Genomic DNA, 72,089 nt, shown 5'->3' with positions numbered 1-72,089 from the left:
CAAGCAGCTGAACCCAGGTGACATAGTAGGTAAAGGCTTAAGTGGCAAAGAAGTTAATTCAGAACGTACATTATTTAACGAGGTACGGCGTTCAGACTCGCTGTCCAATGGGGCAGAGATTGTTTGAGCTCCAAAAGTTTTCCTATTGACTTCTCCCTTAGGAGGCTCTTCCTCGCTACCTACATTCACCGTAGTGGGTTGATCAGTTTTGGGAGGAACTTCCCCAGTTAACAATTGGGTAACCTTACTGGACAATTCAGAAATATTTTCAAGAACCACACTAGCTTCCTTCCTCTGAACGTCATTCAACTTCAGAGACAACAGATCGTTAACTCTATTAGAAAAATGAAATAACCTGGCTTGCACACGTTTAATTTGATTGGGAGAAGGATCATTTTCTTCAAAAAAGGTAATTACAGATGCCAGCTCCGTAGTATTGTCCGTGATCGTGGAGAGAGAGTCGTCAATTTCTTTCTCTCCCAAAGTGGGGACGTAAATGGGCAAATCAAGAGACTCTCTAAGCTTATTTGTGTCTACCGCAACCGTGCCTCCAGATTGCACGTTTCTAATAGTTAATTCATAGATCAACTCCTCTTTGCGCAAATAGTTAAGATGGAGAACACCGCGAGGGCCGGGCATGATGACAAAGCAATTTTGAAAACAAACGGAAAAATCAAAAAATTCCAGCAATTGAGAAAATTGTTAGAATTCGAAAATAAGGCAATGTTTAGCCGTCAAAAGGGGTTAAATTGAGACCCATTCAACCACGCTCTGCTACCAGTTGTTACCGTGGTTTGGTGGACTAGCAGAGGTGAAAGAAGGTGCGGGGTGAACAGGTCTCAAAATACGAAATTAAAGTTAAGATAAAATTTAAGAAGGTTATATTTTCTTTTCAAGATTAAGAAATAACAAATAGAACAGGTACTCAGTAGGCGAAACACAATTCGAAAATGTACAATTACAGTGATTACAGGATTTGGGCTCCGAGAGCCAGACACACAATTCTTGAGCTATAAGCCCAACCTTACGATATACAGAATTCAACAAAGGGGGAGAAAACCCCAATCATGCCTAGGAGCACTTGCTCCTCTTTACACGGTAAAGCCTCCTCGAGGCATACAACAACTCAATTTTCAAGAAGGGGCCACTCGCTCTCAAAATTTAAGCCTATCAAAGGCCACACCAAACTCCACATTCAAGTTGTCCTCCAAGGACATGAAAACAGGGGTAAAAATACCCACCCTACTGAGGCCTATTAAGTGAAGAAACAGGTAAATTACATGGCCTCTAAAATACCAACTTGGGAGGAGGCGTTCTTGCACTCCTACTACACTTTATATAAAACCTACTTGGCACTAGGCCGTTACTGCAAGGGCTAATCCCATACTACAGAGGTGACTTTTAGAAGGAAACAATTTACATCACGTTAAGGAAGAAACGGTTGTGAAAATAAGTTCACCTCAAAGCAATATGAGTGGGAGCTCGAGAGGGTTAAGCACTCTCTATCCCAATTTGTAGTTTACAAAGATAGGATTGAAACTAAGTGTCTTTACATTTTAGAGGAAAGTTACATGGTGAAAGGCTTCGGACCTGCCCCGAGAGTTAAACTGCTGAGCGAGCAAGAAAAGAAGTTATTAAACGGCCATTACCTGATGGTTGAACTGCTGCTCGACGAAAGAGGCGCTTCCCGCCCCTGCTACGTACTTTACACACTGATAGTGGTTACTGAAGTGGCCCGGAGACCCGAAAATCAGCAGTTTATATACCCTCGTGGAAAGTTCGAGGCGTTTCAGGAATGAGAACACCCTCCCACAAGAATTTTATTGGCTACCCACAAAAAACCCTACACAAGGTGAAGAAGAAACACATTATTGGTAGAAAATTAATTACAGAAAATTATGATTGGTCAAATTCAAAACTGGCGGAAAGAAAGGGTTAATATTGCCAACTTAAACAATGACTGAAAGAAATTTAACAAAGAGCAAACTTATGAATTCAAAATTTCTCCAAAAAACACAGTTCTTTCACTTCGCACTAGGGTGCATAATTGTAGTCCTTCAGTAGTGCCATCTAGAAGAGAATGTCCACACTTCTTACCACAGGCAAAATAAAAATACATCGAAAATGACCCAGTTCAGAAACTTCAAAATTTACAAGTAGAGACATCTTCTGAGAAACTTGAAAATTAACATAGTAGATAAAGTTCAGACTTCCTCCAGTAGAGGAGTTTCGACTGGCGCAAGGTTTAAATTAGCGGCGTGGAGGTGTACCACCCGGTACAATTAACAGCAGTTTTTATCCTGTTACAGATTGTAGGATAAAAAATAGAGTAGTATTGTAGTGTAGTCGTAGATTAATCGCCCTATTGTTGTGTGATCTTTGAGTACTATCCCAGATAATATATCCCTCCGTTCATTTATTTTTTTAAATTATTTTATTTTTAATTTCATTTTTTCCGTAAAGAATGGCTAAGGAGCGCGAGTATACGAACTGTGGGTGTGGCGAGGAATTGAGGGGTATGAGGGAGGAGTTGTAAAGTTTGAGGGAGATAATTAGGATTCTCACAGAAGACAGGAAGGAATATAGGACTCCCTCAAACAATGTACAGGTTACAGTAGGTGTACAAGAAGGAGGGAAAGGAGAGGAGGAGTTGTAGAAGACAGGTGGTCTAATGTTCTAAGGGGAAGGAGATTGAAGGCTAAGGGCTATATTCAGGATCAGAATTCAGGACGGGTGTCTGTGCGAAATCGGTACGAGTCACTCCAGGTAGAACAACAGAGGGAAGATGACGGACAGGGAACTGTTGGTGAGATGTGTGGAAGTAGGAGGAAGGGAAAAGGTAGGAAAGGGGAATGTAGAGTAGAGGATATGAAAAGACAGGTGGAACAGGGTCATGGGAAGGAGAAAAGGGAGGAGGAAGTAGCTTCTGCAGCTATCAGGAAAGATAGGGCTGACCATCAGGGGAGTGGATCAAATGAGGTGGGTAGGGTTGAGGCTCTGGTCATTGGGGATTCCATAGTTAGACACGTGGGGAAAGTGTGTGGAGGAAAGGGAACCAGGGTAGAATGTTATCCAGGAATTAGGTTGAGGCAGATGTTGAAGAAAGTAGAAGAGAGGGAGGAGGGGAAGGAGAAAGTGGTAGTGTTTCATGTTGGCACCAACAACGTAAGGCAAGCTGATATAAGTACCATAGTTGGAGATGTGTGGGATCTGGTAAATGCAGCACGGTTGAAGTTTAAGAAAGCGGAGATTGTTATTAGTGGAATACTGTGTAGGAGGGATACTGACTGGAGGGTGATTGGGGATTTAAATGAGACTGTGGAGTGGGTATGTGGGAAACTGGGAGTGAAATTTCTAGATCCTAATGGGTGGGTAGGAGATAGGGATCTGCGCTCAGATGGCCTTCATTTAAACCGCAGTGGTACGTATAAGTTAGGAAATTTGTTTGGAAGGGTAATAGGGAGGTACATTCAGGTAAACAGGGTGGCCTAGGGAGCGGTTGTAAGGGAACACGGAACTGGAAATCAAGTAGGGATTACATAAAATTGTTAGTGTTGAGCTGTAGAAGTATTGTAAAAAAAGGAATAGAATTAAGAAATTTAATAGATATATATTTACCAGATATTGTAATAGGAGTTGAATCATGGCTGAGAAATTATATAATGGATGGAGAAATTTTCTCACGGCACTGGAGTGTGTATCGTAGAGATGGGAAAGGAATGGTGGGAGGGGGAGTGTTCATTCTGGTGAAAGAAGAATTTGTAAGCTACGAAAAAGATAAAGATGAAACACATGAAATTCTAGGTTTAAGGCTCATTTCTAAAGATAATAGGCAACTTGATATATTTGGAGTGTACAGATCGGGAAATGGTAGCACTGACGCGGATTTGGAATTATTTGATAGGATAGTCAGCTGTGTGGGAAATGACATGGAAAGAAATGTGATTGTAGCGGGAGATCTGAATTTGCCAGATGTCAATTTGGAAGGAAATGCGAACGACAGGAAGCATGACCAACAAATGGCAAATAAGTTAATATGGGAAGGACAGCCGATTCAGAATGTGATGGAACCAACCAGAGAGAAAAATATCTTGGATGTGGTGCTGATAAAACCAGATGAGCTCTATAGGGAAACTGAAGTAATAGATGGTATTAGTGAACATGAAGCTGTTTTGTGGTAGTTAAAAATAAATGTGATAGAAAGGAAGGTCTTAAAAGTAGGACTATTAGGCAGTACCATATGGCTGATAAAGCAGGCATGAGGAAGTTTCTAAAAAGTAACTATGATCGGTGGCAACCGGTAAATAATAATGTAAACAGACTCTGGGATGGGTTTAAAGAAATAGTTGAGGAATGCGAAAACAGGTTTGTACCTTTTAGGGTGGTAAGGAATGGTAAAGACCCACCTTATTATAATAGAGAAATATCGAGGCTAAGAAGGAGGTGCAGACTGGAAAGAAATAGAGTTAGAAATGGCTGTGGAAGTAAGGAGAAATTGAAGGAACCTACTAGAAAATTAAATCTAGCAAAGAAGGCAGCTAAGGATAACATGATGGCAAGCATAATTGTCAGTTATACAAATGTTAGTGAAAAGTGGAAGGGTATGTATAGGTACTTTAAGGCAGAAACAGGTTCCAAGAAGGACATTCCAGGAATAAGGGGAGGGTGTATGTGAGTATCTTCAAAAGGCAGAAGTATTCAGTCAGCAGTATGTAAAGATTGTTGGTTACAAGGACAATATCGAGATAGAGGAGGAGACTAAGGCCAAAGAAGTAATAAAATTTACATATGATAACAATGACATTTACAATAAGATACGAAAGTTGAAAACTAGAAAAGCAGCTGGAATTGATCAGATTTCTGGGGATCTACTAAAGACAATGGGTTGGTATATAGTACCATATCTGAAGTACTTATTTGATTATTGTTTGGACGGAGGAGCTATACCAGATGAATGGAGAGTTGCTATTGTAGCCCCTGTGTATAAAGGAAAGGGTGATAGACATAAAGCTGAAAATTACAGGCCAGTCAGTTTGACATGCATTGTATGTAAGCTTTGGGAAGGCATTCTTTCTGATTATATTGGACATGTTTGTGAAATTAATAACTGGTTCGATAGAAGGCAGTTCGGTTTTAGGAAAGGTTATTCCACTGAAGCTCAACTTGTAGGATTCCAGCAAGATATAGCAGATATCTTGGATTCAGGATGTCTAATGGACTGTATCGCGATTGACATGTCTAAAGCATTTGATAGGGTAGATCATGGGAGACTACTGGAAAAAATGAGTGCAATTGGACTAGACAAAAGAGTGACTGAATGGGTTGCTATATTTCTAGAAAATAGATCTCAGAGAATTAGAGTAGGTGAAGTTTTATCTGACCCTGTAATAATTAAGAGGGGAATTCCTCAAGGCAGTATTATCGAACCTTTATGTTTTCTTATATATATAAATGATATGAGTAAAGGAGTGGAATCGGAGGTAAGGCTTTTTGCGGATGATGTTATTCTCTATAGAGTGATAAATAAGTTACAAGATTGTGAGCAACTGCAACGTGACCTCGAAAATGTTGTGAGATGGACAGCAGGCAACGGTATGTTGATAAACGGGGTTAAAAGTCAGGTCGCGAGTTTCACAAATAGGAAAAGTCCCCTCAGTTTTAATTACTGCGTTGATGGGGTGAAAGTTCCTTTTGGGGATCATTGTAAGTATCTAGGTGTTAATACAAGGAAAGATCTTCATTGGGGTAAGCACATAAATGGGATTGTAAATAAAGGGTACAGATCTCTGCACATGGTTATGAGGGTGTTTAGGGGTTGTAGTAAGGATGTAAAGGAGAGGGCACATAAGTCTCTGGTAAGACCTCAACTAGAGTATGGTTCCAGTGTATACGACCCTCACCAGGATTACCTAATTCAAGAACTGGAAATAATCCAACGAAACGCAGCTCGATTTGTTCTGGGTGATTTCCGACAAAAGAGTAGCGTTACAAAAATGCTGCAAAGTTTGAGTTGAGAAGAATTGAGAGAAAGAAGAGGAGCTGCTCGACTAAGTGGTATGTTCCGAGCTGTCAGCGGAGAGATGGCGTGGAATGACATTAGTAGACGAATAAGTCTGAGTGGCGTTTATAAAAGTAGGAAAGATGACAATATGAAGATAAAATTGGAATTCAAGAGGACAAACTGGGGCAAATATTCATTTATAGGAAGGGGAGTTAGGGATTGGAATAACTTACCAAGGGAGACGTTCAATAAATTTCGAATTTCTTTGAAATCATTTAGGATTAGGCCAGAAAAGCAACAGGTGGGGAATCTGCCACCTGGGCGACTGCCCTAAATGCAGATCAGTATTGATTGATTGATTGATTGATTGATTGATTGATTGATTGATTGATTGATTGATTGATTGATTGATTGATTGATTGATTGATTGATTGATTGATTGATTGATTGATTGATTGATTGATCAAACAGTTGTAATTTGGGTATACCGGAATTTGACCTCTAACCCATTTGGCAGTAATCAGTTTCCTTCAAGATATATTAAATAATTAATTATTGGTTGTAAGGACTTAGTATATTTAAGTTAAATAATCGAGGTACCTCATTTAAACGTTATTACCTCAAATTAATAGCAAATTTTACCATACAAATATTCTCATTTAGCTTCATAAATATTATCTGTTATTTATATAAATAAAATTGTAGGGGTCCGCTGTCTGAAATTTCGTTTGTTTTGCCTATTTTTCAGATATTTATCCGTTTTATGTCAACTCAATACCGAATCGGTGTTTTTTATTTTTCGTGTCTATTTGTCCGTTTGTCTGTTTGCTGTCTGTTTGTTTGTACCACCATCACGGTGAAACGCCTGGATAGATCTTAAACAAACGTCATATTTGGTATATACACATTCCGGGGAAGGTTTTGATATGCGTACCATTTTAAAATATTTGAATAGACTGGGTGTTTATAGGAAAACCCAAACAGTTTTCCCCCATTTTCTGTTATACTACTGTCTTTCTGTACACGTCGTGGTCTGTATGTGAAATATCTCTTCATTATAAACAACTTATAGTATGTTCATAATTGACCTTGCTCTTCAAATGACGGAGAAAATTACTAATTTCTGCGGGTATCATGCTCTGCATTGAGTGACCGACAGACCGACAACGAACCTACAGGTTACCATGGCAACTTCTCTGACTGCTTGCCAGCAAAGAAGTAGCGTATTGCCATTTTCGTCATCTTTCCTGTAAATTCGTGGTTGTCCCTTGGGTAGAAAGCAAGAGAGACGTCAATCGGCCATTCTGCGGGATATTGGTAGAATATCGTTGGAGGTTATAACCGTCATCGAATAGCTTAAGTAATAACACCATTAGTCATCTTCTCATGTGTTTTCCTAAGAATCCCAGCGCCTAAATTTCCCATCTGTTACCGCTTTCTTATATACTTAACTCATATCAGCATAATTTATTGAGCAGCATCTGATTTTCCAATACATTCACTTGGTGTTTACATATTATTATCCTATCCGACTGTCCTCAATTATTGACCTATTTTCTATTAATTTCAACTTTCTTAACTGTATTATTTTCTTCCTCCATACATATGCGAATGCTAATCGCGAAGCCTTGACACTCTTTCTTTGAGGAAATACTCTAAGCTATGCAAATGTATAAATTTTGGCGCCGGAAAATATCGGAATAGGGATGAAATTTTAACGACGGTGCAGACCTTCGTTTCGGGATAATTGGTGGCTAAGCGGTAAGTCATCTCACAAAACAGAAAGCACAATCTTTTGCAATCTGGAGAGATCTATAACTTTGGTCGTATTTCTATCCCTTATACGTTAAACAGAGATGTATTTCTCGATTTCAAGTTAATTTTGTACTTCTTACACGATTATGTTCTCGCTTCGCACACTTATAGGAAACATAATATAGTGACGACATTCAGCTCGCATGTTGACATGACCAGTTGCCATATGATAGCCAAATTTTGTGATTCTAGCTGTCACATGAGTGATAAAACTGTACAAAATGTTACTCAATTCAATGACTCTAACTCAATCTAACCCATAAATATAGGAGGTACGAGAAGATGTCGTATTGCCAACCATGTAAACACTAAGGGTCTTACTAATAAAAAGTCCTTATACTGTTGTTTAACTCTTGTTTAGTTATACAGTGAATAAACCCTGTATAAGCGTTTTACATTTTTCTTACTAATAAACGAGGTATACGCATTGTATTACTACACAGCACGTATACACTCGTTCCAAGGAGTAGGAATCTCTTCCTGCAGTTCACTGACGTATTTCGCACGTTCACCGTCTTTATGATCGCTTCTGCTGGTTATCTACAACCAAAACTTTCCGGAAAGTCGCACAGTAGCACGGCATATCGAAAAGGCAGTGGCAACACTTAAGTGAGACAGCTGAAAATTCGCTTATACTGATATCAACATTTCTTCAGCTTGCTTGTGTAATGAACGCCAAAAAAAAGAAATGGAATGGCTTAAGAAAAGATCAATAGCTCCTAACTTGGATAGTACGGAAAACGTAAGCAATTGTAATTGAATCGGCGGGTTGAAAAGTGTACACATTCCAAAATCCTTACTTTTCAGGAGAAAGGAAAACCTGTTTTGTAGCTAAACGAAAGGTTAGATCAAAAAAGTTTCTATTAGGCATTTATACATCACATTTCTACGTATTCAACTACAAAGTATGGAAATCATATTACGTACGGTTTTCAAGTTACACCATTTTTTATGTCAAGGAATATGTCCCTTTTTATACTCAGATTTGAGAAAGATCTAAGATCTTTGTAGAGGCAGATAATGTATAATAAACTCGCAATTTAAAGTCTATTAAGCAGTAACACCTTAATACACAAACATACGCCCAACCACAATTTATTTTATAGTTATTCATTGTCATTCCGTGAGACAGCTGGAAATTGACTTATATTGATATCAACATTTCTTCAGCTTGCTTGTGTAATGGACGCTAAAAAAGAAATGGAAAAGCTTAAGAAAATATCAAAAGCTCCTAACTGGGGTAGTTCGGAAAACGTGAGCAATTGTAATTGAATCGGCGAGTTGAAAAGGGTACACATTCCAAAATCCTTACTTTTCAGGAGAAAGGAAAACCTGTTTTGTAGCTAAACGAGAGGTTAGATCAAAAAAGTTTCTATTAGGCATTTATACATCACATTTCTACGTATTCAACTACAAAGTATGGAAATCATATTACGTATGGTTTTCAAATTATGCCACTTTTTATCTCGAGGAATATGTCCCATTGTATACGGTAGGTACCTACTCAATTAAGAAAGATCTTTGTAGGGGCAGATAGTGTATAATAAACTCGCAATATCAAAGGTCTATTAAGCTGTAACACATTTTTACACAAAAATACGCCCAACCATCATTTCTTTTATGGTTATTCATTGTCATTCCGTCTCTTTAAAGTGTTTTACTTGACGAAGACGTCTAGCTTCCATAACCTCTGAATGGTGTACGGTACCGTATGTCTTCTATGTTTAAAATATCGTGAAGATCATCAACGTTATCGTCATTCTTTCAACGTGTGTTCAATGTTAAATGGATAAGTCGAATATTTTACAACGATTATATTACTGTCGACAATAAATACCACGAAAATAAACTGCTCACTCGTTTCTTTTTTTCCGCTATACGCTGCTATACAACGCTTATACAAGGGTCCTCGACTGTATAAGCAATTCAGTTAATAACTATAACAGATGTATACATAGGAGGCTTATACACGGTTTATTAGTAACGAATTTCGCGTAAACGGTGTATAAACCTTGTATAAAAGTTATACACCGTTTATTAGTAAGACGGTAAATGAGACTTCTGATGGAGAGGTCCGTTTGTAGATATGTCGTACAGTTTCAAAGCAGCGACTCTAGAAATAAAGGTCTGCACTTCTGGACGTGTCCATGCTTATCTATATAAATAAAGTTGTAGGCGGTCCGCTGTCTGTAATTTCATTTGTTTTGCCAAATTTTCAGATATTTATCCGTTTTAGGTCAACTCAATACCGATCCGGTGATTATTATTTTTCGTGTCCGTTTATCTGTCTGTTTGTCTGTCTGTTCCATCATCACGGCTAAACGGCTGGATGGATCTCGACCAAGCCTCATATTTAGTGTATACACATCCGGAGGAAGGTTTTGATATGCATATCATTTTTAAAATCTTTGAATAGACTGGGTGTTTATAGGAAAAAACGAACGGTTTTCCCCCATTTTCTCTTACACTACTGTCTTTCCGTAGACGCTGTGGACAATACATTATCATGCCTACAATAGGATTAGATGAAAGTTGCTGATGAATCAGAGAATTTAGCTTGATTGTGGAGCAAAGTGCGTTGTTGCAGTGCGAATGAACGTAGCGCAGCGCTGCATTTAAATTCTCACGAATAAGACGAGACTTACGTCAAGCAACAAGGAGTAACAATGGTTCAAAATATTGCAGATAGCTCTAAAACAAAAGAGAACACAACAAAAAAATAATTATTGAGAAAATAAAATAAAATAGATGCATTAGTAAAAGAAAACAGTGCTGAAACCTTCAGCTCCAAACGTGAATGCGTAGCGACTACAAGCCACAAGTATCTGCGCGAATGTGACTACAAACGTATGAGAGATTTTAATCGTTAAATTTTGAAAAATTAAGGCCCATTAGCAAAATTGCTTGAACAGGTGTCAACTATGTTTAATGAAGGAAAAATCCTCAACATTTGAACATTTTTCTAGAAAAATGATGATGAAATGGAACTGGGTGAGGAGTTGGAAGGAATCGGCTGTTTGCCTGCAAGTAAAATAGGAAACTGCAGTAAAGTATTTTCAGGACAGCCTATAGCTCTCTAATATCTCAAAACATTCCTATACGCTTTATTTGATCTTTTGTAAGGCAACCTGGACGAGGTACTTGTCCTCTTTCCCAGTTTATCCTTGACCCAAAGTCTCACGATCCAGGACACTGCTCTTGACGCGGTAGATGTGGGATCCTTCGCTGAGTCCGAGGAATAAACCAACCCTGTGGGGTAAACTGATTAAGAAAGAAAGAATTTGTCACCGAGTGAAAAAAAAATTCGCTGTTTTTATGCATCTGCTCCTACTCGAAGGCCTATGGTCTCTGCAACCACTATTATAATATAATATAATATAATATAATATAATATAATATAATATAATATAATATAATATAATATAATATAATATAATATAATATAATATCCGACTCTTTGGCTGAATGGTCAGCATACTGGTTTTCGGTTCAGAGGGTCCCGGGCTCGATTCCCGGCCGGGTCGGGATTTTAACCTTCATTGGTTAATTCCAGTGACTCGGGGCTGGGTGTTTGTGCTCTCCCCAACATCCCTGCAACTCACACACTACACCTAACACTATCCTCCACCACAATATAATGCAGTAGTCTACATATGGCAGATGCCGCCCACCTTCATCGGAGGGTCTGCCTTACAAGGGTTGCACCAGGCTAGAAATAGCCACACTAAATTATTCTTATAATATAACATAATATAATATGCTATAATTGTCGGGTGAGTTGGCTGTATGGTTAGGGGCGCGCAGCTGTGAGCTTGCATCCGGAAGATAGTGGGTTCGAACCACACTGTTGGCAGCCCTAAAGATGGCTGTACCTTAATGAAGGCCACGGAAGGTTCCTTCCTTCTCGTAGGCCTCTCCTATCGCAGCGAAGCCATAAGACTTATCTGAGTTTATGTGCGGCGTAAAGCAAATAATATATATACTCTAATTGAGCAATCAAAGGCATTTATGATGACAGTTGGGGTACGGAGAGCGAAATGAGTTCTTTGTTCAAGGAGTTACAGGAATTAGACAAAGCTGTTTGTTATTCCTACTTTTAATGGATAAACTACTGGAAAGTAAGAAGTGACAGGGAGGGATTCAGTAAGCAGTTTGGCAGACTCTGCTGAAGCCCGGGATCTAGAAACTTCGCGTTGGTTGCTCTAACACTGAGATATGGTGGCTTAGTAGTAATTTGAAAATAGATGCAGTGAGTATCCAGAAACCTTAGAGAATTTTTGAATCTGAAGTTGGTGATACAAATCTGGAACAGGTAGATCACTTCAGCTATTTAGGATGTGTATTCTCCCAGGATGGTAGCACAGTAAGTGTGATTGGTACAGCAAAGCTAATGCAGTGAGTATCCAGAAACCTAAGAGAATGTAATCTGAAGTTGGTGATACAAATCTGGAACAGGTAGATCACTTCAGCTATTTAGGATGTGTATTCTCCCAGGATGGTAGCACAGTAAGTGTGAAGCTCGCAGTGTGTGTTTTATTTATTTTACAATTTGCTTTACGACACAGATAAGTCTTATGACGACGGGACAGCAGAGGGAAGGAAGCGCCCCAGCGTTTGCCTGGTATCAAAATGGGAAACCACTGAAAACCACCTTCAGGGCTGCCGACAGTGGTGTTGACAGGTGTGTGACTCTAACCGCGCAGCCAGAGTGTTCTGTAAGAAAGAAGTCAATCTGTGTACCAGTCTGTTTGCTGTTAGAAATAGCTGCTACAAACACATGGGAACAATGGCAGGAAGGTACTAAGACTGAGTTAGGAATGAACACGGTAAATGAAGCGGTACACGTGAACCGGCTTCTGTGGAGAGGTCATGTGAAGCGAGCGGAGGAAGGTAGGTTATCTAGGAGAATAATTAAGTAGTTGTGGAAGGTAAGTGACGTAGAGGGAAACACAGAAGACGATGGTCAGAATCAGTTTTAAAGATAAGAATATGGAAATAAACGAGGTCTGAGGGATAGTTGAATATAGATTATTCTTGAGGCGTTTAGTAACTTCTCAAGTCTTGCAGACGGAACGCTGAAAGGCATAAGAGTGTATAGTAAAGATGTTCTTCCTCGAGATAGTCATAGTGTTCATTTGCTCTGACGGCTGGACGTTACACTCGCGTCAAGAGGTCGAGGAACTCGCATCAAGTATTTCCACCGCGCAGCTGGTGTTATAATTATTATGACCATATTTCCTACACATTTGCGGAAAACTCACAGATATTTGCATCATCTAACAATTTATTTTCCCAGAAGATAAATTAAAATTTATTTTACTAGCATCAACAATTCAAAGCTGGATTCTAGTTTTCCTGTGATGTGTGAAAGAAAGTTCCGCTCTATACATACGTCTGATCACTCAACCCACTGTCACCCTCATCCAATAGCTTCCACTGTTGTTCTATTGTTATCTGCGTGACTTTCAATTTTAACCCTAGGAATATCAACCCTATTTTTAATGTCATTGTATACCAACGGGAGTGCGCTTTGTGACGAGCACTTAAAGTCAAGTTCCTGTGAATCTCTGATGTTTATTATTGGAGATATTTACCAACTTATTTCACATTCCTTACAATCAACTAAAGAAATATATTTCAACTTGGTAACATTATCAGCTGTCAACCCCATAAATAAACAGCTGACTGAGCTATTGTTAAAGTGCAAATATTTTCAATGTTCTACATTCAGTCTGATGAATCATTTCTACGCGTCTGGCAGATAACAGTTTTGAAACTGGGTTTATCTGTGTATCTCTTGCATGATGGTAATCCAGCTCGCTGTTTTTAATACATATATATATATATTCTCAGTTCCTTCTTCGTTTTCACTAACAGTAATATCAATGTCGTCATCTTCAGACGAATTAGCTATCTCGGAGAGTATTCCAGCATCCATCCATCAGGTGCAATGCTCTTGGAGTACACACAGAACTATCCAGTTAGTAATGTCTAGTAGCAGTCAAGAAAGAAACTATTTCAGTTTTACTGTGAGTGGCCAACAACGCTATAAATCCTGCCAATACTAATTAAGTGAAGGGGTTACTTCTTGCTCACTCATGTTTGAATGACTGCGCCGCCTTCAGACGGTAAAAATGAGCAAACCAAATACACCATTCGGAGTTGGTAACAATGAATACATTTTACAGCCTTTTAATATCAAATGTCAAAAGAAACAGAGCAATCAATATTAGGTGGTGGGCACAATGTACCCCCCGTTAGTATTCCTGGGGTTAACTATAAGAAGGAACCACGAATCCAAACCTCACCGTTGCCAATGAGAAGTAAATAATATACAGTAAGATAAAATAAACCCAGAAGAACAGAAAAAGTACAATTTCAACAATAGTATTGAATATTTTTGTTATTGGCTTTACGTACCACTAACTACTCTACTTGTACAGTTTTCGAAGACGCCGAGGTGCCGGAAGTTAGTCCCGCAAGAGCACATTTACCTGCTCGTAAATCTACCAGCTTGGGGATGACGTATTTGAACACCTTCAAATACCACCTGACTGAGCTAGGATCGCACCTGCCAAATTACGGTCAGAAAAAGTCCAGGTAAAATGTATATCAGTACTAGGAGAACCATATAACTAAGTCAAGAGTGTGAATTTAAATCGGTAGTTGGGATCCAAAACAGAGAGATGTTAATCCGTCTAAGGACATCCCTCATGGTCCTGTGATTTACACTATAAAAGGCCTTCTGATGACCAACTCCTGTGCTCCCTCTACCATCCAACGCATATTATTAATGATATCTATCCTAAAACGAGCTCGAGGTTTAGACAATTAAAGTTCTAATCTTCGTTGCATAATCTTTAACAACATCTTACTAGCATGTGATATTAGGACAAGCGTACTGTAGTTTGTGCAGTCCAACAGATCGCCTTTTTTGGTATAGGAACGTAGATGATGGATCGTTTCCAGCCAGTGGGTATTGTTCCATTTTTCCAATCTGCTGACATAATACTCTTAAAGCTTTGACCGAACCCTCTAGTGTAGCTTTATTTTGATATTAGAGTGTCTCCTTAGTAACTACATTTTGTATGTGTCTTGACACAGATGATGTACTATACTGTCTGAAACTACCTATGATACCCATAAAACACCTTTTAAGGGGGAACATACGTAAAAATGAGTAAAAATAGCAGATTTTTATTTGCTCATAATATACCTTAACATGTTAGGATCTTAATAAAAAATATTACAGGTCAATGCCATGTGTAAATATGAGAAAAATGAGTATCTGTAACTGCTTGTATACTGCCACGCCCAACTCTGTATGACGAGTTTTTTCATTACTCTTACGGAGAATTTCCACGTGTTTGTCTTTCTTCCATGGAGACCTGTCATCAATAAAGCTGTGGAAAAGTATGGCCGCCACATTCTTCAGGTTCCTTTGTTGACAGCGTATTTATCTATATGTGTTGCTGTGGTTTCATATCCGATTTACCAATTGCTAATTTTGTTAAATGTATGTTATTCAAAGTAAGAGTATGCCTTGAGGTGAACGTAGAGTTTTGAAGAAAGTAAAAAAAAAGGACAGTTCTTCTCGGTTTACGAAAAAGAAATCGAATGTATCAGGGCAAGGCACAGAACAGGATACCAGTATCCGTAGTACTTCGTTCAAGATATCCAGTGCTGCTGAGACGAATATTGATTGAGGCATTCCGTTCGATGAATACAAGATGGAAGATAAATCCTCAAGTGGGTTTAGGTTCATAGATTTGAGGATTCTCCTAGAAGTTATTCGTTCAGCTTGTGCATGTGCTAACTGTTGTGCGCGAGATTTGAAGTTATATGATGACGAAGAGAGGGTTGGTGTAGTCTGTACGTTATATTTGTGTTGTGACAGCTGTCAGTTTTATATTGCTTCTAGAACGTCTGGACTGAATAACTGGACTTATGAAGCAACCTGAGATTGTGCTATGGAATGAGATGTTGAGGTATTGGAAGGGAAGATACCAGCTTGTTTTGTGGAATTATGAACATGCCACCCCCAGCTGCATGGTAGACTCATACAAAGAGAAGTAATGTGAGGATAATCTGACATCATCAGTGCAGGAAGCTGTGAACCTAAACAGTGATTTGGAAACAACTGAATCAGATGTTCCCGTTACTGGCTTGTGTGTGTCTTGCGCTGACACCTGGATGAAGCGTGGGAAAAAGACGTGAGTGAACGATTCGGAGATGACTGGAGCAAGGTATTATAAAATTATAATTGGTTACTTATAATAATACCAGTCAATGAACCTGAATTATGATACGATATTCTGTAGTAAGAAAATTCCAAATTTAACACAAATGAATGAAATTCCGCTTGCAAGAAACTTATTCATTTAATTTTCATATACTGATGTGTGTATGGTATTAGATATGTTTTTAATTTTCCAGGTATGTTTTTCCGACGAACCAGTGTTTGCAATAACAGGCGAAAGTAGTGAGTACGTGAGGAGAAGCACTGATGAAGAGTTCTTGCCCCAAGCATCCCATCCAGGTTATGGTCTGGAGTGTATAGGACGTCTGTATATTGTAGAGGGTATGATGAACCAGCCTCAATACAAAACAGTACTTGAAAGAAGATTATTGACGCAAATGAGAGAGTGGATTCCCAATGGTGACTTTGTATTCATACACGATGTTGCTCCTTGCCATAAAGCGAAGTCTGTGACGAAGCTTTTAAGTGGAAACAAAGTAAAAGCACTTTCTTGGCCTGCAGTAGTCCAGATGTAAACCCCATTGAGAATCTCTGGGATATTGTAAAATGAAAACTGAAGAAAAACAGCTTTACAAGATAAATATCATAGAGACACTTATTAATAAATGACACTATGATAAGCAAATCAAAGATTCCTGCAAAAAAATGTAGAAAGCATGCCATGTCGCACTGAATCTGCCATATAATCAAAGCGAATGCATACCAAATACTAAATATGTGATTAATTTCAATTGGAAGAAAAATATCAATGAATAAAAGTGATTTTATAAAAAAAATTCAAATTTTTCTAATAATTTTCACACCGCTGTAAAATCAACAATGCTAAGGTATTTCCTATAATCGATATCTCGAAACAAAGAGCAATGCACAGAGATTATAAATACGACGAGACTGCAAGCGAATCCTTTAACAAACAAAGATGTAGGAACGAGGTAGGATCGGCATATAATCGTACACCTGCTTTTGAATTTCGTGATGTTATTGTGCAAATTATTGCAGTAATGTTCAATTTTCTAGTCATCTGAGTTCGCCAAATCTATTTCCTTTTAGCAATATTGAGCAGTATAGCGTGACATTCCCTGAACATCACTTTTTAGTCACTCTTCAAGCTTACCCTTCTCTCAATGAACAAAAACTGAAAACAGAATTGCAAGTTCTATATTCAAGACCAGGTCTGCGAGTGGCTGCCGGTGCTAAAAGGTTGTTAAGGCTTCTTCATTCGGAATAACTTTCTGGTAATGCGTCAATGCTGTGAATAAAACCGTCACCATACACATGCCAACTGTTGAAAGTTAACGTCGTTCTTCGACTCAAAATGGGTTTGACATTTTTCTGAGAAACACTATGAGAAGATGGCTCTGTTCAGCCTTGGGAAACATCCCGGAGTTTAATAAGAAAGAAACAGAGCAGTACACAAGAGCTAAAGAGAGAAGACTAGACCTTTTATACAAACAATAAATCATCAGGTGTGGTTATCATAATTATCTGCATGTTAATTACATTGTAATATTCCTTAATTAGTTAGCTTAGTTCAGTTCCGCTCTTTTTGGGTAGCGTTCTATCAAATGACAACCTAGCAAAACATGAGGTGAACAATCGAATCAATAAGGCAACACAATTTTTCCACCAGGTAAGACACATGCTGTGGGATGAGCAAATACATATGAAAACAAAAATGACGTTGTACAAGTCCTATTATACACCAATTCTTACATGCAGTCTCGAAACCACAACACTGACCAATAGAGATAATTACAAACTCCAGGCAGCTGAAATGAAATTTCTACGCACTGTGATCCATAAAACCAGGAAAGACAAGGTTAGGAATGAGAAAATTCGAGAAGAAGTAGGAATAGATTATTTTCTCCTCAATAAGATTCAGATATCAAGACTGAAGTGGTTTGGCCACATGAAGAGGATGCCAGTTAACAGAACTGCAAGGAAGGAATTTGACAGAAAAGTAAGGAAGACGACCCGTGGGAAGGCCACGAAGGAAATGGATAGATTCAGTTAAGAACGATGTATTGCTGAGAGGTCATGATTGCAACAAGTTGGTTGAGGAGGAATGGTACAAGGCGCATGGTACATATACCACACCCGGGAAACTGGAGATGGTTTAGGATGTTGATGATGATGATGAGTTCATATCCGCTCTCGAAAGCATTTTCTTCGTGCGGATGAAAGAATTCCGAATGATGTACATCTATATTTTAACTGCTTACGTCAGTCAGAAAGGCTAGGGTATATAGATCAAGGTCAGGAACCACCCTTTGTAGTGGGATTGCTGCCTGGGAGACTGGTTACCTCGGATCGAGTAGGGGTATTTCAGTCGCCCTGACAAAGAATACTGCGATGTATTCGAAACGTCAGCAAACTGTATGTAATGTACAAAAAACGACAACACCGTTCAACCCGGAAAGTAAACCAGCTTAAACGTGTTCAGGCTATACTCTTTAATTTCTGTAATAGTGTAGGGGATCTATTTCCTCTTAAAATCAGAGATGAGCACTAAAATATGCCAAACTCCTTGGCTCAACATATTTATGAACTGTCTAATAAAGTTAATAAATAATGTCAGGGTCTGCGGGTAGAAATGGGGACTATGCTGTCCCATTAAAAGTCAGTACGGAAGAGGATCGTCTTCTCAAGGTTGTTCCAAATGCGGGCCATTCACACACCAGGCTAAGAACTGTAACTTGTCAAATGGTATATCTTCTTGTCCTACTTCTGTTTTTACCTTTACTAACCACAGCAATAGAAAATGACTAGGGTGCTCGGCTGAGTCCGCGCCACTATCTGCACCTCAAGGCCCAGCCCAGTTTAAATCGGAAATCATATCTTCTAAAGAGGGAAGAACGCCTAAGACCATCTTTGAAGGTCCAAAAGAGTGCCTCAAGATTGCCTCCGATACTTCAGATTTTGTTCCATTCCTTAAAATTGAAATAAGCAATGAACATGTTACTGCCCTCTTAGATTCCGGAAGTGTTCACTCTATTGTTTCGGAAGAATGGTATTCAAAATTAAAGCTTAGTTATAAATTTCCTGAATAAGTTTCTCCTTCTGTAAGATGTGTTTTCGCTAACTCTTGCCCACTAGAAATTTTAAGATTTACTCAGGTGAAACTTCGTATTTCTAAATTTACATCAAATTTTATGTTATTTGTTGGTAAAAATTTGTCATAGCCTGTGACATTAGGTGTAGATTTCATGTCATATTCCGGTATCGTGCTCGATTTTCAAAGTAACTCCTGCGCATTCAAATTTAGGATTAATTTTCATATACCTCATTTAAAATGTAATTCTGTATCATCATCTGTTATTTCGTCTACCGGGAGTGAGATGTCGTTAGACGTTAGCCATCTACCTGAGGAACAGGCTAATTGCATTCGTAAATTATGTCAGTCATTTTCCGACGTTTTTCGGAAAATCTTGGTGTGACTGACTTACTTGAATACAAAATCGAGTTTCCGGATTCGGTCCGTCTAAGGTTTCCTCTGTACAGGCTATCTCCACCTGAAACAAAGTCCCTCAAGGAAATCATTGACCAAATGCGGAGGTATGGTATCATTCGACCCTGCAAGTAGGCGTATTCTTCACCCATTTTTTTGGTTCAGAAACCTCAAGGCGGCTTGATTAGAGGGCATTAAATCGTAAGATAATTCTATAATCAGCACCCCTTCCCGACTTGCATTCGTGTCTTTCTTGGTTTCGTAAGGCTATGTTCTTCACCATCTTAGATCTTAACGAAGCCTAAAACCAGATACCTCTGGTGGAAGAATCGAAATATCTGACTGCTATCGCTAGTGAATTGAACCTGCATGAATACAACCGGGTGCCTTTCTGGCTCCCTACGGACGTGGCTGTTCTTATATTTACAAACGTAAGGCCATGTTCTTCACCATATTAGATCTTAACCAAACCTATAATCAGATACCTCTGGTGGAAGAATCGAAATATCTGACTGGTTTCGCTAGTGAATGGAACTTGTATGAATACAACGGGATGCCTTTCAGGCTCCCTGGGGACGTGGCGGTTTTTAATTGGCTGCTAGTTAGCATCTTCTCCAATATTAAATTTAATTATCTGTACCATTATCTGGATGATGTTGTTTTCTCCGAGACCTTTGAAGAACACTTCGCTCGTCTAGAGAAAGCTCTAAACACTTGTGTAAAGCTGGATTGACGATCAAGTTGTCAAAGGTACCTTTTGCTAAACCATCCATGTCCTTCTTGGGCCATACTGTGTCACCTTCTGGAGTTTCGGTCGATCATTCCAGAACTCACGCAATCCGTAGATTCGAGCCTCCTAAAAATGCTAAAGGTGTTGCCAGATTCATCAGCATGGTGAATTCCTAATCGTTGCTAGTAGGAAGGCACCCCTAAAAGGTGCCCAGTTTGAATTGGGGACATCACAGCAAGCTGCGTTTGAGGATCTGAAATCAGCTCTGTGTAACGCCCCGGTCTCGGCAATGCCAGATTTCTCCAAGAAGTTAACTTTACAGACAGACACCGCTTTATCTGCGGTGCGGCGGTTCTTCTTCAGGAATATGAAATCGGAAAGCGCCCAACTAAACAATGCGCCTGGAACATTGTCACCTCAAGAGACCAAGTACTCTATATATGAGTTGAAAAGACTGGCCGCCTGATTTGCCTTCGAAAAATTCCGCCTCTACCTTGAGGACGTTAAATTTTAATTGGAGACCGACGATCAGGCTCTGAGCTGGATTATTACTAGGCCCCGTTGTACCGGACGCATCACCCGTTGGGCGACTAGGGCTTCAGCTTTTCAGTTTGACGTGCGACACATTCGAATGTCGGAGAACGAAGTCGCAGTTGCTTAAGCCGAATGTTTTCCGGCGATTCAAATTCTGTTGATCCGAAGGAAAGACGTTCCCCTTCTATTTTCAAACCAATTGCATAAGTGCAATTTTGACTAATGCCTCTTTGTTATTTGACGATATAGCCAAATGCCAGCGTGGAGACACGGTGCATGCTCCTATTATGGAAACCCTTTCTTCTGGGGAATATGTCGTCTCTTATGTTTTGAGCAATGGAGATCTGTGTGGCCCTTCGAGGCACGATCAGAAGACAAAAATTGTCGTTCCAGCAGTGCTAGTACCTATGATTTTAAAGTATTACCATGAGATCGCATTAGGGGAAATCTATTCATCTATAAAACCAGAGAGAAGATAAGAGGGACGTTTATCTGGAAGAGTATGGATGGCGAGATTAGGGAACTGGTTAAGGCATGTAAGTCTTGTTTGATTAGCAAGCCCACGTTGTCAGCTAATTAAATACTATTGTCCTCACACCAAGCATCTCGCCCTATGGAGCGATTGTACATGGATTACGTCACACCCTTCCCCAATATAAAGGGAATGGGAATAAATTCATTCTTGTGTGTTGTGGGTGGTTTTACTCGGTTTTTATGGCTGTTTCCGACTAGGCTTGCCACTACTCAGTTTACTATTTCTTTCTCAGTTCTGTTTTGTCGTCTTTTGGACCCTGTCAATATGTTGTTCCTGATAACGCTAAGCCGTTCCCCTGTAATTGATTTCGTATGTTCTGTTTCGATCTCTCTATCTCGCATGTCACGACGTCTCCGCACCACCCACAACCATCCCTAGCTGAGCGGGTTAATCATAATCCTCGACCTGCCCTTATTGCTTTTCACCACGAAGATCATTCCCAAAGGGACACTTCCTTACACTGGTAATCATTAGCATTTAACTCGGCCATTCATAAGTAGCACAAGTTTCTCCAATTTCTCTTATGTTTAAGTTTGTCCCAAATACTCATTTGTCATATTCGTAGTCGACCAATGATATTTTGCCACAGACAATAGATCCAGAGAATATCCGAGATTTATGGGGAAAAGCTAGAAATAATCTTAAGGCCTCTCACCGGAGAGTAAAAATGAGGTATGACCGTGGACAAAGACCCACCAAGTAAAAAATTCGAGATCAGGTAATGGTTAAAAACTTTGTTTCCGTGGGCAAGCTTGCCCTCAGATTTCATTAACCCTGCATTACGCTTGATTTCCTTACTCCTGTCAATGAAATGAAAAGATTTTTGAGCTACACCTGTGTCAAGTAAAACCTGTGTAAAGGCATTTGCTTCTTCAGTATATGCCACCAAGGGATGATGTTGATTTAATTATATTTCCTTCCTTAGCATCTTATTAGTTTAAGTTTTATATAATCAAGTTAGAATAAGGAGTCTTGCTGCCCCTGTTGGCTGTGAAATATTGTATGTATTTAAGTAACATCATAACTTAAATTTCATTTTTTGTTTAAATCCTTTTTTTTTAAACCTTCCCTTCAATGATCTCATTATTATTCTGCCACTAAGGACCCTGCCTCCAAACCTGTGTCAGAAACTCCGTACACTATTCCTCCAAAGTCGCCAACCGTACCTACACCACATGTAACACTCTCTGTAAGTTACAGTTGCCCCAAAAATCAAAACTACAGTGCCATATTTTCACCTGAGGCCACATCGTGTCAATGAGCGAGAGATGCCGGCGCGGGGTATGGACCCGCCTCGTTCCGGCCGAGACTCCGTCCAAACTGACTCCTTTGAGAATATCATCCTCTGGAGTGGCTTTGATGCTGAACTCCAACCGCCCACTCTATATTTGGCCCGAACAATGCTACTTGGTACTTTGTGACCATCGCCTTGGTTGCTCCTCAAAATATACGGGAGGATGATATCTCAGGGTACCTTGGAGGCCCGGGCGACCCCATCCTGACATCGTCATCGGCGACCGCTCTTGCTGTCGACTCTGGGCGCAACACCCCGAACTTCTAGTACTTCGCAAACACTATCTAAACTACTTTACTTCAACAACTAAACATGAAAGGCCTATCTATCAAGTGATAATCCAACTTATATATGTTTTATCAAAAATTATGTACGGCAAGATTCAAAATTTCAAAGCTGTTCATACCGTGGCAAAACCATAGGGAGTGGCGGTCTGTACCGGGGGTGCACCTTCTCCGTGCAGTCAGACTGCTTGCCTTATGTAAGGATATCTATGTAATTGAACTTGAATTAATGTTATGCAATACACTTGGATTTTCATCTATTAGATGTCTCTACCATCGGCCTAATTGTCCTCTCCGCCGGGATTAAAGATAATTTGTGTATACTTTCTCTAGCCAAATAAATTTTGTTTTGGGGTGTGTACAAGCATCCAGCCTATCTGTAAAGAGTTCTGGAACTTCCCCTCCAGATACTATAAAAGCTGAGCGCTTTAAGGCTATATTGTCATGGTCATGACTCCAGTTTATTGTGTGCGGCGTATACTAAAGTGGCAGAGGACGCAGTCGGCGTTCAAAGGCCCAGCAACTCAAGGTAATGGCAGAATTTTCTTAACATATGAAATGATTCAAAACTCTTCTATTTCATGTACATTACTAAACTCTGCTGTTTAAATGTAAAAAATTTCGCCAGTCCAAGTAATCTGTTTTATTCCCTACTGGGAAATACATAATGTAAGGGGACAAGAGTGATTACCCTCTGTTGACTACCGTTCATCTCGGTATGGGGTGACTTAAGTTTCTTATCCTCTAAAATTATTAACAGATTTTGGTATTTAATGTTTATCATTTAGTCTCCCCGGCGCACAATACGCTTAGCCTCTGTATGTTGGGGCCATAAGCCCACTTAAGGTTTTAAGAGTTTTCTACAAGGAGCGCAGGTTTTTCACCCTCATGGATTTTGTTTTCCCCCAATCTTTATCAACCTTTACCTTTTTACATCATAGCCATTTATTATGGGCACTCATCGCCCCTGTTTACGTTTCCGAAAAAATAAAAACAATAGAGCAGAAGTGACTGTAAATACCTGATTTGAAGATTGCCATTATATAACCTTGTGCACTCCAAGAAAGTTATGCCTCTGAGTTTGGAGCTCAGACTCTTAGGCTATGGAAGTTAATGGAGCAAACCTTCTCTTATAAAATAGTATAACTGTTTCAGAGCTAATAATACTCATCCATCGTATATTATCATCCTGATAATTCTCTCTACTTTTGTACCTGATTTTGGGCTTTATGTCGTTGTTATTGGAACTAACGAGTTTATTTTTATATTGTTATTGCTTTTTTTAGATCTTCTATTTACCAAATTTTAAATAAGAGAACAAGACGGAAGGAATACAATTTCAAAATTTTGGGCATTAAATTATGCTCTTGTCAATTCCTTGTCCATCCATTCAGCACAACACCTTCTTACACCCCTGTGATGCACGATATTTCCGGAATAATAATATTAGATGGTTCATGGTGTACGTTGCTGTAGTCACGTTCTAGTTCGTGAACCAAGGGCAACAGCTGAGTGGCCTAGTAAGTGGTCCTGAGTGTCGGGATACCAGTTGCTACGGAACAGGAGTGGGTCCTCAGAGATATTCTGTATAATGGCCCTTCATTCGCTCATGCGGCTAGGACTACACAATCCACCGGTGGTCCCTAACCCGTTAGAGGAAAAATGCTCACCAGGATTATGTGTAAGTAGGGTGACATCCTGCTTCATGGATTTACCAAGTTCAGTACGTTTTAAGAAAGCCTCGGACCTATGGGAGTAATGGTGACCCACTCTCACTTGACAGGCGAGGTTCTCCTTGGAAACAACTTTGTAAAGAAATGGAATTCGATGGGGAGCTACGGAAAAAAGAAAGTAGAACAGGCTGAGTCAGAAAAGAGGATGCATCTGGATGTACTAGGTGTAAGTGAAATTAAGGGTAAGAAGAAATAACGAGGAGATTATAAAGTATACTTGATTTGTGTTAAAAAGGTGAAAGTCAGAGTATGGGGCAGGACAGTTTATCAGGAATACTATTGTACGCAGCGTAGTTTCCGTTAGGCACGTAAATGAGTGAACGTTGTGGGTAGATGAGGCAGTTGGTGGAATTAGGACGAGAATTGTCTCAATTTATTCACCATGTGAGGGTGGAGATGAGGATGAAGTTGACAAGTTTTATGAAACATTGAGTGACATCGCAGTCAGGGTCAACAGCAAAGATAGGATAGTGCTAATGGGCGATACCAATGCGAGAGTTGGAAAGAGAACTGAAGTATTCGAAGGGGCGATTGGTAAATATGGGGAAGACATGGAAGCTAATGAGAAAGGGAAGCGTTTGCTGGACTTCTGTGCTGGTATGTGTTTAGCAGTTACGACTACATTCTTCAAGCATAAGGCTACTCACCGCTACACGTGGAAGGCTAGGGGTACCAGTTCCATAGAGTAGACTATATATTAACCGACTTCAAATTCAGGAAGTCTGTTAGGAATGCACGAGTTTTTCGGTGACTTTTCTGTTATACAGAGCACGGTCTGATCTGTAGTGAACGAAGTATGAGTATTTCAACGGCCTAGGACAGAGAAAGTGAAATCTGTCTGCAAAGGGATAAGTGCAGAAAATCTCCAGGACGAGGAATTTAGACAGAAGTAGGCCTACATGGATATTATTAGTGACAAGGTTCGAACAGTGGACAGTAAGCAGGTTACTGATATAGAAAGAGAATATGTGGTATACAGGGATGCTGTAGTAGAAACAACAAGGGAATGACTAGGAACGACTGTGTGTAAAGATGGGCAAAGGCGAACATCTTGGTGGAATGTTGAGGTGACAGCAGCTTCTAAACGTAAAAAGAAGGCTAATCAGAAAAGGCTCCAAGAAAGGGATAATGCAGACATTGAATTGTACGCAGAAGAATGAAACAGAGCGAAAGAAATAGTCGTTGAATCCAAAATGAAGTCGTGGGAAGATTTTGGTAATCACCTAGAAAGGCTATTTAAAGCATCAGAGAAACCTTTCTGGTCAGAAATACATAATCTTGGGAAATGAAGGGAAAAGGAAATGAGCAGTGTTTTGGTTAATTCAGGTGAACTCATAATAGATCCCAGGGAACCACAGGACAGGTGAAGGGAATATTTTGAAAATCGTCTCAACGTAAAAGGAAATCTTCCTGGTGGTGTCGCGAACAACCAAGCTCATGGGGAGGAAGAAAATGATGTGGTGAAATTACGCTTGAGGAAGTGGAAAGGAGGTAAATAAACTCCATTGTCATAAAGCAGCAGGGATAGGTGAAATTAGACCTGATGTAGTGAAGTATAGCGGCAAGGCAGGGATGAAATTGCTTCATAGAATGCCGGTAGTACCTAAGATTAGAACCGAGTGTTGGTGAGGTACCTTGAGTTTGGGCACATGCATTAATTGCACCTATCTATAAGCAAGGGAACAGGAAGAATTGCAACAACTATCGAGGTATCTTATTGATTACTATACCAGTCAAAGTTTTTCACTGGCATCTTGGAAGGGAGGGTGTGATCAATTGTTGAGAGGAAGTTGGATGAAAACCAGTGTGGTTACAGACCACAGAGGAGCTGTCAGGATCCGACTTACAGTACGGTGTGCGCCTGGTAATTGAAAAATGTTACGAGATGAATAGACAGTTGTGCTTATGTTTCGTAGATCTAGCGAAAGTATATGAGAGGGTAACGTGGGAAAAGATGTTCACCATACTGAGGGGCTATGGAATTAAGGGTAGATTATTAGAATCAATCAAAGGCATTTATGATAACAATTGGGCTGCAGTGAGAATTGATGGTAGAATGGATGCTTACAGGGGTTAGACAAGGCTGTAATCTTTCTCATTAGCTCTTCGTAATTTACGTGTATCATCTGCTGAAAGGTATAAATTGGCAGGGAGAGATTCAGGCAGGTGGAAATGTAGTAAGCAGCCTGGCCTCTACTGACGTCTTCGTCTTAATGGCCGATTGTGCCGAAAGCCTGCAGTCTAAAGTGTTGTAACTTGAAAATATGTGCAATGAGTATGGTATGACAATTAGCCTCTCCACGTCTAAATTGATGTCAGTAGGTAAGAAAGTCAACAGAATTGAATGTCAGATTGGTGATACGAAGCTGGAAGAGGTAGATAATTTTAAGTTTTATTTTGTGTTCCCCCAGGATGGTAATATAGTAAGTGAGATTGAATGAAGGTGTAGTAAAGTTAATGCAGTGAGCTGGCTGTTGCGATCAACAGTGTTCTGTAAAAAGGAAGTTAGCTCCTGGACGAATCTGTCTTTACATCGGTGTGTTTCCAGACCATCTTTGCTTTACGAGAGCGAAAGTTGGGTGGACTCAGGATATCTTATTTATAAGTTAGAAGTACAAGACATGAAAGTAGCGAGAATTATTGATTTTACAAACAGTTGGGAACAATGGCAGGAGAGTACACGGAACAAGCAGATAACGGCTAATTTAGGAATGAACTCGATGAATGAAACTGTACGCGTAAATCGTCTTTGGTGGAGGGGACATGTGCGACGAATGGAGCAGGATAGGTTACCTAGGAGAATAATAGTCGCTATTATGGAGGGTAAGAGGAGTAGAGGGAGACCAAGATGATAGTGGTTTTACTCAGTTTCTAACGATTTAAAGATAAGAGGTATAGAATTAAATGAGGTCACGGCACTAGTTGCAAATAGAGGATTGTCGCGACGTATAATAAATTCACAGAGGCTTGCAGACTGAACGCTGGAATGCATAACGGACTATAATGAAAATGCATGTATATATGTACAAAAGCCGGACGATTTTATTTCCCCTAGTGTACGAAGAATTGGATCGTAAAATTCAATCAGTTGATCCCTCCTTCCATGGCATAACACTCGTTAAGACTTTTGGACCTGCTTTGGTATTCCCTTTTTCACCCGGAGAGGTTCCTTCTCTCTTATATATCCTCCTTGAGCCAGACTTAGCGGGACATTGCACCCAGTGTCGCATACTGCAATTGTAGACATTACGAATATGTTAAACTACAACTCTCCCCACAGTTGTGTATTTTGGTATGCTTCATATGAGTGTTACAGTGTGATTTATTACAAGTAGGGATGGGTCCTGTCAGTTCATTTGCTTGAACTAGTTCATTCGATACCGTTCATCGCCTTGAGTCGTTCAAATGAACTAGTTCAAATGAACGAGGTAGTTCATAAGCAGGTGAGAAATGTGCTGTCACGTGACCATTAACATGGCACGCCATTGGCCATTTTTGAACGAGCTCATTTTGTCGTTCAAATGAACGAGGTAGTTCATTTGTGCTCTCGCGGCATTTCGTTCAAATAAACGAAGTCGTTCAAACGAACGAAGTCGTTCAAATGAACGAGGTAGTTCATTTGTGCTGTCTTCATGGAAACGCTCTCGTGGCACGTCGTTCAAATGAACGAGGTAGTTTATTATGAGCTCTCTTGGCAACAGCACAAGCAGCGTGAGGAGAGGTAGTTTACCGTACCGCACGCGAACTAGTACGTAAATTTTACAACAGATGGTACTTGCGTACGTCTTCGTCTTCCTTTAATTGAATGGCAAACCATACAGCCTCCTACGTTGTTTAAAGCTCGGTGGTTTTAAGGGGTGTATGAATCAGCTGTTTGAGAGAGAAGAAGCTACTGTATTTACTGCCTTTATACACGGGAAAACATTGCACTAAGGTGATAATTGTCCTTTTTATCTGTTAAAGAGCTGGGAGGACGAACCGTATGAAACGTCCTGTTAATAAGGGATGTTCCTGAATAGCTAACTAATAAATTGTCAGATGTAAGTCCTTCAAGGCGTTTGCTGTATAACACTAGAGTTTCGTCTTAGGCCTGACATTACACTCATCAGAGTGGAATGTGTCAGGCCCTATCCACTGACGATGATTGGGTGTATGCACGTGAATTTATCAGAAGCCCATTAACTTTTGATATGCTCTATTGGTATGAAAAATCTAATTCCCTCATCGATAAGTTTAAGACATGACTAAGAATATTTATAGAGTTTATGCTATTATGTTTCATATTTTGTTTCTAGTTTGTAATGGTAGTTTTAAGATAAGATTATGAATATTGCTCTCAGATGTACTATGTTAATGAAGTGTGGTTAAGTGTAAGAGAGGACCATGAGTCCTAACTTCGCCACTACAAATAAAGGCAAATATAATATAATATATAAACATTCCCCATTAATATTACAACATATTACAGTGAGTTGTGACTGACATTATGAACTTGAAATGCGGTCAGCTGATTCTTAACCCAGACGTAATTAATAGTTTCGTTGTCAGGGAAGAAATGTAGGAGATACACAATTTCAATTTGTCTTCATCACACCATTGTTAAAGCGTAGTTTTTTGCTCTATTCACTTGATCATAAGAATGTATGGTAATTTCGAAGGAATATGATAGAAAAATATTTTGTATGCGACAAAGGGACAATAAATACGTACATAGGTTAATGGGAATGCAAAATTCCCTCTGTAGATCAGTAGTCTACTTCCGATCCGCAAGATTGGGGGTTCAAACCCGGCAGAAGTACTCGGATGTTTGAAGGGCGGAAAGAAATCCGTTCGAAACTATATCGTGCGATATCGGCATGTAAAAGATCTCTGGTAACACATATGGTGTTTACCTTAAGTCAGTCAGATCACCCTCCTGGTGAAATAAAGCAGAACGTCAAATCAAAATGCCTGTACATGGTAGCTGAAGCGTACTTAAAATAATAATAATAATAATTTATTTATTTATCTGTTTACCCTCCAGGGTTGGTTTTCCCCTCGGACTCAGCAAGAGATCCCACCTCTACCGCCTCAGGGTAGAGTTCCGGAGCCTGAGACTTTTGGTCGGTGATACAACTGGGGAGGAGGACTAGACCTCGCCTAGGCGGCTTCACCTGTTATTCTGAACAGGGGCCTAGTAGGGGGGGGGGTCAAAAGGGATAGACAAGGAGGAGGGAAGGAAGCGGCCGTGGCCTTAAGTTAGATACCATCCCGGCATTTGCCTGGAGGAGAAGTGGGGAGACCACGGAAAACCACTTCGAGGATAGCTGAGATGGGAATCGAACTCACCTCTACTCAGCTGACCTCCCGAGGCTGAGTGGACCCCGTCCCAGCCCTCGTACCACTCTTCAAATTTCGTGGCAGAGCAGGGAATCGAATCCGGGCCTCCGGGGATGGCAGCTAATCACGTTAAGCACCACACCACAGAACAGAGGTGGGCATTATTATTATTATTATTATTATTATTATTATTATTATTATTATTATATTTTTGCTAGTTGCTTTACGTCGCACCGACACAGATAGGTCTTATGGCGACGATGGGACAGGAAAGGACTAGGAGTAGGAAGGAAGCGGTCGTTGCCTTAATTAAGCTACAGCCCCAGCATTTTCCTGGTGTGAAAATGGGAAACCACGGAAAACCATCTTCAGGGCTACCGACAGTGGGGTTCGAACCTACTATCTCCCGAATACTGGATACTGGCCACACTTACATGACTGCAGCTATCGAGCTCGGTATTATTATTATAATACAGCAATTGAATGAGTGCACTTGTTACACACATGACCACTTCCTTTTAAAATTTAAAATTTGGGCTTGGAGCTGTAAAAACGGTGGTAGGGTGATAGTGATTACATTTTTATACAGGAAAAACTGAACAGTTTTTAAAGCCCAAAACTGAAATATTGATAGGCCTATTTGAAGGGAAATAGCCAAATTTTCACTCCTGATTCACCTTAGCGTAGTTTACGGTATTATTTGCTTAAGATGTATTTGTTTAGAGAAAATATTCTTAAGGCGTATTTTTTATGTGGTTTATGATGGTGGAAATGATGAAAACTTTCGCGTATTCTGTGTCAATCGCATCTGAAGATAACTTATGTGTACTGATGTGTTGTAATTGTTACCATGTGCTAGCATGGTTTTGCTACTCCGCTCCAAATGCGTGTGATTTCGTTGTTGACATTGTTTATTTTGTGTGTAGACAGAGTATTTATTTACCGGTGCCCGTGTATTATTCCCCACAACTGTCGTGTATGATAGAACGCTTACGCAAGTGCCAGACAGTGAACACTTTTTTTTTTTTTTCGTAATGGAATTCTGAGGAATCTCGAATACGGTATTGTTCGTTAATATTATGTGGGATATCGTTGTTATAAGAGGTAAACCAGCGACATTATCACCCCATCGTGTGTTTCGTGGACCTATCTTGCATAGGACCCGACTCGAACCAATATGCACTCAGTTACAAAGCTAGGCGACTAGTACGACATTCTGTGAACTTGGTACTTCATCGTCTTGCGGAGCGCCTAGCACGAGCAGAAAACAGCTGCCCAGTGCCCAGCGGCGCCGCCATCCTGCCTAGGTGGAGAAAAGTCATCTACGAGAGACTTTCTAATTTTTTATAACTCTTCTCCCTGCTCCTTCACCAGTTGAGAAATGTGCTGTCATGTGATCATTAACACGGCACGCCATTGGCCATTTTCGTGCGTGCTTATTTTGTCGTTCAAATGAACGAGGTAGTTCATTTGTGCTCTCGCGGCATTTCGTTCAAATGAACGAAGTCGTTCAAATGAACGAGGTAGTTCATTTGTGCTGTCTTCATACAAGCAGCCCTCGCGGCATTTCGTTCAAAAGAACGAAGTCGTTCAAATGAACTAGGTAAAGCTATCTTAGCAACAGCACCAGCGGCGAAAGAGAGATAGTATTCCGTGCTGGACGTAAGCTAGTACGTAAGATTTACAATAGATGGTGCTTGCTTACGTCTTCGTCCTCCTTTAATATGCTGTATGCTCGCGTGAACGACTCGTTCAAAATATTTGAACGAACTCGAACTAGTTCAAATAAACGAGTCGTTCAAATGAACTAGTTAGTTCATGAACGACCCAACTCTAATTATAGGTGGGCCGCTACAAGGTTGCACTTGACAGTTATAGTTCATGTTGGCATTACTACAAAAAATAATTGAAGAACGTCACCCGTCAATCAGAATGACCAATCCATTACTTTTTATGTCAGATACAGTTAATCGATTTTATACATATTAGTTCGTATTTAATTCTGTAGAGTGCGTATAACCTTTTATATACTTACAAAAACATGAGCATTTAAAAAAAATTGTAATGTTTAAGCGAGCTGCAAAATAAAGATGAACTATTTTCATTTGGTCGTTGTTGGCAATATGGCTAGTATAGTGGTGCCATCTATAACTACCTTGACTTCCGTATTGAAGTGTTGCCGCTTGTCTGTCGTTGCTAGCACGTGGTCAGGTGTGGTTCGCGCGTTTTTGAAAGTGGTGTTTTTTTGTGAGATAACTGTGATTATTTTTTGTAACTAGTGCAGTGCGATGTCACGGAAACGACAATATGATGAATCGCGAAGTGATAATCCTTTGCGCCGAGGAGTGCCCCTTAATAGTCAGGCATGTGAATTAGTGCGGAGAACTCGCGAGTTTTACGAGAGGGAGAGGGAATTCGTACGTTTGCATGGTCGTCCCTCTGTTCCTGCAGATCAAGTCGTGGAACGAACAAGTCAAACATTAGGGCTTTCAAAGCGCACTGTGGTTCAGAAAGGTGTTCTCCTCCAGGAACTGAAGGAAAAATGGACTGGGGAACCTAGCAGTGGCGGAAACAAGGCTGAGAGTGGGGACTTGTTTCTTAGCACGCCAGGAAAGAAACGATTTAAGCCATCTCCTGTTACAGGAATTGATTCTTTCCAGGCTGATGCAATACGTAGACACGTGTACGATTATTACAGCAGGAAGGAATATCCTGTGGTGGCAAAATTACTAGTCTCCCTTAAACAGAAAAATCTTTTCTCCGGGGGTAAAACTTCCTTAAAATCGGTATTGCGAGCCTTAGGTTTCAGATACAAAAAACTGAACGGAAGAAAACTGTTGCTTGAAAAGTCGCACATCGTGATGGCTAGGAGTATTTTTTTAAATAAACTTGTCGGTAAGGATCTCCACGAGGTAATATGGTTGGATGAGACGTGGGTGAATGCTGGGGAGTGCATTGATAAATCTTGGACTGATGACAGTCCTAAAAGCTCCGGTAATCAACCGACTGGGAAGGGCGCCAGATTAATAATAGCGCACGCGGGTTCATCCAGTGGTTTTGTGGAAGGTGGTCTTCTAATGTTCCGATCGAAAAAAACCGGTGATTATCACGAAGATATGGACCATGTTCGCTTTTTAGATTGGTTTAAGAAGCTCCTGCAACAGCTCAAAGGCCCTTCCGTAATTGTTATGGACAATGCACCTTACCACTCGGTAATAATGGACAAGACCCCTACTTCGAGCGCCCGTAAAGAATTGTTAGTGGAATGGCTGCAGGCAAGAAATATCCCAGCGCATATGGGTATGACTAAATTAGCCTTATATGCACTGGTGAAACAAAACAAACCGGTTTCACCGACGTACGTAGTTGATGAGGTAGCGAAGGAACAAGGACACGAGGTTGTTAGGTTGCCGCCGTACCACTGTCACTTCAACCCTATTGAATTGGTATGGAGTGATGTGAAACGCTACGTTCGCACAAATAACAAATCCTTCACAATTACTGAAGTGGAAAGACTGTTCCGAGAGGGTATTGCTCTAGTGGATGCGGCTTCTTGGAGGAAGAAAGTTGGCCATGTCGCAACATTAATTAACTCGGCGATGGCCATAGATGGCATCATCAGTGACTGTCCGGAGTTGATGATCTGCCTGGACGATGACGACGACGACGACGACGACAATGATGATGACGACGACAACAACAACAACAGCAACAACAACAACAACGAAGGCGACGGTAGTGATGGCAGTGATCTGGAGGGTATAGAACCTCTACCAATGTAAACAAGGTAAGAAGAATAACTTTTCTGAATCTTCGTAAATTTAATAGATTTTACTCGAAATATTTTGTGTTAGCACCGGTGTATATTATCGTAACATTTATTGGTGTATTTAAAGTGAGTTTCTTGTCTGCCGATTTCTTACGCATTCTCTAACATTGGGATAATAAGAACTTCGTAGTAGATTTATCTCGTATCATTTTGTGTGATATATTTCCTTGTTAACTTAATCGGTGTCTTGAAAGTGCGATTGTTGTCGGCCGATTTCATTTGTATCGTGTATCGTCGCGATGGCATTAAAAACATTTCTCTCATGTTTCTAAAATCTTACGTGTCGTGCAATCAGCTGTTGCTATGGCGGCAACATCGCTTCGTGCGCCACTGCAGTGTGACCAACATTTTGCGTAGCTGTCATGTGCAACCTTACGCCGGCCCACCTATACAAGTATTGGAACTGGGTTTATATAACAAGCCCATTCACATTTCAAGCAGATTCAGAAGCAGAAGAAGTGTCGCATACTCTGCAGTGGTCATTAGTAATACATCCTTTCCTAAATTCAGCCTGATCTACTGACTGTTACAAATCAAATTTGTTCTTCAAGAGTTTGTTGTAGGTGATTTATCAACATTCAAATATCCGGTTTTGTTTCGAAGTGGCTGATATGTTGTTATATAAGGCGCGTAATAGCCAATTCTACAGCTTATTCCGTTAAGTGATTTACGGATTTTCAACTTTGAGGAATTGTGATTTGTATTATTCTACACTGTGTTCACAACCAGTAACATATTGTCGGTAAGTTCAGTCATATACTTTTGCTAAATATATAGATCTCAGTTCAGAATATTAGAAGTTAATATTAATCTTTCTCAGTTTCAGCATTCTCCTAATTTTTACTATTTAATTTTCTTAAATTTTATTTTTAATTAAGCATTCAAAATGAATACGCATATATCTAGCTTGCTTTTTAAACAACTCCCAGCCTGTGCGTTGCAAGTACCTGCAAGATGTGTGTAGCAGCAATATATCTCAATTTAGTGAAATGACGATCTTATTCTGAAGAGCTACGCTGATGAGGATTGCGGATGGTAGTTTCAGAAAGAAATTCAGTATGTAGTGTGTAATTTTAATGATTGTTTTCTTTACACTACAGGTTGCGACATATGGCAGTAGGGTTCCAAATCTTGAAATGTTTCCATTTAGGATATCTGTATCTTGTTATATCAGTGTTGTTATGGAGATTCTTCAGTATGACATCATTATCCCACAGCAGCTACATCCGGTTTTTATTCGTGATGATGTAGGTAACAGTTGGCTGCCTCTCTGATATATTGGTGTGTAGAAGATTATCAGGAGCGAGTGGCGGTGAGTTTGCATGGTGTCGAAACCTAGGATCTGCAGCCCTGGAAAACGTTTCCGTGTTCCCCATTTTATCATTAATTAACCTTAATTAAAGCTGCTGCGTACCTAATCTAATCCCTTTCCCTTGGAGTTGTTAGTGCAACTTTAAACTGCTAGCAGGAATGGAAGAACAATCCTCAGGAATACATTCTGACTCTGGAAGCTGTAAAAGTAGTTGCTTGAAAGTAAAGCTAATAACATATTAATAGAATAACCTGTGATGGCCAGAACAAGTAAACACAGCACATTTCAGTAGTGTCCCCTACATTGAAATATACAAAATACTGTTGAGCATAGTTTCCTGAATAGATATGTGTTTAGATAGAAATCTGTTCCCCGGCAATGTGTAAGAATCGACTCAATTAGCCACAGTAACAAAGTTTATATATTACCTGTAGGAGAAATTGTAGTATTCATTGTTAGTGCAGTAAGTTTACATTTACAGTGAAGTATCACAAAGTGACTAAAAACACTGCTATTGGGTGAAATGAATTCCCTGAGGCACTACTCGAGGTATTCAACATAAACAATTTTTGTACCACCTGGGGAACAATAAACAGTTGTTGGATACAAGGATAATGTCCAGATAGAGGAGGAGACTAATGCTCAAGAGTATTCAAATTTACATATGATAACAATGACATTTACAATAAGATACAAAAGTTGAAAACTAGAAAAGCGGCTAGGATTGATAAGATTTCTGGGGATATACGGCTAAAGACAATGGGATGGGATAGAGTAGCATATCTGAAGTACTTATTTGATTATTGTTTGCTTGAAGGAGCTATACCAAATGAATGGACAGTTGCTATAGTAGCCCCTGTGTATAAAGGAAAGGGTGATAGACATAAAGTTGAAAATTACAGGCCAGTAAGTTTGACATGCATTGTATGTATGCTATGGGAAGACATTCTTTCTGATTATATTAGACATGTTTGTGAAATTAATAACTGGTTCGATAGAAGGCAGTTCGGTTTTAGGAAAGATTATTCCACTGAAGCTCAACTTGTAGGATTCCAGCAAGATATAGCAGATATCTTGGATTCAGAAGGTCATATGGACTGTATTGTGATTGACCTGTCTAAAGCATTTGATAGGGTGGATCATGGGAGACTACTGCAAAAATGAGTGCAATTGGACTAGACAACAGAATGGCTGAATTGGTTGCTATATTTCTAGAAAATAGATCTCAGAGAAGCTTTACCTGACCCTGTAATAATTAAGAGGAGAATTCCTCAATTCGGTGTTATTGGACCTTAATGTTTTCTTGTATATAAATGATATGAGTAAACAAGTGGAATCAGAGGTAAGGCTTTTTGTGGATGATCTTATTCAATATAGAGTAATAAATAAGTTAAAAGATTGTGAGCAACTGCAAAGTGTCGTCGATAATGTTCTGAAATGGACAGCAGGCAATGGTATGTTGATAAACGGGGTTAAAAGTCAGGTTGTAAGTTTCACAAATAGGAAAAGTCCTCTCAGTTGTAATTATTGCATTGATGGGGTGAATGTTCCTTTTAGGGAACATTGTAAGCATCTAGGTGTTAATGTAGGGAAAGATCTTCATTGGGGTTATCACATAAATGCGATTGTAAATAAAGGGTACAGATCTCTGCACATGGTTATGAGGGTGTTTAGGGGTTGTAGTAAGGATATAAAGAAGAGGGCATTTAATTCTCTGGTAAGACCCCAACTAGAGTATGGTTCCAGTGTATGGGACCCTCACCAGCATTATCTGATTCATGGAATGAAAATCCACAGGAAAGCAGCTCATCGATTTGTTCTGGTTGATTTCCGGCAAAAGAGTAGCGTTACAAAAATGTTGCAAAGTTTGGGCTGGGAAGAATTGGGAGAAAGAAGACGAGCTGCTCGGCTAAGTGGTATGTCACTTAGTTTACAAAAGGAGTATATTTATTACCCCACATATGAAATACAATTAATACTATTGTAACGTGTTGGCGGGGTAACTAAGTAAATAAATGCATACAGCACCTGGTAGCAACCTATTTCTAAGATTTATTAACTAAGCACTATAATTGCAGATTTACACACACACACAGACGATAGCCGAGCTTACAAGTTACACAAGTACATTTACGGCTCGCGCGCTCTCTCTCTTAGTTTCTCTTAGGTTCCATCTACAATGACACACACACGCACAGAGTCATCGATTATTTACAGTACACTCTCTCAGCCACTCAGTCACACTCGTTAGCGCTGTCACGGTCGTCAGCCTCGCAGGTCGGGATAGTATCCGCTGTTCACTCAACCCGTTGAACTCCGCAGTCTTCACACGTCGTCTCCTAGTGTTCCCTTCTTCGCCGCTCCAGAACACTCCAGGTTCTCCTCCAGCAGCCAGTCTCAAGGGACACACACACACACACACGATATCAGGAAGAGAGGAACGAGTCGTCGGCTCTGACAGACAGATACTCGATCAGGCTGCACTCTGTCAGGCTATCACTGACTGCTCTCCAGCGAACTCAATCTCGCTCCCACTCACTCACTAACTAACTGTCACTCTCCAATTCTCATTGACTAACTGACTGTAGGCAAGTAACTGCTCTTTTATACCTGCGCCAACCCTTCTGGAATAGTCCGGATGTTCGATGGATCGAGGAACCTCGCGAAATAGAAGACTCCAGATTAATCTTCCAGTCGTTTCCGTAGTTCGCTACAGCGCGACCACGGATAGAAGTGAGATGGGCCGACCCAGCGCTTGAGTGTTGCTCGCGGATTGACGCGCTCGAGCGTAAAGGGGGTGGGGCGATGGGTGACGCCCCGGGGCGTAGCGAGTTAGCATGGCGGCCTCTACAACCATTACATTGCCCCCTCCACGTTTCGCTGCAATACAGTTTGTTCGGTTGGCCACCACCTTCCCATTGGGGATCCGCTGGGTCCGGTCGACGGTGTCCTCGTTCCCGTTGGTAACGATCAGCAAGTCCTCGCGTGGCAGCCGGATCTTTGGTGGTTTTCTTTTCGTCCACTTCCGCGTCTATTTTCAGGGCTTGAGCGCCTTCGTAGTTCTCTAGTGCGATGCCGGGGACTGGTTTCCTCGTCCCAGATTTAGGCCTGCTGGATTTCCTCTTCTTCCGGGGTGCGGAATTTGGTGTTCGTACCGACACGCAGCTTCGTGCCGGAACAAGTGTCCTAGTCAGGTAGCATCCTTGTTCGTTGGTCATCGGTTCGTCTTCCATTGCTGCTCCCTCTCCTAGTAGGGGTCCCTCCAGCCGTGCCGTTGCAGTCGCTGCCGCTGTCTCGTGGGCCATCATCAGAGCCTCTTCCTAGTTCTGTTTCTTTGCGATCGTCCTCCCTGGACGGATCTCAGCGCCACGTAGTTTCTCACAGGCGTCAGCCGCCTCGAGCTTGGTGTCACCTCGCGATAACTCTTCCACAGTCACGTCGCCTAGTCGCTCGATCTCGGCGTCGATTATCCGGGGCGTTATATCTGTGCGCTGAGTCCTCCCCTGCGACTGGACTCGGTAGGTGGCTCTCTGTTGGTGGACCCCGCAGCGTACGTCGAGCAATCCCATAACCTCCTCGTAGGTCGAACTTGGCTGGGGGCTGCGTTGTACACGTGGCCCGGCGATCGGATCACTCTTCTTGGACGTCCGGTCTTGAACTGGGTCCGGCATGTTCTCTTGGATGTAATCCCGTCGTCCCGTAGGTTTTCCAACTTCACGATGCTGGAGTCGCCGTAGCTGCTAGCAGGATTCATTCGCGTCTCCACAGCCATCGTTTCCGCACGCAGGGCACTCACTTCCACCTCTGGGCCTCGAACTCCGGACTCCACAACAGCGAGCATCTCTTCGGATCCCTTTTCGTCCAGTTCGTTGCCATCCCGCACATCGTCAACGTCGGCCTCGGTTTCGAGAGAGCACACTTCGTCCTCACTCTTCCGTTCACTCAAATCGGTTTTCAGCTGGTCCGGGTTTGACCTCCGCTCAGATCTCAGTTCACTAATGAGTTCGCCATAACCAGATAAAATTTTATTTTCAAGTTCACTAAACTTGCTTAGAAAAATCTGAAGCTGTTCGGAATTCATTTCTACCAGCTACAAAATAAGCTACCAGGTACTCGATTCTGACACCAGCTTTTACGTAAGAGTTTATCCACTAGTGTATCACACTTGTCCATTCCACTTCTGACGCAAGTTGTAACGTTTTGGCGGGGTAACTAAGTAAATAAATGCGTACAGCACCTGGTAGCAACCTGTTTCTTATTAACTAAGCACTATAATTGCAGATTTACACACACACACAGACGATAGCCGAGCTTACAAGTTACACAAGTACATTTACGGTTCGCGCGCTCTCTCTCTTAGTTTCTCTTAGGTTCCATGTACAATGACACACACACACGCACAGAGTCATCGATTATTTACAGTACACTCTCTCAGCCACTCAGTCACACTCGTTAGCGCTGTCACGGTCGTCAGCCTCGCAGGTCGGGATAGTATCCGCTGTTCACTCAACCCGTTGAACTCCGCAGTCTTCACACGTCGTCTCCTAGTGTTCCCTTCTTCGCCGCTCCAGAACACTCCAGGTTCTCCTCTAGCAGCCAGTCTCAAGGGACACACACACACACACGATATCAGGAAGACAGGAACGAGTCGTCGGCTCCGACAGACAGATACTCGATCAGGCTGCACTCTGTCAGGCTATCACTGACTGCTCTCCAGCGAACTCAATCTCGCTCCCACTCACTCACTAACTAACTGTCACTCTCCAATTCTCACTGACTAACTGACTGTAGGCAAGTAACTGCTCTTTTATACCTGCGCCAGCTCTTCTGGAATAGTCTGGATGTTCGATGGATCGAGGAACCTCGCGAAATAGAAGAATCCAGATTAATCTTCCAGTCGTTTCCGTAGTTCGCTGCGGCGCGACCACGGATAGAAGTGAGAAGGGCTGGCCCAGCGCTTGAGTGTTGCTCGCGGATTGGCGCGCTCGAGCGTAAAGGGGGTGGGGCGATGGGTGACGCCCCGGCCGTAGCGAGTTAGCATGGCGGACTCTACAACCATTACACTATGTTATGTGGTTAAATAAACACAAATTCATAATTTTAAGGTGAGATGTTTCGCCTTCTTTTATAGGGCATCTTCAGCCTTATTTAATCTTAAAACCAACATTATTTAGAGGACATTGACATTTATGATTTATAAAAATTGAACTGTGTTTTCTTAAGGTTAAACAAACTAGGGAATAGTAGTTATAATATATGATGTTGAGACATGGCATATACAGCATATGTTAAAATTATTGTAAGCAATTTTAAAATATTTGCCCAAAAGAAAATCTGTTTCATATAAAATTCTAAAAACAACTCTAGTCTGGCACTGAAGTGGATCTTCTTCGTAAGAAAATTCGAGCATATGTTAGCTTGAGGCAGTTGTCAATACAAGTCTTCAATAGACTAGATTGGTTGAAACGTTGAGGTTGGATTTTGTATCCTTTTGTGAACAGTAGCCTAGGAATATTGGCCAGGAGGAAAGGCAAATGTTTTAAATTACCTTATTAAGTTCGTTGATCCATAAATTATCGTAATATAACCAATGCAAAAAATATGTTGATATGCTGGTTGATGCTGCTTTTGAGACGAGTATATCTGGTATTTGACAGGTATGTTTGAAATTCTCGTGAATGTGTAGTCCCTCTAGAAGATGTAGAGAATCGTGGAAAAGGATGTGGTTATACTGTAATGAAACAAACAAAAAGAAAGGCGTGTATGACGGTGTGTGTTTTAATGGTATGTTAATATCCAAGAGTTATGTCTTATGTAAAACGGGTACTTACTCATTCGCCGTAACTATGTATATCTTTGTGTATTAGCAGCGTTGTTCTGTCTGGAGTTCCTACTCCTCGTGTTGTATCGATGTGGTAGAGGAGGATCGGAATGTTGAGGGGAAGGTAAAACACACACCGCGTTACACGTCTTTCTTCTTTGTTTCATTACAGTATATGCACATCCTTTTCCACGATGGTCTACATCTTCTAGAGGGAATACACTTTCACGAGAAATTCAAACATACCTGTCAAATACCAGATATACTTGTTTCAAAAGCAGCTTCAACCAGCACAATAACATCTTTCCTTGTATTGGTTATATTACTATATATTACGATAATTTATGGATCAATCAACTTAATAAGATAATTTGAAACATTCGCCTCTTCTCCTGGTCAATATTCTTTAGCTCCTCTTCGCAAAAATAAACAAAATCCAGCCTCAACGTTTCAACCAGCTACTCAATTGAAGACTTGTATTGACAATTGCCTCAAGCTAACAAATGCTCGAATTTTCTTATGAAGAGGATCCACTTCAGTTCCAGACAAGAGTTGTTTTTAGAATTTTATATGACACAAATTTGCTTTTGGACAAAGATTTTAAAATTGTTTACAATGATTTTAACATGTACTGTAATGTCATGTCTCAACATCATACATTGTACCTACTATTCCTTAGTGTTTTTAGCCTTAAGACATCACAGTTCAAATTTTGGAAAACATAAATATTATTGTCCTCTAAATAATGTTTGTTTTAAGATTAAATAAGGCTGATGATGCCAAATAAGGAAAGGGCGGAACATGTCCCCTTAAAATTTTGAACATCTATGTTTATTTAACCACATAACGTGGTATTAATTGTATTGAATTGACGGGGCAATAAATATACTCCTTTTGTAAACTAAGTGTGCTTGCTGTTTTCAATATAGAACCAAAATGAGAGTGATGGTTTGTAACAAGTGGTATGTTCAGAGCTGTTAGCGGTGAGATGGAATGGAATGACATTAGTAGACGAATAAGTTTGAGTGGCATCTTTAAAAGTAGGAAAGATCACAATATGAAGATAAAGTTGGAATTCAAGAGTACAGACTGGGGCAAATTTTCATTTATAGGAAGGGGAGTTAGGGATTGGAATAACTTACCAAGGGAGATGTTCAACATATTTCCAGTTTCTTTGAAATCATTTAAGAAAAGATTAGTAAAACAACAGATAGGGAATCTGCCACCTGGGTGACTGCCCTAAATGCAGATCAGTATTGATTGATTGAAACTGCTAAACATTTAAACCAATAGTTTGACATGAAACTCCCTACAAGGGGCGCTCTGATAAACACCACTCGGTTGTGTCACTAGACGTGACATGCATAGAAAAATAAAGAAAGGACACTTAAGTAATTGTTGATGGCATTGCTCAATGCAATGAGCTGATAAGACAATTGTATAAATTTTTGTCTTCATATCAGTAGAATTTTCTTCATTTTCCATTTCCAGTCTTTTGCATTGAAATGTGAATCAAGTACCTCCTCAGTTTTTCTCTACCACTCCCTTCCTTCCTCGAATATTTTTTCTACATTTACTCCATTCTTCTCTGTACTCTCCTTTCCATATCCATTCACCCTTTTCTGGGCATTCCCCGATGTCTTTCTCTTATGACTTTCTCTGTAAATACTTACTTTGGTACTCTATCCTCTTTCATTCTCATCATGTGTCCATACCATTTTAGCTTACGGGACTCAATCTTACCTTTTAGTTCAGGGAATCCAATCCTCTCCCTGATGTCTATGTTTCTGACTTTATCCCTTCTTGCCCTCCCTATTATTTCTCTTAAGGAATTTCATCTTGGCCTCTTGCATTCTGCTTTCATCATGTTTCATTGTTGTCCATGTGCCTGATGCATATGTCAAAATTGTTTTGTAATACATTGGGTGCAGAATTTTCTCATATATCTTTCGGACGTCCCAGGTACAGACTATATATCTCACACATTAGTAAAACTCATTGGCTTGTTCAATTCTCTTTCCAATTTCTTAATTTATTTTCCCATCTTCTGCAATTATTCTCCCCAAATACTTGAAGCTTTTTCCACAACTTCTAATGGTCTTCCATTTACTTCAATATTCCCACTTCCTTCTCTATTACCTCTCGACACCACTACTATCATACACTTTTCCATACTTTTTTCATTCCATATTCCTCTATCTCCTAATTCCATACAGTGTCTTGTTCTTGTGCTTCCATTTCATCTTCTCCACATATTACTGTGTCATCTGCAGAGATGCCTTCTTGGTTCCCATTGTTTGTATACTTTTGTGGATTTCTTCCATGACTGTAGTGAAGATTGGAGGGGATAAAACACATTCTTTTTGAAGTCCTGTTTCTACTTTGAACCAGATAGTTTGTCCCTTCGTAGTATTCATACTACTTACTCACTTGTCTTTCATGGCTTTGTAATTGGTTCTCCTCTCCCTGCCCTTTTTTTATCAATGCATCGGAGATCACGTGCCATGGTACACTAACACATGCCTTGTAAATATTGATAAATATCATCACTGAATCCAGCCTAAATTTCCATCTGTTCTCCATCACATTCGTTAGGTTCACAGATTGAAAAATTTTAAAATTATGTTTACACTGAATATGGAGTACGACACCATATGGAAGTGAAACACGAATAATAACTGGTGCCGAAAACACAGAGTTGAATCCTTTGAATGGCCATGATATCAGAAGTTCTTGATTATCAGATTGATAGAAAATGTCTCAAATAAAGAAATAGTGAATCAGCTGGATGAGGGGAGAATGTTTTGAGAGAATTTGATCCTGAGAAGGAAAATTTTGATAGAACAAATCTCAAAGAGTTGTCATCTTGTTCAGTTAGTTTTGAAGCTAATTGTAAAGGATATAAATTGTAGGAAGGGAGTCTCCGTGGCTCAGACACGGCAGCGCGTCGGCCTCTCACCGCTGGATACCGTGGTTCAAATCCCGGTCACTCCATGTGAGATTTGTGCCGGACAAATTGGAGGCGGGACAGGTTTTTCTCCGGGTACTCCGGTTTTCCCTGTCATCTTTCATTCCAGCAACACACTCCATTCTCATTTCATAGCAACTATCAGTCATTAATAAATCACTTTGGGAGTGGCGACCCTATCATACTAATAGCCTTTATCTTCTTCATTCATTCCATTCCTGACCTGGTCAATGACCGGAAAACAAGTTATAGGTTTTCATAAATTGTAGGAAGATTTTAAGATATGGACCCAGGTGATCAGAGTGATATGCAAACGGAATAGTCACTGAATTTTCAAGAAGTTTTGTGCATTTCGATCACAAGCGATGCACATTGGATTTTTAATAAGAAAGGTCATCTTGTTGCGGTTTCAGTTCCATATAAAACTGTATGATATATGGTGTCATATAATACTAGGGGTCCTTTGACTATGATCTTGATATTGACAGATATGTTAACTTATATTTCCTATGGAAGTGATCACTGTTTTAGAAGTCATGTAAAACTAGACGCCTTTAGCTATGATCGAAGTATCAGTCATAGAAAACTTGAGGTCCTTAGCTATGATCACAATATCAACAGGCATATCAAATTTTGAGTTCTTCATTATGATCATAATATGATGATCATGTAAAATTACAAGCTTGTTGCTTAGTCTGTTGACAAACAACATAAGTAGCAATGACATCAACAAGGTAATATATTTTTCTGGCTTATGTTTCAGTGTAAGGTCATTGGAAGTAATCAACGATCCCAGTACCTTCTACTTCAGTTGCAGTACGAAATGGACCTGGAAATAAAGATCAAAGAGGAACCAGCCGGGCTTGAAGGAACAACAAATGCATCACTTGTAAGTCTCATTCCAGATAACATTATAGAAACTTACTCTTAGCAGTTCAATAAGTTTGACAGAGGTATAATTTACTATGTGCTTCCCCAATATTAACACCAGCAGTCACCATTTGCTGCATGGGCATCTAAGCGTAGTACAACTCTGTTTTGTTTCTTTGTCTAGAATACACCACAACATGCTACACAAAGCTGCCAACTCTTAGGAACTTAAGGTTGTGGTTGGATTAGTCTGTACTTTTTACTGTCAGTATCTAAATAACTTTCCTTTAGGGAATGCACCTCTTCTATTTTCCCCCTCCGATTATAATAGAGGATGGTTGGCCCATTGTATTGATTTTAAAACTAATATTCTCCAACAGTACTGCACCACCATTAGCACCACATGTTAAAAATGATTACTCCTACCATAATTAGTGTAGAAGAAGTTAAATCATAAATCATTCATTAGTGTTTTTGAGACGATACGCCAGTCTGCCAAACAAAAAGTCAACACAGGTGTGATTATTCTGGGTTACCCTCACATCTACAATGTGCTGGAAGATATTATGTGTGTTGAAGAAAGAGCAGATTTGCCTATGACATGTGAGGGATAAAATAGCTCAAAATCTGAATATACTTATCTCAAAATAAGTATTTTTCTCAGGCATTGAATTCATTCAAAAAGGCTGAGTAGTGATTAGCTCATTTTATTCCTCAAATGCAGGTCAGCCTATGTTATATAGAGAACCATGTCTAAGGGCTCTAGAATGCAGGATTTCTGAGAATAATTTCTTAAGGCTCTTAAGGCACATTAAACTGAGTTTTTCTTTCCTCTTTTTCATTATTTCCCTGTCCTTATTGTTCATCCTTTTCATCCATTCCTTAGTTCAGCTACTGTTCTCTTCTATATTGAATGCGTTAAGTTGGTATATTGCAGAACTTGATACTTTAATTCACTTTTAGTAGTAGGTTAACTTATATTAAAACATGAGCTTTTATTCACAGTCCCTTCCCCCCCTTTACTGTTGACAAGGTTTTATGAATCCAAGTGAAAAATTTAAATGTTTTGTCGTAGATCATAAGGGATCTTCTGAAACTGCAGATATACACTCCAACACTGCTGATTCTCCACTGACGGTGTTCTCATCCCCTCAGCTCCTCACAGAACACTACATAACATGCTTATAGTAGTAAAATATTTCATTTCTAGTTTCTTTTCCTTTGGGCTACATCACATATTTTGCTGGTATATGACTGTGATAAGTCTGCTTCATTCATGTTTATTTTTTTTCATTTTAAACTTGGAAGCATTGATATATGCTGTTTGAAACAGAACTGCCTTAATGGTTTATGTAGCGCCCGTGATCTCAGCAAAACCAGAGTAGAGAATATTATTCCATTATTTCAAGGTATTTTAATCTGTCTATAAACAAACTGTATGTTGAGAACAAAAAATTATTTAGAACAGTTGTAACGCTTCTAATTGGTTCACACAACTTTTATGATTTGATTGATATGATTGTATATATGAAAACAGTTCATACAATTTAGTGTTTATGCCTATCGCTGCTTCCTTCCAAATTCTGTGTGAGATGGCCCCAATTCCATCCCTGGTATTATATCTTCTGATATGGCTAGAAAATATTTTGCATTTTATATTTTGTTCTCCATCTCATCCTTTCTCTGACATAAGGAGTGGGCAAGAATAGTAACACCATTCTCAGTACAGCCTTTGGTTATAACAGTTCCTTGCTGGTAGAAATCATCCTTAAACATCAGTGAAATTCTGAAAGTAACTGTAATACTGGAAATCAATGAATTAACATGCTCATTTGTTAGTGACAGTATTTGTAGATGTGTGTTATGAGCATACCTAATATATCCTATTTTCCACAGGAAAATTTTGAACACGTATCAGAAGTGATAGCTCTAAAAGAAGAAGTTAAATCAGAGTTAACAGAGCCAGGGTCATCGGAGGAAAACTTTCGTGAGGTAATGTACATAATTTGATAAGCTATCATCAGGAAATGGAACTAGGTAGAAAATTGCTCAACAGGTACCAGGGCTTGATCCTTCATTTCAGGGTACATGAGTGATAGTCCTACAGAAAATATACTTTTTTATGAGATTGACTGTTTACTTACCTAGTTTTCACTTTTCCTTCAAGTTGTTCCACCATCGTGCGTTATGATTTGTGCAGCAGTTAGGATTATTCCAAAGACCTCTATTCTATGTTATTCGGGATCTGGTATCATTCCTACTAATACTTTTGAATTTGTAAATAGTTTTGAACACAAAGTAGCTAAAAAACACATTGTTTTGTTACTGTTACAGGATATTTTACTAGTTGTTTCCAAATGAAACAAATTTGTTATCTTATTGATTATATTAATTATTGATTTCTAGATAATGCAGTAATTTGTTCATACAAGTTGTAGTTGATGTGCTTGTTTACTGTCAGCATTCGCTTGTATACTACACATATTGCAGCCATCTCTTGGGAAGTGAAAAATATTCTTATTCTTCCTAATGTGGTCTGTGGTGTTACTAGTCCATTTTGACTTATAATATTTGTACCAGGAGGTACACCTCAACCCCGCACATTTAATAGAAGTGCCTTAAGGAACACTATCTATTGAACAAAACTTGAAACTGCTAATGCATAAAGTAGTAATCAGAAGATGGCACTACTGAATAACAGAGTAATATTTTATTTTAAAGTTACTTAAACTGACTGGATTTCTTTGTTTTGTTTTGGTGTACATCTAGAAGTTTGAACTTTTCTCCATAGATGTCCATACAAAAAACTGAAGTCATGCACTCTGGTGCAGGGTGTAATAATTAATGATTTAAAGAAGTCTTGTGTTTATAAGTTTTCTCATCTAAATTGACTTTCATGTATTTTAATAGTTCATGGTTTGCAACACTTCCTTCTCATCCTGCCAGCTTTGGAGTCTGGCCAATCACAAATTTTCTGTATTTATTTTTTGGCCAATCATAAGCTTCTTGTATCTACTTGAGTATCCAATAAATTGAGAGGGTGTGGTCGGATTTAGTCCGATGCCTTCTCGAACCCTCCCCTCGGGTATAAATGCCGCGGCTTTTTCTAGTTACCTCGTCTAAACTCGTCAAATATCTGAGTGTGTTTGTTAATAGAGGAGGCGGTGTGCCTAATTGTTCGGCAGGAAGTACATCAGCCCAGGTAAAAGCCACCAGTTTTCTATCTCTGTATCTATCTCCGCAAACTCACCCGAGGGGTAGGTTCTTATATTTAACTATGTAACCATCTGTTTACTGTAACGTAAACTTTCTTTCTGCTAATGTAAAATTTCATACAGACTTAAACTGTAAATCTGTGAATAGAGAATTCTTTACCATCTCGAATTCCCCTTCAATTTATTTTGAGGTGACTACGATTTTGTAACTTTTTTTCCTCCTGTAAATCACTCATTAACTTCTTTTTCGAGTCACCTCAGTAGTGTGGGATTCCCTGGCCTCTGCATCATCGGGCCACAAGCCCAAGTAGGGTATTAAATCTTGGTTTTAAAGGAGCGCAAGTGTACGGCTCCATACATTTTGAGTTTGGGCCAGTATTTTATCCTGTTCTTCTTTTCCACAAAGGCCCAGTAGTATGGGTAATAGATACCCCTGTGTAAAGGAATTGTAAATTGTACGTTGTGCCTTAAGAGGCAAGAAATTGTAAGGTTTGAGCATAGCCTCCTTGGTTGAATTTAAAGAGCATGTACACTCTTTTGTGATATTGGTGTAATATCGAGGGTCCTTCGGAAGGCTGTATGTGTAACCTTTGGAGTAAGGTGCTCTTGAACTGTGTCTTGGGAGATATATCTCGTTATCTAAACAAACACAACATTTGTGAAGTTGTAAACATGTAAATTTGAGCTGGAAGCTCAAAACTTGTAATTTCCAACCCTTGCATTTCTATTTTTGTTTGCTATTTTGTATCTGACATTTTGTTCCTTCACCTAGTGAAAATTTGTGTTAAGTTTGAGATCTGAAAAGAAATATAACCTTTATTTTAATGTTTAAATTAATCTTTGATATCGTAGATAGACCCAATCAAAGCCGACACCTTTTTTCACCTCTCTGCGTTCCACAGATAATCCCGGAACAATATTACTTCAACATGCAAGGAATAGATAAGCGATTCAAGAGTTATCTTGCCTTTATGTTTCGTAGTTCGTAAGGGATAGTGTTTGTGAATAGGGCTAGTAAGTTCACCGTTACTCACCTGAACTTTCGTTACGTGAATAAATTCGTCATTACCAGGACATGTTGATTGTTGATTCCCATAGGGAACCTCAAACATTTGTTCCGAATGAGCAAATTTATAATACCAATATAAATGGTCCGTCCAAATGTCCAATAATGGACCATTTATATTGGTATTACCAGGATACACATTAGATCACTGTCATCGCCCACTTCATAGCATTTGTGTCATCTTCTTTCAGTTTGACTATGTTGCTATGGGGTATTTCATTGCCCATTTATTGAGATATTCATTTCAACATCTCTTCTGGGAGTTCTGGGTTAGCTGCTGAAAGTATAGCCTTGTGGGCAAGGTTGTATAATCATGATCAGAGAGTGAAGTAATTGGCTCTCCTATAAGGAAATGGGATGTTGTTAGGTAGGAAGTGTCAAAAGGGTCATCATTTAGCTTTGGTGATGGGATGTGAGTATGTGTTATAATAATGGTCCCTTCTTTGTTGGTTGAGCGATAAGAACCCATCACTCATCTGAGCTGATATATCAGACTCTTGACAACTGCTTCCCAGATTCCACCAGTGTGGTGCTGCGGAAGGTATGAAATGCCACTTGAGTCCCATGCCTGCAGTTGTGTGAAAAGTAGGTTTTCTGAGGGTTGTTTTGTAGAAAGGCCTTGATTTCTGTAGCTGCTCCAAAGAAGTTTGTTCCATTATTGCTGTAAATATTCAGGAGTTGACCTCTATGAGAACTAAGTCGATAAAGTGCGGAGAGAAATGTTGTGGTGAGATCAGGTATCATGTCTATTTAGACAGCCTTGGTAGATAGGCGGTCTGGTCTTGTTCGATTTCACACGATTTTTTACTAGAATTGGGCAGGCATACTCTATGCTAGTTATAACAAATGGGTATGTCAGGGTTAGAGGCACCCTTTGTGTATTTTGCATTAATTGTTCTGAGTTATCTGCATTCAACTTAGAACACTTGAGATGTGTATGAGTGTGGCTTCTTTCAGTCCCCATTGCTGATGAGATCCTAAACTTTTCTCTCAGTGTGTTGAGTGCCATTATGAAGTAGATGAAGGTGTTCTGCCATCATAATTATATTTGTGAGACGAAGCAGCATTTCTAATTCTTCCAGTCCACTAGTATTGGAGTATTGTGCAGTCTTCCACCAACTAGAAGATGGCCTTCCTATGTATGATTGGATGTATAGTCTTTATATGAGTTGATAGTTTCCTACACAACATTAGTCTAACTTTTGTATACAGGGTTCATCTCCGATACAAACAATGGACTTTAATTTCACTCCGTGGGTTGTTTACAACAAATCTCATGACTGGTCCGTATTAAAATGTACATTAATTCAACAATGTTACAAACGTTTATTGAAATCCATGTATTCAGTACACGTTGGGTTCTTAATGTTAAGATTTTGATCTTGTCATACTAATTTAAGTAGACATGTTTTGCCCAATGCATGGGCATCATCAGCCATGATCTCATTCCGAAGGGATAAAAATCACGATCCTGATCACTCTAGTCAAAGTGTTACATAGAGGAACGTGTGTTATAAATATGAGGAGACTTGTTGTAATTTCACAAATGACAATTTGCACAATTAAGACATGTCTAAATTCACAAATTCCAATTTACACAATTAAGGCATGTCTAAAAGATGTTTGGTGAAAGGATGTATGTGTTATGAGAGTGGTCCATTCTTTGTTGGTGATGTCAAATTTAACCTTTATTTCCTAATCTTGAATATCTTCCTACCCTCCTCTCGTTACAGATTCTTTACCACACATCCCTCAATAGTAGATTTCAACATTGATGCTGTAGCCACCTTCAAGCATGAGCGTCCCCATTTGACTAATAAGACAGGAGGAGGTTATCACATCAGCTAGTACATACACATTAACACACATTCATGAACATCTTTTCACTTCTACAAAAAAAAAAAAAAAAAAAAAGAAGAAGACTGGCCTCACCATCCAAATACAGGTTTAACAGAGTTTCGCCCATACGGGAAACGTCAGGGAATTCAATAAATAGCAGTTAATCCAGGAAATAACAGGGAATTCAGAAAAAAAGTCTCGAAATTCGTTCTTCTACCAGATGAAATGGTCATACCATGTTTATCCATTAATAGAAGCACATGTTTCAATTTTTATAACATTAATCTTGGGTATGTCTTTTATGCCAGGAATAAATTGTAAATAAATCTGAATAAACATTAAAGAAAACAAGTGTGATCTTGAATGTGAAGTAACCAATAGCATCAGTAGCTATATGGATAGGCTATAGCAAGCAGTAGCGACTATGATTGATCGACTTATCGATCAAATTTTCGATGTTTTGAAATGCTTACTATTGCATATTCTGTGTTGTTGGGGAATGGCAAGGCCTACATTGCATTCTCAATTTTCTAATTGCTTAAATACATTGCTTTCACAACAAAATTTGCGTATAGACAAAATACCACAACCCAACGGATGACTGTTTGTTTACTTTGAAATGACATGTGCGATAGTCACTACCTCGTAAAATGTGTATACTGACAAAAAACACTGACTGAATGCAGGAAATGGGCCGATGACCTTCGATGTTAGGCCGCTTAAAACAACAAGCATCAACAACAACAAGAATGCAGGAAAGTGTGAAATTCGCTGAAACTTAATACTCATTCTAGTGCTCATTATTATTATTATTATTATTATTATTATTATTATTATTATTACAATTATTAAACGTACTGATATAGGTAAACATTGTGTAAATGTATAATGCATCAGGACACCGTTCAGGCCGCACCATGTATAGTTTCTAACCTATCTGTTGAAATGTTTGGTGATGGACGTGAGTGAATGAGGCTCCACAGTAATCAAGTGATTTGAAGGTGTTATACAGCAGTGGAAGTGATGAAAACTTGCAGAAATGTTACATTTGGATATACCCACATGTTTTGTCGGTATTGATCTTCTTTTTGTTCCAAATTTTCATTGTAAAGAAAATGGCCCACCGAAACAATGGAGTTGGAAGCCCAGCCACTACCAGTGCTGCCAACATACGCTGCCTCATGAAGTGTGTGTGGATGACTTCATTAATTCGGACAGCTTCCTTGAAAAAATTGTGCAGGCCATTTTGACCTGCATAACAGAAGTGGTCATAAAAGAACTTGAAAAAAGTTTAAAATTTAATATCAGAACACATTCAGAGTTACCTAAAAAACTAGATAAGAAGGAGACAGAAATCCACAAACTGAAGAAGGATAGGGATGCCAAGTGCGATTCATTGGAGCAATACAGCAGAAGTAATTTAAGAATTTTCGGCATCCCTGAATGTTCGAACGAAAGCTGTGATGAACCAGTGCTGAACGTGTGCAAAGCAGTAGGTGTAGATGTTAGACTTAATGACATTGATAGGTGTCACGGAGCAGGACCTCGATCACCAGGGAAAATGAGACCTATCCTAGTGAAATTTTTGTCCTATCGCTCATGTCAGGATATCTTCACTAGGAAAAGGAAACTGAAAGGCTCATCCACGAAAATCCATGAAGATCTAATGGCTATCAGAATGTCCATCTTGAAAATGGCAATTCAGCATTTTGGTTGTACAAACACTTTGACTTACTCAGGAGGCATCGTAATCAAAAATGCCGACGGGATGAAATTAAGAGTGTGCCAGTTAATGGAACTTCCTATGGCATAAGCTTCTGTTGCAGTGCTGCCTTATCACTTGGCAATGTGAGTCCACTCCCATCTTTCAACATAAGTCACAGCTGAGAACCTAGTTTTTTCAAGTAGCTTTATCTATGTATCTAGCTCTCTACTTATCTATCCATTTACTGTATTTATTTATCTATTTATCTAAATATCTGTTTGCTTATCTCCCTTCTGATCCTACCACCTGTCCATCTACTTACCCTTTTTGTTAATTTTCCTAACTGGTTCTAACTTAAGTTAGGCCTCCATATTACGTCCACATAGATCTCACACCAACACTACGTACAAGAAGCTCCTACTTGTGTATTCTGTATGCCTAATCTGCTGTTGCACATTATTATTATTATTATTAATATTATTACTACTACGGACAATTTCACTATGTAAAATATGTTAATTGCTGACCATTCATGGGATATAGTCGCATGCTGTGTTCTAGTTAATTTTATTTTACTAATTGGCAATGCATACCACAGCCGTATTCCCTATGACCATAGCAATACTTTCCGTTGTCACACTTCCCCTTCCCAATCCATCCCTTCAACCTGTCTACCTGCTAGTCCATTGACCCAATCCCCACTCCTTGAAGCTGCAACGCACATTCTCCAGTCAGCCCTAAATAGACATAAAAGCGCACTTCACATGTCACCTTAATGCAAAGAGTTTAGTTTCTCAAGCTCGTATACATGAACTAAAAGCGATTTTCATACTACTGTCCTTTGATATAATCTTATGCAGTGAAAGTTGGTTCAAAGTCAAACAGCAGGCTAAGAATCTGGAATTACCTGGCTACTGCCTTCTGAGGAATGAGAGACTTGGCAAAGGGAGAGGTGGGGTCTGTGCTTTGTCTCTTCGTGCTTGATACCTCAAATTATCTGTCAATCTCCTCAACCGTATGAGCGAAAACCTGAGTACATGTTCATAGAGATACAGGTCTCTACTGTGAAATGCTTAGTAGGTGCTGTATACAAGCCACCTAAAGCTCACCGTTTGAATGACTTAGAGACAAATCTTAACAGAACCTATGTACAAACATATTATAATGATGGGAGACTTCAATACAAACCTTCTAGATTCAGATCCTTCCAAAACCACCCATCTATTGAACATGTTTCTGGCATGCGGTATGGCAATCCTCCTACTTTCTCCCACTCACCACACTAAAACTTCACACACACTACTGAACGTAATAGTAACGAACAACCCTGACAGAGTATTACATCATGGCCAGATATCTCCTCCCGGACTGTCAGCCCATGACATTATCTTTATGTCTTACGCACTGCAATACCCCAAACATAAACCTAAATATGTGACTTACAGAGACTATAGCCATATTGACATCGAAAAATTATTGAAAGACGCTATTTCGATGCTGTGGCAGGAGATAACTCGTACAACTAACATTGACAACATGGTCAACCCTTTCAATAACATGATATTTCACATTTTTGACAAACACGCCCCTCTATGAACAGCACGCATCTTGAAAAGACTCCTCCGTGGATAAAAAATATTAGAAGTAATGATGGCCAAGCGGGATGCATCTCATAGGAAATATAAACATTACCCGACAGAGGAAAACTGTATTACAAATGACTATGTATTAAAACGGCTGATACAGTAAGAAACGCTCGACTATCGTACGCCCATGACCTTATAAAACCTCACGTAAGACCCGGTATATTATGGAAGTCAATCCGACAATTCGGACTAAATAAACCGAACAAGGTAGACGATTTGGAGTTTTCTGTTGATGAATTCAATAATCACTTAATGTCTTCCCATGTTCACTTAAACGAAGAAGCAAAAGAAAATCTTTTGAGTGCAAATTACAACCCACTACGCATAGGCAGAGACAAATTTTATTGTAGTTATGTCTCACCTCTGCAAGTGAAAGCGCTTTTCTTGCAAATTAAAACTAAATCCACAGGGGTGGACAACATATGCATTATAATGATAAAGAAAATTATCGACACCATTATTCTAGTATTGACATTCATATACAACTTCTTCCTTCAAAACAGTGTATTTCCAACTGTCTGCAAAATGACCCTGGTACATCCTTTACAAAAAACAAAATCTCCTAGACTAAACAGTGACTACAGACCTATTAATATACTGTCTATAACAGCCAAAGGACTCGAACACATTGTGCATAATCAAATCACGAACTATCTCAACGACCACGACATACTAGACCCACACTAGTCAGCTTTCCGACGAAATCACAGTACATGTACTATCTTACTAAGCGTGAGTGATGAGGCTACTGATGAGCGAAAGCTGACAATTCTAGTATTGTTGCACTTCAGCAAAGCATTTGACTCTGTAGACCATGAGTTGCTCCTATCCAAACTTTATCGCCTAGGTTTCTCCTACAGTACTCTGAAATGGATGGGAGCCTATTTACGCGAACATCACCAAAGTGTCGTCAATCAGGGTACCTTTTCTTCGTGGCAATATGTAAAAACAGGTGTAACATAAGGGTCAACCCTAGCTCCCTTGCCACTTTCTGTCTATATCAATGACTTAGCTAAACAGCTGACTCATTGTAAATGTCACATTTTTGCTGGCAACGTACAATTGTATATCCATGCAAAACCAACAGACGTTTCGGAAGCAATCGAGGAAATTAGCATGGATCTAGTACGCCCTCCTCGTGGCATTGCCCCATAGGTTAGCATTGGGAGCACTCTACACCCAGGGTCTTGACGGGTTCTTTTATTGTTGTGGGGCTGTTTCATAGGATCACAGGACTTTGTATGTGCCTCAGCTAGCTAATATGTTCCGGTGAATAGAAATCGCATCAACGGTGGAAAATTGGATTCGGAATCCTATCGGGCGGCTTATTATCAAATTTCTATATTAAAGTTTCTAAGCCAATCGCCGATATGTTTGCATCACCTATTTTCAAAATTTATGACATGCTTGTAACAATCGAGACCTTGTCTTGAATTAAAATTGATTATACCAAATATGATCTTGGAATTTGAATTAATTTCATAAGTAAGGCCATGTATATCTATTTCATAATGAAAAGATGGAGATATTCTGGATCGGATTATATTTATTAATATAAATGATCCTACTAGTTAAGACGAAACCAAAGTATAACCCAGATTTCAAATATTACCGAAAAACAAATTGGTAATGACATAAAAAAGCTGTCGTAATTTAATTAATTTTTACCCGATTCAACATAATGCAGTGATTTCAAATTGATCATTCCTCATTTTATAATAGCTATTTGAAATTCCAAACCTAAATCTATATTTATTCAATAACATGCCTAAACCTGGAAAATTACCATTATGACCGTGCTCTTTCTTTTACTCCACAAGTTTTAGGTATTCTTATTCCTTCAGTTTTGATTTGATGTCTGATTTTCAATAGGAGAATCTCGTTCATGTCAAATTCAGCTGATAATAATGTCTTTTTATATGTGATGCCTAACCTAATTAAAATAAATAATCATCACCACCTTAACTAACTCGTACGTCCTGATGAGGTTCGCCTCAACGCGACAATAATTATACGTCCATCCTCGCGCATACCTTCGAGGATCATGTTACCTTAATGCTAATGCATAAAATAAATAATCAAAGATAATATACATAAGGACAAGAATATATACACTCAAATGTTAATAAAACCACATACGACATCTCTACTACATCTACTAAACTACCATGTCCATGAAGTAAACATCTAACTTATTAATATCACGTCATATATCCTCGAAGCCGTACGCGTGGTAAGCCTTATGCACGCCTCAAACACGTCGCCGTCATACTGAATAAAAACCCTAATGATTGACATAAATTTTGAATATGACATCCGAAACGTAACAATAATCGATAGGACAATTGTGACCGACATCTCATCGCAATTAATAATTATCTGCCTTACCATCTTAGCCTACACTTACATATCAACATTACGATCCCAGCATTCAATCATGTAAGAGTATTATAACTTTAACATCATCTTATACCAGGGCATTACAATTTTAGCATTAGCTTATATACGAGTGTTACACCTCCTTTTGCTTTATCTAACTTCACACTGGCATAACGCAATTAAATAATACGTTCAATGTAGCGACATCAAGATAAATCTTCATTGTCACCTTCCATCTTATTAAATAATCCACACAGCACAGCACTTTTCATTATTTCAACCACTAAATTTTATGTAAGCTAACCCACACATCAGCGGCATATCACGATATCATCCCCATGTTTTATTATTCATCATCATAATAACTATTACCACCACAAGCACTTAATACACTTGAATTATTCATCAACACAATGACCACCATCATCGCAGGTACTTAATATATTTGACACTCACACCATCATCATTGTCATTATCATTATTATTATTATTATTATTATTATTATTATTATTATTATTATTATTATTATTATTATTATTATTATTATTATTATTATGTGCGTATGGACCCAATGGATCACGCAAAGCTCTAACGATTCTGTTTTCTGAGTTGCCAAACAGCTCTCATCCTTTCTCTGTGGATCCTTTTTCGTTCTTCTGTCCACTTTGCTCCAGTCTTCTTTTTCACTTCGTTCTCTGGTTGCACTTTCCATCCATTAATTTTTTTCCTATAAAGGTTTCTGTCCGCGGTGTCATTCGGGTTTATCTGGGCTTTTTCCAGATCCTTCTTCACTTCTAATACCCATGGAATATTTTTTAGATGTTCTATGTAGGTGAGAATCTTGTGTGTCAGTCTACTTGCCGGCAATCTGTGGACGTGCCCATAGAATTTCAGACGTCTTTTACGGATGTCTGCTACAATGTTGGAATGCTCTTTTGTCTCTCTGCGTAACCTCAGTCTATATCCATCTTATGTTTTTCGGGGGCCGAGAATTATCTCACGTTGATTTACACTAGTGCCATTACTCACAACATTACTACATTTGTGTCACTTACCTGCATTACCAAGGTTAGCTTCGCGATAAATATGCTGATTCTATGTTAATGTTGTTACATATGTATACATAGGCTCGTGTCTTCCAGTAATCACGGCACTACAACATAATGTAAGCGATGTCCAAGTCATCCACTAACATAACCATTCATTCACTCGCATGGTATCGTATCATTTCGAATGCCGAGTCGCCAAACGCATATGAGAATTCCTATATACCAAAAAACATAATATCACGCCGCTCGAGGTGTAATTACTATTACGTTTTGGCGAACTACTTCAGAACATGTACTACATATACATTACTACCTACATTAAAGAAACTAGTAACTAAAATAAAATACAGATGCATGTTGCATCAAATAAAGTGCACACAGTAAAAAGACATCATTATAATGGAAAGCAGTTACTGACTTGAATGGCCAGGGTTATATGAATCACTGGCTTAGGTTATCCATCCCGGTAACCACTCCATCATCTCAGCTGGACCTACTGGTACATGATTTAGCACTCTATATTCTCTTGTGAATTAGTACTTCTTGAATACATTTCTGACATCATTTTAGACTCGTGCAGATTACACCTGAAGAAGGTTAATATTAGTTCTTTGACAATGGTATTTGAAAGTGTTCAAATACGTCCGCCTTGTTTCGTTAGATTTACTGACACATGAAGGAAAGCTTGCAGGACTAAATTTTGGCACATTGGCATCTTGAAAAATTGTTTAAAGCGGGGATTGAAATTTCTGCACTTAGCAAATTCATTGCGGAGCTGAGTAGCTGAAGATGTTAAAGTGCTGGGCTTATGTTTCTTATTGTGGGTGAACGTTGACTATTCAGCATGAAAGCAGTTTTGTTCTTCAAAATTATTATTGCAAACTTTTCAAACTTTCGAGTGTAGTTAGTAAGACGTAAAGAGAATATTATTATTGCGCCCCCCCCCCACCCCCGTGAAAGGAACTCGAATTTGATGTGTTTCAATTAAACAAACAAGCTTTTAATGTACAGTCCTTTAGTTAGCATTCTTGTTTCTTGCCAATGTAAAGAAGCCACTGGTTCGATTCCTAGTCTGGTCGGTGATTTTTAATTTAGTTTAGCTCGATGGTTGTGTGTATTGAATCCTTTAGCTATTATAATAGTCAACAGTCCAAGGGAAAGTTTGCTAAATTTGATTACAAGGTGGCCTGGGGATTTTTTAATTGCCCCCTGCTCTAATGTTAGGTACCATGTGATGTAAACATTTCAGCAGGAAATTACACATCTCCAGGTTTCAAACTGCAGCCTACAGTTCAATGCGCGAACAATAAACTTTGTATTCCCTTTCTTAGCGATTAAGTTACTTCCAAGTCTGGTCAACTTGCTCGTACCGCCAATGTTCTTTTTCTAAGATGTGCATGCTAGGCTAATTGCAAAAACAATTAACTTTGTATTTCTTGTCACAGCAAATATTTCCAAGTCTAATCAGAATGTTCCTACAATCAATTTCATTTTTGCTGAGACGTACATGTGTCACGACCTTACTTAATACAAAATTTGTTGCATTCTTTTTCCACATTCAGTTAACATAGTTTGTGCCAATCGTTCACACTTAGTCTTCAGTGAAAGAAAAGCTTGTCATCGACTCCGGGTCAGGTTGAGGTCTTTCAACATTTTTTCTTCTTATGAACTTAAGACCTTTAGTTCTGAGTCGAAGTTAGCTCCAGGTTTGAGAACCCAAATCAGCGATTGTTTTCTTTGCTCAGAATTAGAAGTTTGAATTTTTGGAGTTAGATATTTGAATAGCACTTCAGCTTTGGGTCCAAGCGTGCTCCATGTTCAAATCCTAGTATTGCTAGTGATTTTTACTTTGAATCTTGTAACGCTAAACTAGGTGCGTCTGTGAAACACATAAGCTGTTAATGTACACTCATTTAGTTAGCATGGTTGTTTGTTTCCCAAGTAAATGAGTCCCGGGTTCAAATCCTAGTCGGGTCGGCGAAATTTTCATTTCTTGTAGCTCAAAAGTTGGGTGTTTCAGAACTTAACACACAATAATTTAGTTACTATGGTAGACAGCAGTCCAACGGAAAGATTGCTGAGTTAGATTTCCAGTCGGTGTGGGGAATTTTTTAATTTCACGCAGCTCAAATGTTAGGTGTTTAGAATTAAATAGAAACTTTCAGCGTGCAGTCATTTACTTAGCATGATACTCAGCAGTCCCAGTCACATGTAGTGAACATTTTTTGATGTTCTGAACGCTTAAGTTTTAATCTCTTAAGTGATATCAGCAGTATTATATCTGTGTCGGTGCGACGTAAAACAACTAGCAAAAAAAAAAGAATTCGAGAATAATTCTAAAATACAAATTCCTGAGCTCGAATTGTTACAATAAACTTTTAGAGTTCCAAACACTAAAAACCAGCAGTACATTACGCAACAACATCTGTGACTCTGCAGCCGCTCAGCTTGAGGACCTTGAAATAGCTTTATAGAGGTATGTCCCTATGAATAGTGCACATGTGTTAAACCTTTCACCATCTCCACAGTCCCATACCATCATCTTGTTCCACATTCAGATCTGAGCCCTAGACCATACCTCATTCCCTTTTGCCCTTTAGTTTGTAGCCCTTTTGGCCTTTTGCAGTCACTCAGCTCCATGACCTGATGTCACCTTTCCGCGTTATGCCCCCATGAATAAAGCACATGAATTAAGCTTTACACCATCTGTCTTGTCTTATTAAAATAATGTGAATGGCCGCCATGCACTACGAAGCTCAGCTCCTAAAGCCCATGCACCATGTCTCATCTTGTCTAGTTACGTTAAGCCTGGGGTTGAATGTCAAACTCGAGTCTGTAACGCCCTTGTAAGGTTAAGCCGGGCAGCAAATCTGTGCTTGATAGCTTAAGCCAGCACTCTTGGACATCAAACTTGAGTCTGTAAAGCTAATGACCTTGTAAGGTTAAGCCTAGGGTTGAGTCCATGGCCTGTGATGTTAGGCCTCGAGTCGAATGCATGCATGTTAGGTTAAGTTTGCATTCTTGGCTAAGCCCTACTTTTCAAATACCCCCACCCTCCAAAAGTTAGGTCATGTGAGGTTAATCATTTTAGTTAGGCATGATTATTACATTACGTGTGTTCTTCATCATTTATTGAACATTCGAGAACTTATGTCTCTCTCGCTATAAGAATCATGATCGAATAACTAGAAGAATGATCACTTTAGCACATTAAGATGATTTGTCAATCTATCTTTCCACATTTTAGAAGATAGCCTAATTATGGTTTAATATTTGCATTAATTAGATACGTTTCCTTAATTAGACAAGCTTGGTGTTGTTGAGTGAGCACAGAGAGTGATTTATTACCTTAAACTGTGCTCTTCGCTTCATATGCTCAATAATATAAGGTAAAAGGACCAGTAGATGACAGTGGACCAGTAGATGGCACTTGCAGATGTTAAACCAATTCTTAAGCTTGTAAGGGATGTTATAATAATTTTCAATTAGTAGTTCCCTTCTATGATTCCAGAGTGCAGCATATGAAATAAAGTGAAATATGGTAGAACCTTCTCCATATTTCCAAAGAGGTTTTATAAAGAGCCGTATGAGCATTAGATGTAAAAATGGCGTCTGCTTAAAGTTAGTGTTAAGGAGGAGGTAACAATACAGGTATGTTGCTGGGCAGGGTTTTGTTGTATCTTGGTGATTTGATTCATTTTAACCAAATACATTCTTTGGGGAGGGTAATAATAGCATATTCGGAAGTTATAACTTCGACTGAAGAAATATATTGTTAGTGTCATCTATTGGTCCCTAATATAGCTAGTGGACTAGTAGTTGGCAGGGTATGCCATCTTCTCAACCCGTCCACAAGACCTCATGGGTCTAGTAGTTGACATGGCAGCCTGAATGTGTATACTTCAATGTGATAGCAAATTCTGGTGAATACAGTAGTTCATATCAATCTCTAATTGGTAAATTATATTGTAGGAAGGAAAGGAAAACTTAAAGGTGATGGAATATTACATTAATGATAAGTAGCAGTCTATGTAAGCCTATAAATCATGACACGGTTATAAGCACACTTAGGACAGAGGTTATGGCATGTTTTGATTTATTTAACTTCAGTCAGAATTAACAGAATTTGTTAAACTATCAAATGTAGGTTCATGTGTGTTTAAGTGCATTCCATATATACATTTCTGATAAAGTCATGTTATAGCTTAGTTACTACAGGTTGTTGAAGGTATGTTCAATTTGCAGGTTATGCTCTGAGCTAAGCATTGCTTTTGTTATTAATTTCAGAGTCCTGTATCTATCTTATCATGCCTGCCAGGGGGAAAGGATCTCTTTTTAAATACTCCTTGGAGTCAATGCAAAATGCCATCGAAGCAGTTAAGAAGGGCACACCATATGCCACTGCAGCTACTAGATTTGGTGTTCCACGTGCAACATTGATGAACATTTGCAAAAAATGCAAGAGTGAACAAACGCCTTTCAGAAGAAAAATGGGCCCACCAAGTGTTCTAAATGAAGAAGAAGAACATATGCTGTGTGACTGGATAGTGAAAATGGGAAAAGCTGGATTCCCAATAACAAAAAACGAACTCTTAGTGAGCGTGCAACGATTAGTGCACGAATTGAAGCGTGACAATCCGTTTACTGATGGTAAGCCTAGCAAATCCTGGTACACATCATTCATGAAGAGACACCAGGAATTAAGTATACGAACTCCTCAAAATTTAGCAATGTCTCGAGCAAAGGTAACCAAAGGACAGATTCAAAATTAGTTTACTGAAGTCCTTCAGTTTTTAATTAGTGCAAAGTGCGAGTCCATTCTCAACCATCCGAACAGAATTTTCAATGCTGATGAGGCAGCATTCTTCTTGAACCCCAAAGGCTCTAAAGTGCTTTTTGCAAAGGGCGAACGAAATGTGTACAGTGTTGTGAACACAGACGAGAAGGAATGTCTAACTGTGCTCTTAAATGCATATGCAGAGGGTAAAATTGCACCACCGATGGTACTGTATGCATATGAAAGGATACCTTCGGATGTCTCTGAAAGTGTCCCTGAGGATTGGGCAATTGGAAGATCAAGCAATGGCTGGATGACATGCGAAACATTTTTTGAGTATGTTACAAATGTGTTTCATCCTTGGCTTCTGAAAGAGAAGATTCCCCTCCCAATTTTGTTTTTTGTAGATGGACATAAATCACACATGTCCCTGCACTTGAGCAAGTTTTGTGAGGATAATGGTATCATCTTAGTTGCTCTGTTTCCTAATGCAACGCATCTAATACAACCGATGGACATAGCTGTGTTTAGGATATTGAAGAGTGCTTGGCGAGAGAAGAACAATGAATTTTGACATAACAGGCAAGACATTATACTCAGGAAGAGACATTTTGCCCCTCTCCTCAAGGAGGCTATAATAGCTTCTGTGACACCACAAGTAGTCAAAAGTGGATTTAGAAAGTGTGGGCTGTCACCATGGGTTCCAAACGCCATTGATTTTTCAAAGATTCCTTCGACTGAGGGGAAGGAAGAAGTCCCAGTTTTTCGGCAACCCAGCAGCATGTGGCATGAATACCAAGTAGCCATAGAAGTAATGGAAAAAGAAATTGGTGGAAGTAAAATTGAATACTTCAAGCAGAAAAAGAACTGTGAAAACTGGATAGAAGACATTGAAGAAGAGGACAGAAACTTATTTTTATTGTGGAAGAAGTTGGTGGAAATTGTTGAAGTCCGCTCACCTCCCATGATGAAGAGCCCATTAATAATCGATAAGGACATACCAGTGCTTGATGCCACACCTACTGTCATGAATCAAGTTACTGTTCTGGCAGTTGCAAATGAAAACACAGCACATATGCCTCAAAATGAACTGTCATTGTCAGAGGTTTCTCCTTCCACAACTCAGTCAGCAACTCAAGGATCATCATCAGATTTTCAGCCCATCCCCTCAACATCAACACGGAATCTAAATCCAACTGAAAATATTTCAATCAATGCAACCTTCACTTGAGGACAATATGTATCATCATACCAATGCTACTGGTGCAGAATGTTCCACAAGCAATGTCCCTTCACCCTTCAAACGAGCGTTATTTTACCCTAAAGAACTACCTTCAACAACGCCAAAAAGAAAGAAAGAAAAAATTCCAAGTGTTATGGTATCAAAAGATTGGCAGTTATTCCAGGAAAAGAAGCAAAAAGCAAAAGATGAAGCAGAGAGATTGAAAGAAGAAAGAGCAAGGTTCAGAGAAGAAAGTATGAAGAAAAAATGTGCTGAATTAGAAATGAAAAAAGCCAAGAAGAGGCTTAAGTTGACTGAAATTCCAGAAAATGACAGTGAATCAGAAGAACGTGTTTTGACAAGTTCCCCAATGAATTTACGTAAGGGAGTTTATGTGATATGTGATTATGATGGTGAATATTATCCTGGAATTATTTTGAAGTTAGATACAAATCGGGCATATATCAAAGTAATGGCCGTGGCAGGAATTAATGCATGGAAGTGGCCAAAAACTGACAATGTGTGTTGGTATGATAAGGAAGATATAAAGGAAGTGATTTCAAGCCCCAAATTGTACACTAACAGAGGACACTATCGAGTACCAGAAATTAATAAATATCGCACATTTTAAGATATCTGGTTCAATGATATAACCTTGTTTCAGTATTGCTTTGTATTCCCGTTATTAAAGTTTTCTATATATGAATAATGAAAAGTTTGTGGGTTAGTAACTTTTTATAAATAAACTGTCAACAACTGGTGTCGTGATGTGTCAACTACTGGCGCAATGGCTAAAGGCAGATGCCATCTACTGGTGACTTGTCATACCTGTTTTTCTTGTTCTATTTTATAGTTGGGAAATAATCAATTTATTACTTTCATTATATTTTTATGTAAAAGGATTATTGAAGTAAACAAATCAATAATAAATTTAATAGTTCACCCTGCATGAAATTCAATATGAATATTTGTGTCTGAAATTTCCCTTAAAGTGTCATCTACTGGTCCCATTACCTTACTCTCCATAATGCAATATTGGTTGCTACTTCCTCACTGTTCATAAATATGAGCTATCATTCCATTCTGTCACTTAAGAAGGCTAGGCTATTTCCATTGAGCACTAACCGCCTTCTTAAATAGAGCATCGTATGTTATTAAAGCCTATTATTAACACTCCTTCATTTACATCCACGTTCATTAGTTTTAACATAACTTACCTTTATATCATAAGTTTAGCTCCTACTGTACATAAGTAACACTTGGGTGACAATTTATACTTCATTGATGAAATTATGCAAGATGAGGTGTAATATTATGTAAAAAATTCACAAAGGAATGCACCGTATCCATCCCTGTTAGTGTTTTAGGTTCTAAGTTAAACAAATTGGTCTGTGATTTTTAACACTTAATTGTTAGTGCACTACGTTGTTAATGAAATTCAAATAATAGAACTATTACAATATCAACACATTTCAACTCTTAGAAGTACACTCATCTTCATAAGCAACAGAATACCTTGAAAGACTAGAGGTAGGAAGTTCATATTCACAGGACATGTTCATTAGTATTTTCTGCAGAAACGATTAGCATTTCAGTACCCCAGGTTCGGCATGTGCCCCGTTGCCTAGTAGGCGCTGAGTCCTCCAGGGGCACTGATAACGTATTCCATGTGTGATGGCATCAACACGTATAAGGCACAGATGGGGTCCTGGGGTATAGCCATCCATGCTGCATTCACCTGGCTCCACAGTTCATCTTTGGTGGTTGGCATTGGGTCAGAGCTCCACACCCGTCCTTTCACCATATCTCACACATTTTCAATTAGCGCCAAGTCCGATGATCAGGTGGGCCAGGGCAACCGTCTGACATTCTGTTACAACAAGAAAGCACGTGTTCATGCAGCGACATGTGGTCGCGCATTGACCTGCTGAAATAAGGCGTCTGGGGTGTTGTGCAGAAAGGGTGTAGCTAAATTCGCAGGATGCCATTCACGTAGGTCAAACTGGTAACATTGACCTGGACACACACCAACTCTGATTTGTGGTTGTACCCAATAGCACCCCACACCATAACGCCTTTAGTTGGCGCTGTATGTCTTGTGTGAAAGCAGTCAGTGTGATGCCTCTCCCCCTGTCTGAGGCGACCCAAAATGCGGCGACCCAAAATGCGGCCATCATTTTCAAACAGAAAGGACCTGGATTCGTCCGAAAACACTATCTGCTGCCATTCCTGTCCCCAGTGACGTCGTTTCATACATCATTGCAGTCTAGCATGTTTATGCACATTGGTCAAAGTTAGGCGGAGATGTGGAAGACGCGCTGGTAACCCATATCGTAATCAACGGGGACGGATTTTCACTCTTGGTAGTGAACGATGTGTTCCACTGTTCCACTGTTGCGCCAGAGCCGAGGAAGACGCAAATCTGTGCTGCAATGCCATCCGGATGAGGTGTCGATCTTCTCTGGTTGGTGTGACCGGACCCATCTCGTTGTGATCTACGGCCTTCTATGAACGTTCTGTACACAACCGCTGCACTGCCGACACACTTCGCACACAAGCTGCAGTTTACCAGATAGATGTATCACGTTCTCTCATGCCAATAATTCGCCTTCTTTCAAACTCACTAACTTGACAATACTTTTCTTGCATACGTCTGCGAGGCATCGGGCACGTGTGCTCAAGTCACGCTGATCCATTACCTTTGGTTTATAGTGACAACGAGAGCCGCAGGCACAATTTACGAGTCCGTGGTTGTGCGCAGGGATATCGATGTGGACCTTGAACCTGAGGATCGGCATGTTTCAAATGTTAATCGTTTCTTCAGAACATACTAATGCATATGTCCTGTGAATATGAACTTCCTATTGCTAGTATTTCAAGGTACTCTGGATTTTATGGACATGAGTGTATTTCAATCATTCACAAAAGATGAGAAGCGGTAAGAATCTGTAACAAAACAAAATAATAGAAGATATTATTTCAAGAATGAAGTCCTTCTGAAAAGGAAATTAATATTTTAAAAGGTTCTCTACCTTTTATGATGGAAGTTGATTAAGTCCTGGCTGGCAATGTCTCACGATTGGTCCCTTTAGCACCCTTTAGGGTGTTGTGGGATCTCCCCTTTTAGTGGCACATTCCGGAAGTAATATCCCTTGCAAGGTGCACCATGATGACAGTAGAGATTCCTCTTGCAAGCAGCGTGATGATTCCCCTTGTTCATTGTCTTGCAGGCTTCTTGTAACAGTAGGCTTCCACTCACACACATATACACATACTGACACAAACCGAAACTAAAATGGCACATTAATATGTGTTCCAACCATGCCTATTTAAATGTCAGTCGACAGGTAACTTGCGGGTTCAGATGATTTGCACCCCACACGTGTTCTGGAATTAATATTGTTGTGGTTATGTCGCGCAGAAGACGAAATAATGTGTTCCCTTTGTAAGACATCACGGCTAATAAACGACGTTTGGCATTGAATATCTTGTCGAATTATAGTGGGAAAGCGAAGTGAAGTTGTGCTTTAAAGTAGAGCAGAATGAAAACAGTAGAGTAAAATCTGAGTAAGTTGAGCGTCGGTTTCACACTGATTTTATCAGTCCTCAGTCTAGAAGGTTTGATTAGTAGGAAACCAATCATACATTTCTTCACGTCTTCTTATAGTATCATGGTTCAAAACTGGTCTTGTGAAGAATTCTGAAAACTTGCCGGGCGGTGTTAGCCTTGAAAATTTTAACTGTTCATATCTGTCGCATGTTAACCTCCTGACCAATAAGAAAACAGGGACGGGTCGCCACACGACCATGCAGCTATGAGCTTAAAGGCGAATTTCTCCAAGGTTATCAGATCTTGGCCTTCACCAGAGCTGTTATAAATGACCCATTGACCGAATTAAATTAAGCTTTTGCGGCAATCTCAATTTTAACTCCAATTATGCCATTTTCGGGTTCAGTGTGTTGTAGATGAAAGATTTATTTCCACAGTATATACTGCTGTATTAATTATACAGAAGTATTAAAAGTGCATTATTTTGATTTATTGATGCCTTGTTGAATTAGTAAAATTCGTTTGCAGAAATCCTGTGTGTGGTGTGAAAATCGCATTTTCAGTATAGATTGTTGTGTAGAACTTTAAGGTGAAATTATCTGTAGACTTGTACAGTGCTTACGCAGTGTCATTTTACATTATTAACAGTTAACTTCTCTGAGATGCCCAGCTATCGTTTAGCTGTTAATGTTAATACTATAAGTTTTTACAGTAAAATAATGATAATCATTACATTTACTATTTCTTAATTGATATTTCACCCATGTGTCATTGAAATGTGTTTGATCCAACCCTGTCTCCTCATTTTGGAGATAAATTGACCCGTGAGTATTTCTCTATGCCAGATACCTTTGATGCATGATTCCCGTTTACAGCATATACCCTGCAATTTACTAGTATTTTCGTACACTTCTCTGAGTATTAGCTTCCAAATATTCCATGCGATAATTCTGGACGTCGGTTTATCTTCACATAAATTTGTACTTTGTTTCTTAATATGGATAGAGCTGTGTTGATGAAGGACAGTCAAAGTTCATAGAACTATTGTGATAAACCTTTTTCTTGATTGTTGTCTCTTTTCCTTTGTCCCTCAGTGAGAGACTTTGCTTGTTGTATCGTGTGGTACCGAATGTTCTCATTGTCAAGAAATGTTAGTTGAAGTGAATTGTTCTACTCTAACTGAAGTTCTGTTAGGTTCAACTTGCATTAGCTTGATCACCTCAAGAATCATGTCTTTGGCTGTTCTTCTGAGCAGGAGATCTTTCATGGGGTTACTTAGGAATGTGTTGCAAGAATATAAGCATAAATTTGGAAGCATTGTCTATCGTAATTACAATGCCGATAGGCTTGATAAGTCTCTTAAAGGGATTCTTGGAGAAGGGCATACAGAGAAGCTGCGAAGAAGTAAGGGCCACCTCGATCCTAGATCCGAAGAGCATACGTAGGCAGCCCATCTTGACTTCAAGGGAGGAAAGCATGCTCTGCATAGAATTTTGGGATTCTACTTTACTCTTTACTTTTCCAAAGTAACCCCATGTATCGTATTATTTTGGACATGTATATGAAAACTTATGTCCAAATGTGCATGTACATCTGGGGAACTGTGAAAGCTGAACTTTTAAAATAAAAACCTACTTGTTAACGTATTGTTTGAAATTACATACTAAGATACTCTCAAAAAAGTATTGGAAGAGAAGGAATTCAAGCAATTGCTTACTTGTTGTACTGAATAACTGGCCATGTAGCTCTAGGTCTGCATTTATAAGATGCTGGGCTCGAACCCACTGTCGACAGCCCTGAAGTGCATGTTTCACATTTTCACAGCAAACAAATGGTGCGAATGTACCTTAATTAAGGCCACAATTGCTTCCTTCTCATTCCTAGCCATTTTTAGCTCATCATCGCCATATGACCTATCTGTGTCGGTGTGAAAGAGAAATGGTAGAAACCATCAAATAAACAATATGCCGTAGGTTATGTTCAGTTAACTTTCATTAATATGGCTTAAATTTATGATTATAACTGGCCACTGTTCCTTGACTGATAATTACATTCAAACTATTCACCTTTTTGTCTTTGATAAATCAAGGAAACTAAATTTTATGTACATAGTCAATGAATATTTACATTCTCATAAGTTCCATAGATTCATACTTTAGGAATATTTGTTGCTTCAGTTAAACTATTGTAGTTAGGATACATCTAAATGTGGCTTAGAATTTTTGTAGAATAGTTATTTTATTAGTAAATATCATTCTTGCTTTATTATTAATCCTTTCATTCTATTGTTCCTGTTAACCTGTTGCAATTTGGATAATGTAAGTCCGGTTTAGAATTGAAGTGTAGCTATGTAATTAGATTTTAAGTTGCTCGCTTTGGAAAGGCCAGAAATCTCATGACATCAAAGATGTCTGTGAACTTATCTGCCAGGTTACATCCAGCAGGAATGGTGTTGATTTCATTGTGTGCGCAAGCATGCAAGATTGAGTTGCTGAGTTGCAGCGCTATTTCGACAGCCTTATGTGAATTACATTCGACGTTGCATCCTCTCGAAGTTGTTTTTTCTATGTCACAATCTGGCTGTGATGACCTGGATAAGGAAGAGCATTGGCAGGAGCTACGAGGTCATGTTGCAGCGTATCCTGAAGATGAGTTTTCACTTCTCTGTGATGACCTTAATGCGCATGATGGTCACTAAGAATTTTTATAGCTGCCATGGTGGTAATACTTTCGGTACCTGATATGATGATGGAGCTCATATTTGAGGTTTCACTTGTGGTGACTGCAGCAAGCAAATTGACCTTATCGTTGCTCAGCACCGTGATCTACGACGAAGAAAGGATGTGAATGTCATATCATCTGACTGTATTCCACCTCTGCATAAGGTAGGCATAGCGGATTTAAGGACCTCTATGCCCTCGAGAACATCAAGTGGTGGAAGCTTAAAGACTAGAAGGAGACCCTAGCAACAACAGAAATTTTCCTCTTGTTGATCTTAATGCATTTGACAACATGTAGACACATTCTACAGATCTTTCACTGCAACCGTCACAGTAAACTTGGGTACGATATAACCTAGTTCCTCTTTTATTGAATATCTAACGTTCCTATGGATGATTGCAGTCCAAGAAGAGTTGTAGGATAAGACGAAGGCATACTGTATATAAATTGGCTTTCAAAAAAGACTCCAGAACACAGGGAAAGAATTGTCTTTGAGGAACCTGTGGCTAAGAAATCTGTCGCTGAATCGAGACGCACTCACTGTAATGACCTGTGTACAAGGTGTCTGAGAACTATACTGACAGAGAAATCAGGGATGCTCTTCGTGTAATGTTGGGAATGATGGTGCAGTCAGATTCTCGGGGAAATGTTTCCTTTTGAGGAAATTAAAGTGACCTTGTTACTTCCGGTCATGCAGTTCAGATTGATGAACTTGCTCTATTTGCTATGTCAGAGAGTCAGCCGCTGTGCGTCAGAAAAGAGAAGGCAGGGGAAGTGAAATTTGGAGAAATAGGTAATTCTCGATGCGAATGAACAAGTTTCTCGTTCTTCTCGCATAGTCGCTGCCACACTCCGGTAGGCAGTTTACAGTTTGTTCTACACGAATTGACTACTATGTGAACCCTATAGAAAGAGAAGACATCTTGTAACAAGAATACAGGCAGCCACACACTACACATCCTGGACATGATCACTCACTACTACGCCATAGTGAACTATACACCAAAGTAGGAGGGGGCCTTATTGAACATACACTGTAATCAAATCACTCGGCGTGTTGATTCCTTCATTCAGTATTTCATTGAGTTTACAATATTATGATGGAAGGAATACACTATCTTCGAGCATGTTAATTAATATAGAATATTACTGCGACAAACAGACGAGAGGAGAAACAATCTGGAGCTTTCCTTGACTAACATGTGTGTCTTAAATACAGTGTGTTCTTTAACTGTGTGTGCAGTTACAGCTATTAGATAAATGGACTGTGGATATTGCCTGTTAGAGACAATAATATTGAAGTCGTATGAGGAAGCATTATCTCTGCGCATACACTCCACAAGGCCTCCTTACCCTTATCTTCCTTGAAAGGCGGCAGCAGCTCTTCAATTTCAATCGCGCACCAGGAAGTAACAATTTAACCTCATTTTCTCAAAAATATTATTTTTCCCGCCAGTTTGATTGAACCATTAATCTTAACATAATACGAAGAGCATTCTTGAATTTTTGTCGGTGTAGTCCTGATAAACTCTGTACACCACAGAGCTCAAGGGAAGAAGAAGAGAACTGTTTTCCATCTGACGAAAATTGACACAAGTATTGAGCACACTGTCTGCATTAGAGACAAAGATGACCAGTGATTAGAGGACAAACAAGAAATCCTCAATCATTGGCAACAACATTTGTAGATATTTCCTGCATTGAATTACCACATCACCCTATTCCTGATGGTAAGTCCCATCTTATGCATCACATCAAAGGAAGTGGAGAGTGCCATTAGGAGTATGAAGGACCAAAAAGCGCCAGGACCGGATGACCATCCAGCAAACTTCTGGAAGATGAGGCAGTTTAAAGAACTCATTATCAACTGGCTGACAAGCTTATTCAGTGCCAGAGTTGACTCTGGCTCTGTTCCCAGTCATTGGACTGTAAACATCCTTGTGCCTATTTTGTGCAAAATGACGATTCAGCAGAATGTGCAAATTACCATCCAAATTGCACCCAATTGTACACGAGAAGATCTTTTAGAGTAGCCTTCATTATTGACTGGGTGAAATCGCCGGCATTATTGCTATCCAATGCATCTTCATTAAGGGTGTTGGAACAACTCATGCAATTTTCACTGCCAGAATGCTAATTGAAAAGCACTGAGAGCACCCGCCGGCA

At 39.4% G+C, this 72,089-nt stretch overlaps 1 protein-coding gene across 1 annotated transcript; it reads left to right on the top strand.

Moving 5' to 3' along the window:
• Nucleotides 1-32,241: 32,241 nt before the first annotated feature.
• LOC137503232 (uncharacterized) lies at nucleotides 32,242-63,004 on the top strand. Its single transcript, XM_068230772.1, has 2 exons — nucleotides 32,242-33,587; nucleotides 62,455-63,004. Exons 1-2 carry the CDS (start codon nucleotides 32,242-32,244, stop codon nucleotides 63,002-63,004), a joined length of 1,896 nt encoding a protein of 631 aa, XP_068086873.1.
• Nucleotides 63,005-72,089: the final 9,085 nt, after the last annotated feature.

Source organism: Anabrus simplex, chromosome X (genome assembly GCF_040414725.1).
Source record: "Anabrus simplex isolate iqAnaSimp1 chromosome X, ASM4041472v1, whole genome shotgun sequence".
NCBI lineage: Eukaryota > Metazoa > Arthropoda > Insecta > Orthoptera > Tettigoniidae > Anabrus > Anabrus simplex.
The sequence above is the reverse complement of the archived record's forward strand: the minus strand, read 5'-3'. Positions and strand labels throughout refer to the sequence as shown.

Excerpts from the sequence above, each read along its gene's own strand:
- LOC137503232 (XM_068230772.1), top strand. The coding sequence starts at position 32,242 with ATGTCACGGAAACGACAATATGATGAATCGCGAAGTGATAATCCTTTG. Across the intron at positions 33,588-62,454 it reads ATCATCAGTGACTGTCCGGA|TGCAAAGTGCGAGTCCATTC; the intron begins GTTGATGATCTG and ends GTTTTTAATTAG.